This window comes from Euprymna scolopes, chromosome 34 (assembly GCF_053919585.1).
Source record: "Euprymna scolopes isolate OS-2025 chromosome 34, ASM5391958v1, whole genome shotgun sequence".
In the NCBI taxonomy this organism is placed as follows: domain Eukaryota; kingdom Metazoa; phylum Mollusca; class Cephalopoda; order Sepiida; family Sepiolidae; genus Euprymna; species Euprymna scolopes.
In genome coordinates this window covers 76510940-76583028 of record NC_136515.1, presented here as the reverse complement: position 1 = coordinate 76583028, position 72089 = coordinate 76510940, and the positions used below count along the sequence as shown (strand labels likewise).

The 72089-nt window shown below is 36.1% G+C and overlaps 1 long non-coding RNA gene across 1 annotated transcript; it reads right to left on the bottom strand.

The window, feature by feature from the left end:
- Positions 1 to 41331: 41331 nt before the first annotated feature.
- LOC145259295 (uncharacterized) lies at positions 41332 to 60145 on the bottom strand. Its single transcript, XR_013864153.1, has 2 exons — positions 58676 to 60145; positions 41332 to 42746 (listed from the first exon to the last, which is right to left on the bottom strand). It is a non-coding gene; the product is annotated as an uncharacterized LOC145259295 (long non-coding RNA).
- Positions 60146 to 72089: the final 11944 nt, after the last annotated feature.

The following is a 72089-nucleotide window of genomic DNA, read 5'->3' as shown; positions in this document are numbered from 1 at the left end:
TTATCTTTTTTTTAAGATTCAAATGTTGATAACTACATTTTATTTCAGTATTTAATTTATATTTTTATATTTTTTTTTATCGTTTTATTTAATAATAGATTTCCTCGTCCATAAATGATTATAGCCGATTTTAAAGATAGCATAGATAGATTAGGCAATTCTAATTATTTTCAGTTAGTGAGATGGGAATCTATCACCATACTTTCCCCTAAACACGTCAATTGGACTTTTATTATGTACAGTATTTAATAAAATCATTCGTTGCAAAACTCTTAAGAAATCAACCTCTGTCAAGGGCGTGTATCAGAAGCAGAGATGCATCATTGAATTCCTGGCGAAAGTGAATTGAGAATGGTGTTTACTATGTAGAAAAATAAATTCTGGTATAAAGTAGGTCGCTCGTTTTTATGGTACTACTTCCGTCTTCATAGCTCTTTAACTCTTTGAGTTAAAAAGAAGTAAAAAAAAAAAAAACTTTACTTTTGGAATGAACCTTGTATGACAAAGCGCACTCCATATGGCCATGCACAACCATCGTTCATTGCTGGCAAAAGTGCATTAAGAATGGTGTCGACTTATACAGAAAAATAAATTCTGGAGCATAAAAGGTCGTTTGTTTTAGTTGTACTACTCTCGTCTTCGTAGTTCTTCAACATTTTGAGTTAAAAAAAAATAGGAAGGTTTACTTTTGTAACGACCCTCGTATGACGAGGCATGCTCCAGACGCCCATGCACAGCCATCTTCCATCGCTGGCAAAAGTGCGTTGAGAATGATGATGGCTATGTAGAAAAATTAGATCTTGTAGTACAAAAGGTCGCTCGTTTTTATGGTACTGTTCCCGTCTTACACTATCAATAATTTCCCCCACTCTTTATCTGTGCCTAAACCTAAACGTAGATTCCATGAGCAAAGCTTCTTTCTTAGAACTGAACTGCATGCCTATGGAATTGTCTTCCGTTTTCCTGCTTTCCATCTGACTACAATATGGTTGTCTTCAAGTCTAACGTAAACAAGTTTTTGATGAGCCGTTCCATATAAGTTAACAAATTTACGGAATTTCCATTACTAACGTTTACTTTATTGTCCAATTGTCTACTGTACACTCTTTAACCCTTGTCCTTGAGTGGTCTCTTGGCCTTGATAAGTAGTAATGCCTTTGTAAAAAAAAAAAAAAAAAAAAATGTAATGATGTAAGTGTCAGTCACTAGATTCAGTATGATTCACTAAATTATGCCCTGGTAATTGGAATACTGTGTTTATGGCTAAATTTAACGTTCGGCACTGAATGCTTTTATGAAAATGTTACATTGATTGCAACAACAAAGACGAAAAAAGGTGAAATCAATAAGAGTGCAGTAATAATGATTGTATCAAAAAAAAAAAAAAAAAATCGTTCAGTTACGCATTGTACAAAAGACATGGTAATCCAATACGGACGCTTACTCGTCTAGACTCAATACCAGTTATGTCTTTATATACTAGCTGTTCATATCCGGCGTTACCCAGGATACAGTGAAGTTGTTTTACTTTTGGAATGACTCTCAGCGTGAGTATTTTTTTTTTTGTTTGTTTGTTTACCTACAAAAAGTGAACTGTTTAGAAAAAAAAACACAATACTCGCATGCACATGTCTCAGTTCCAGACTTTATTTTATAGGCGCTTTTATTGATATAGAACCACACATGAAATTCTTGTCCCCCTTCAAAGTAATCTCCTCCAGCTGCAATGCACATGTAGTACCATTCCAACAACTTCGGGAAAACTCCATAGAAGTCCTCTTGTGTGAGTCTGCCAATGATCCTCATCACAGCTTCTTTAATCTTCTCAATTTTCTCATAATGACAACCTCTAAGGTTTTCCATGAGTCACAGAGAGTAAGACCTGGATTATAGGGAGGGTGAGGAACTATCTTAATGCCCACCTTGGTCAGATAATCTGTGAAAGGATGAAGCACCCTTGGAACAAATTTCATGCAAATGTTCTGCATCTTCAGTTCGTCACAAATACTTGTGTGTACAGTTCCCACACTGACATCAAACTGTGCACTTATTTTATCTAGAGACACACGACAGTCCTTATACATTAAATTCTTTATTTGGTCAATCAACTTTGGTGTTCTGACTTTCTTACAGTTCCCATACCATCATCTCTCAGAGACTCCCTGCCTTCCTTGAATCTCTTATGCCACTCAAAAACTCGATTCATGCAGGATGGTCCAAAAGCAGTCTGAAGCATTTCATACGTTTCGGTGGCATTTTTTTTTTCAAGTTTAAAACAGAATTTTATTGCACATCGTTCTTCTAAAGTGTCCTCACATCCAGATTGCATTTTTGAAATTCACTAGCTGTGACAATCAGACTTTAGTAGGGTGTATTCCAATTCCTGCTGTAGCTGTTCATTTAAACCTGAAATCGTAAAAATTAGTCAGGATGTATAGCAATAACATACTGAATTTTCAAGTGTCTATGACAATTTTAAATGCGTGTAAAAAAAAGTCTGGAAACTTGTTGAAGGCACTTTGTAATTTCCAACAAATTTGGGGATATCTTCGGTAAAACAACCTCCTAGAGTAAATGTGGTATTGTGGTGACTGAGATGATTCTAGTTAAGAGTAGAGTAGACATTTTTTTTATCATTTTATACCAAGGATGACGAACGACCTCTCTTTTCTTAAGACTTTTGGTGGCATTTCAGCAAATTCATGATTCTCGTTTCCTTTATTTTGTCCTTTGATCCTCACCTTCCATGAACAATGTTTCTGACAAAAGAATCGCTATGTTTTGGGTCAGAATTTTTCTATCTCACATCTATCATTGGCTGGTTTTTCATTTGAAGTATTTTCTTTTTTTTTTTTTTTTTTTAGTTAAATATATCAAGAGGCTTCCTGCCTTGTCTGGGGCGATTTCCATTAAAAAAATGTAAATTTTAAAAATATATTTTCTGTAAATAACTATTTCAAAGTTATGTCTGACAGAGCAATGTTTATCTCGATGTTTACCATGTCAATGGGAAACTCGCCTGTGATTTTAGATACCTTTAAGTTGCCTATTTTGAAAGTTTTCAATGTGCTTTTTTGTCTTTTAAATATTCGTTTTGTTTTGGCTTTTTTGTAAAAAAAAACACAAAAAAGCAAAAAATAAAAAAAAAAAATGTTTCGCATCAAACATTTAATTCAGCAACAAGTTATCACATTTGGGATGGTACATCTACCACTTGTCTTTCACACTTAGATAGGGTCCAAAAAAGAGTTTTCGATCGACTATCAACCAAGCTCCAACCCCTGCCCCATCTCCGCAAAGTTGCATTCCTGTAATTTAATGGAATGCGCTCTGACAACCTCATTGTACTTGTATTCCCTCAATGTACTTACACTTGACAAAGCTGTCGAGCAGCAAAATCACACCCCTTTACTAAAAAAATGTGCTCTGATGAACTCGTTGAGCTTGTGCCCCCTTGACGTACATGTCCCTGAAATGAAATAAAAATAGAAAAGGCAACATGATTCCATTTCCGTCTGATAAAAACAGATTTTCATTTTTTGTTGCACACCATCTACTAGTTCACCAGTTGTGCACAAATTCCAAGAGCGATACGAGCCTTTTATTATGTCTGAAAGTGACACAATAAGTCCAGAGGGTAATTTCTGCAATCGAATTATTATATGTGGAAATATATATATATATATACAGAATGAAACGATAAAATTGTCGCCCTAGAAAAGACGACATGATTCCATTTCCGTTTGATGAAAACCAGTTTTCTTTTTTGTTGCAGATGATCTACCAATTAGCCAGTTGTGTACAAATCCCAAGAGCGATGGGAGGCTTTTATCATGTCTGAAAGTGACACAGTGTTCAACGAGTGAGATCAGAGATGCACCACTGTACAACTCATGCTCTCTACCAATCCAAGTTATGACAACAGTACCATTACCAGCCCACACAAAATGCACCACTGAATTGCCACGAAAACAGAAACGTGCCCTGGGTGATGAAAACAAAGTTTCCGGTCACAGTTATGGTCTTTGGTGTGATTTCAAGTGAGGGCCACATCATGCCACCTCACATCTTCGAAGTCAGCCAGAAAGTCAACACCAAAGTGTACCTGGATGTGCTGAAAAGTGTGTTGATCCCCTGGTGCAATCAGGTGGCCATTGGCAGACCCTGGGTGTGGCAGCATGACGGTGCTGGTGTTACAAGAAAAGGGTCCCTTTTTCTTGTAAGTAAGAAGAACATTAGATAAGTGAAAATGAGGTTAGGATAAACCGAGATTCGAACTTTGTAAGCAAGGTTCAGAAATAGAATTTCGCATTGTTCAATTTCATATAAAATAGTTTAGATATGCTTGTTTGTAAAAAGAATTTAATTGTTCAATTCTTTTTATGAAAACTGAATTAAAATAAGGTCAGCTAGAAAATAATGAACAATGCAATTTAGAAATATATTGAAAATAGGTTAGGTTGAAAACTAGGTTACTGAGAATTCTTTGTTGCAGAAATTTTTTGAAAACATGTGCCGAACCACGTATGTTTAGGCCACAGAGTCGATCACGTTTTGAAGCCGTACATGATGTCATAGCAGAAAGGGAATTTCTCAATATAGGAGCTAGTCAGTTGAAGATCAGGGCAGTCAGGCAGTCGAGTCTAGATTGAAGTAAGCACAGTCAGCCAGACAGAGCTGACATGAGGAGGGTCTCCCTTAGAGGTGAAGGGGTAGAACATTAAACATGTAAAAACGAGTTTGAATTCCTTGACGTCATCATCATTCGACTGGTCGATGCAATAACAAAGAAGTTATCATCATGTTTTTGTAACTGTCATCTTCGCGTCGTCATTCAACAGAAAAAAAGGTAATGTGACTAGTCATCTTTAATGAACTTTGTATAACCCATCCAAGTAATGTGTCCCTCTCTCCATCATAAGTAATGACTTTCCCTTTCTGTGTTAAAAGAACTGATCACCCCATCTCTCCCCAATATGATCCCGGCTATACAACATTGGCTCATGTCCAAAAAGACCCAGGAAGGAGTACTACAACTCTGTACCCTTCTCCTACTCCCCCCTCCCCCTACCTTAACCCACTGGACTATTTTGTTTGGTCATACATCGAGAACATCACCAACATGACCTCCCACAACACCAAAGCAAGCTTGATTGCTGCCATCAGCTGAGTATCTCCTGAGCTCCCGTTGGTCCTTGTCGAAAAAGCATGCTCCCAGTTCCGGACCCGTATCAAACAATGATTGAGGCTGAAGGCGGCTACATTGAATAGATGTCAGCTCTACTACATAATCAAGTTACCTGAATTGATTTTTTTCAATAAAAGTTTAAAAATAAAGTTTTAAGTGTTGTTTTCTTTAAGGCGATACTTTTAGCGTTCTTACCTGTCGGACGATCTAGGTGTAGGTAAAATGTCAGCCTTGAATAACTTTTACAACAATAAAATCAACAATTATGTCTTTTTTAAGGGATGGGAGATGACATTATAAACATTTATTTGATAGTTATTTTGTTTGTTTTTTTTTTTGTGTGTGACAGGCGGCGTCATAAAACATTCAACAGACATCAAAAGAAAGACAAACCCAATTGATCAAGAAACAATGGATACCCTCTGCAAGGATGGCCACACATGGGGAGCCTATCATGAAACAATCTTTAACCACACCCCTCCTGAATCGACATTGCGTGATTCCGGTGGCAGATAGAAATACAGGACGACTGGAAACAATGCCAAGATAAGTGGAGAGTGGTCATTCATTTAGTATTGACCAGGTTCAACATTGCTTACCTTTGGTGATCCAACATGAACCGGCTTATCAATGTGATTATGTTCCAAAGCACATCAAAATTTAGTAAAATTAAAAAGGGTGAGATTGGTACATAGTAGGAACCCTATGTCTGTAAGTAGCAATTAAGTTAACTAGTGTGAATTTTGACAAGGGTCACTCTTAGTGCATGCCCAGATAACGCAGATCTGAAAAACAGAAGGTTCTCAGGGTTATGCAAAAGATGGGCGAAAAAGAAGGGGCAAACTAAGGTCAAACTCTGCAGACAAAACATAATCGAACGATATTTTTTTCTTTTACTCACATTCACGCCTAACAAGGCATATCACAACTTGGATGTAAGGAGCTACTATGCCTAAGAAAGATTAACAAGATGTTAGTTTACGTTACATTTAAACTTCTGCATATCAATACAGTCAGAGAAGCAGGTAGCAGGAAGGGAATTCCAAAGTCTAACTGTTCAAGGGAAGAAACAGTAAAAAGCTTTCTGCTATTTAGAGACCTCAAAAGTGAAGGGGTGTGATTTTGTTGCTAAGCAGGTTTGTCGGGTTATGTATTTCAAGGGGGGCACAAATACAATGAAAGAGAAACAAAGATTTTCAAAGCAATCTCTCTGCTCAAAGCACATGAATGGTATACGCAAATGATATGAAGAACTGATCACCCCAACAAATGTCACTTTGATGTCTTTGTCTGTACATCACTCATTTCGTCAGATAGAAAGTAATTTTAAGCAATAAACAATTGGAATATAACTTTAGTCTCTCTCTCCTTAAGTATATTCTCTCCAATAAAACCTTGAAGAAAGCTCAGCGAACGCCTTGCTGTGTCTTGTCTGCATGAGAAGTTTTACACGTCTCAGTTTAACAGCAAAGACGATTGAGAACCACGAGATGACTCGACCACATATGAAACGTGGCAAAGATGGAAAAAGAGCGACGATGTAGAAAAACAATGTCAGACAATAAAGCGATAAAAAATCAGGATGTATAAACGCGCGTGCTTGCAGGTAGGAAAACTTTTATTTTATTCGGTTTAGTGATCTCTCATTGATGAAAATATAACAAAATGTAGAAATAGTTTCTGTCGTGAACTTATGAGGAGCATTCCAAAAGTAATGCCTCCTATTTTTTATTCTGCCCAGATAGATCAGAAAGGATTGCAAATTGCATTGTTACGGTGAAAGAATTCATGCACTCATGGCATGAAAGTTTCATCTCTCTCTTGGAGATAGTGACAGTGAAACTCTAAGAAAGTAACCCCTGTCATGGATGTACGTCAGAAGCAGAGATGTGTTATTGAATTCCTGACAAAAGTACATTCACAATGGTGTTGGCTATGTAGGAAAATGAATTCTGGAGCATAAAAAAGTCGCTTGTTTTAATGGTCCCACTCCCGTTTTCGTATCTCTTTAACTTTTTGAGTTAAAAAAAAATTGGAAGCTTTACTTTTGTAAAAATTGTCTCGAACGTACGATAATAGGCAGGGAATGTATCACCTCGTTCTGGGTCGTATTTGAACTCCGCTAGAGAGTTGGCTATAGCCTCTGTCGAAAAAAATTGGAACCCTTGTACTTAATTTCAGTGTTTTTATTTAAATCTAATACAGCTAATTTAATGAGAAAACTGTGATTAGTGGGCATGAGAGTATCAAATCTGGTGCTAATAAAATCCTCTACCACAAGAACCAATTATCCATAAGGGAAATAATCTGGTCCTAAAAAAATCCTGAATAAAAAACGAAAATATGAATTTACTTTATTTCAATGTTCTTATTCAAATCAATTGTGCAGTTAATTTTATCTGAAATCTGTGATTAGTGGATTTTTAGTTTTTACTCGAATGTGTGATACAAACTCTTGTTTCTTATTCAGTTGAATGTTGTCTTACTCACTTCCTATTTTTCATGTGATTTAGGATTGAGAATTCATGTGATACTATTGTCGTCCACCTCACTCCCAAAATGTTAGGAATTAAAAAGAGACAAAAAAAAAAGAGAAAAAAATGTGACATAAAATGAGAGATTAAGTTTACCAGCAGAACACAAATGCATACAAAAGAAAGTTAAATTGGACTGTTAATCAAGGTGTGGCAGTAACAGAAATAAAATCGGTCAATATATTTTAGAGGTAGTTTTAGGAATGACAATGAATTTTGTGACAGGCGATTACAGTGATGTTTGTCAACAATCTGAGCTGACATTAACTGACGAACACAGCTTTGAAAGAAGATGTAGACATGGACCTTAGTGTTTAGAGGGTTGCTTCCCACGATGGTGTCACACATGCACCAAGTTCAACTGATATATATATATGTCTTTTTTTTTACTGCTATTTCACACCAAACAAAGCACAGTGTCACTTGGATGTAAGTGGCTAATAGGAATATTATGTAGAGAGTTGATCAGCGAGATGTCTGTTCACATTACACTTGAACTTCTGCATGTCAGTATAGTCAGGGATCCAGGGATCCAGAAGGGAATTCCAAAGTCTTGAAATTTGAGGGAAGAAACTATTAGAGTAGAAGACGTTCCGGCATCTAGAGACCTCAACAGTGAAGGAGTGGAATTTTGCTGCTTTTTGTGTTTATTATATTATACTTGTAAAACTTGTGGTTTCTGTATTTTATTTTGTGTTTTTATATGAAAGTACATAACACCGCAAAGCTGGCGTTACCCAATGAACACAGCCTTGACAGGCAATGTAGACGTGGACCTTAGCATTTAGAGGGGTGTTTCCGATGATGGTATCACAGACACATCCAGAGTTCAACGGATATTTGCAGAATGCGTCAGAGATTGTGTTTTTCGTGTTTTGTTTAATTTTATTATACTTGTGAACCACTGAGCACCTGCTCCCACTTGGCAACTGCCAATGTGAAAGTTGGTCAGAACAGAAGATGAAAGAGAAAAACATGGAAACAGCGGACAATTTTAAGAGTGGCAATCAGTTTTATGACAATTTATGGACTGTCTTGAGTTTAAGACAGTTGAAGGTAGGTTGTGGCTCAGAGCAGATCGAGATGAGTATTTACCAGTCTCACACAGCGAGGATGTGACACAGGGTCAGAAGGTGGGAAAATGAGCAAACGCCCCAAGAGGAGGAGCACTCTGGTTCTGCAAAAATAAGTTCGATTGAATGTCAGCTTTACTACATAATTTAGTTACCTGAATTAATTTTTTTTCAATAAAAGTTTTTAAAAAAAACTGTAGTTGTTGTTTTCTTTAGAGCAACAACTTTATTGTTCCACCCTGTATATATAATTTATATATTCACACCTGCCATATATGCCTAACTCGTCCATTAGCCTCAGAAATTCTTGTGCTTAGTAAAGTAACTGATGCTTGTATATTGATAAATGGATTGTCGGTTGTTTTATTTATTTATTTTTTTTTTTCATAAAAACAGACAATGCATCCTCTACGTTTTCGCCACTCTTCAACTATTTAAGTTAAAAAAAAAAAATAGGAAGCTTTACTTTTTGAACAATCCTCCTATGACATGTCACGCTCCTACACCCATGCACAGCCATCGTTCATTGCCAGCAAAAGTGCATTGAGAATGTTAGTGACTATGTAGAAAAATGAACTCTCGAGCACAAAAGGTTGTTCATTTTAATGGTACCACTCCCGTCTTTGTAGCTCTTTGACATTTTGAGTTAAAAAAAAAAAAAATAAGGCTTTATCTTTAGAACGACCCATATACTTTATTTCAGTGTTTTTATTTGAATCGATTGTGCAGCTTATTTTATGTGAAAGTTGTGATTAGTGAATATGAGAGTATCAAATCTCGTGATAATAACGCCCTCTATCACAACAACCAATTATCTTCAAGGGAGAGTACTCTGATCAGAACAAAATCATTAAAAAGAAAACGAAAATATGTATTTATTTTATTTCAGTGTTTTTATTCAAATCAATTGTGCAGCTTGGTAGAGACTTTAAATTTATCAAATCTTGTGAGTAACAGGAATCTTGATGTGGCCAGATTGATTGAAATGATGGCGAAGAAAGAAATTTCAACTGAATGGATCAGTGTCCGAGAACAGATCAAAGATGGAGGCCTCTTCTGAAATTCTGAGAAATTTGTTGCAATGAAGACTTGTTTTTTTTTTTTGTTTTTTTTTTGTTTTTGTTTTTTACTCACGTTCACCCCTAACAAGGCATATCGCCACTTGAACATAAGGGCTATTATTTGGGACCATGCCTAGAAAAGATTAACAAGATATTGGTTTACGTTACATTTAAACTTCTGCGTATCAGTACAGTCAGGGAAGCAGGTAGCAGAAAGGGAATTCCAAAGTCTAATTATTCAAGGAAAAAAGCTATTAGAGTAGAAAGCTTTCTGTCATTTAGGGACAAAGTCTAGCTATTCAAGGAAAAAAGCTAAAACAATGAAAGGGGTGTGATTTTGTTGCTAAGCGGATTTCTCGGGGACTTTTGTGGTTTTATTTTTGTCATAATTTTTTTTTTAGTTGTCTCCCTTTGTATTGAAAGGAGTTTTGTTCTTAGAGTGATCTCCCTTGTTTGTTGTTGTAGATTCATTGACTGGAAAACAAAGATGGGGGTTTTGAGAACAACCGGGTGTCTGTGAAAGGATTCCTGCAAAGAATAAATAAACATCTATGCACAAGAACGAATTACGTATCATCCATAAAATGCAATGGCTCTGGACAAAGTTCATTAGTGATACTTCAAAAAAAAAAAAAATCGATTTTCTTCTAATGTCTAATCAATAATAACCAATCAATCAATTCCTTCAGCCAAATTATCCTGCTTTCCACATTTAAATTATTGGTTAGTGACCAAAACCTAATAAGTAATGATCGATTTAAACAATCAATGAATCATGATAATTAGTATTGAACGGAGAAGCAGCGATTCTACGAATCACAAGCAAAGAAGTAATATTATAGGATGCCAAACCACCACACGCAAAAACAGTGCCACTCATTACTTTATATGGTACTTGTTTAGCTTAATTAAGACTAGCTTGGGTGCCCGGCATTGCCCGGGTATTTGGAGATGCGTGTTGAGCAAAAAAAAAAAAAGTGGTTGTAGGCAAAATCGTTGCCCGGGTGTTTGTGTCGGGGGAGGGGGGAGGAGTTTACAAAAAAGTTTTGGTAGGTAAGTAGGAAGGAGCGAACCCGAAACCTTGCGGCAAAGTTGGAAAATAAGGTGCGAAAAAAAAATGTGCAGCATTAACCGCTCGGCCACCAAGAAATAGTAACTGAAACATGTTTGAATTTATTTACGTATTGAGAATTGGAAGGTGCCCGTACTTAATGACTTAATAAGGTTAATTTTCACTGCATGGCAGTTTTTTATTTACTGTGGGGCAGTTTTTTTGTTTTTTTTTTTGTTTGTTTCTCCAAGATGTTGGGGAGGGGAGGACCAGTTCCCCATAAAAAGGAGATTGTCCAAATTGAATAGCAATTGTCTGATATAAGGAGAAACTCCACATTGATCAAAGCTGATTGCTTTTGGACGTTCCCGGCGATCACAACCGGAACAATGCCGGTATTTAGTGCTTGGCCCCGGCCCTGGTATTATCTACTGCCAGAGCCTCATTTGGAGTCCGAGACACTTAGGCATGAAGCCAGTAAGAGGAAGTGGGGGGGGGGTCGAGGTTCATGCTAAACTATAAGCTAGGTCTTTTGAAGACTTTATTAGAATCCCTACACTAAGGCACTATCACCATAATACCGCATTCTTACCATGGAGTTTATCTACTTAAAATCTCCCCAGCGTATGAGTCGGCATTTATATACAATCTGGAAAAACAATTATTTACAATTAAACAGACCAAAAATTATATGTACAAACAAAACGGATTTTTTTTTTTTATTGAATAAATATATAAATGGGGGATGAGAGGGTGGGGGGAGGGAAAGCTAAGATACACCAAAAAAGAAAGAAAAAGAAAACAACTAAACAAAATGCCTATGGGGGCGGGTTAGTAAGGGATCCTTCCAACCTACTTCTAAATATGGAGCGCCCACTGTCTTCCGGTCCCGAAGGTCGAAAGCAAGCAGGTTGTGCAGGGACCTGGGGGCGATATTTCGGAAACAAATTAGATAGGGATGGGTAACATAGGGAATGGATGGCGTCTTCCAGGATAAATGTACGTATAGGGGCAACAGACCGGGGACAAAACAAAGGGTGGACTGGGCATCTTTGGAAGCTCTCCTAGTGCCGATCAAAAATAAAATCGGGGACAGGATCAACTATCATACTTGCCCTAGTCTAGCACCTAATAAAATATTTTCCTGTCAAAGTGGTTAAAACCTAACTAACCCTACTCTAAAAAACTTTGCTCGGGGCTGGGTTCCGTAGAACCTTAGCACCGCCTGACCAATACTACTAGAGTGGGAAGACAAACTTAAACCTAGCGCCTCGTCCGATGCACAAACTAGTGTTGTGCACCCATCTCCTATCAAAGTCTATGCGATGTAATCTTTCCCAATTGCATCTGATCTTTACTTTAAGCTGAAGTGGCACCAACCACTCAGGGTCGATGCGAGCCATTACCTCTCTGATGTACTCGCAGAGCCTCCGAACTCCACTGCAAAGAAAAAAGGCATGATCCGTTGTTTCATCCTCGTCCTCCTCACAGCGGGGGCAAAAGGGAACATATTCATCCCTCTTGCAGTCCCCGGCAAGCACACCAAAAAGTGGCAGCGCATTCCGGAAAAGCCTCCATGTCAACAAAAACTCAGAATTATTAATGTAGCTTCTGCCTGGCGCCCAATTCTACTGAGAGAGGACCTCCTCCCTCGACATGTGCAGCCACTCAACCAGCGGATCTTTTGCGGTCCCCACCACTAAATCCCGATATAGCCTCCTCGTAGGCTGTGCAAGGTCACTGAACCCCGGCAATGCCCTAAGGGTGGCTCAGCATTCGGATAGGAACTGCGATTCCCTCACCGGTCTTTTGTGACCGTCAGCGGCAGGGGCGGATATGAGCTGTGGAAAAGCTTGCTCCAGAGCTGGTACCCAGTGCAATTCCTCAAGCAGTGTCTGACTCAGGAACGCCAATCTTTCCACGTACTTATGACTTAATAAGTCAGGCATTCCCAAGCCTCCCTCGTTGAGTTTCTGTGTACAGACCTGTCTATGGACATATGGCTTTCTCCCCTTCCAAAGAAGTTTGAAAAGGAGTTGCTCTAAAGACTTACAGCAGTCCGCAGGCAGGGGAAGTACTGACAAGCAGTAAAGAATCAGCGGAAAGACGTAAGTTATGCATGCCTCCACACGACTCTTCAGGGACAACCCCCTTCGAATCCAAGTTCTTACTGACGACTCGACCTTCGTCTGTACTTCCAACCAATTTTTGTCCAGCTGGAGTCCAGGCCCGAACCGCACACTGAAAATCTTAACCGGGCCATCCGTCGAGCTGAACTCACCTGGAAGCGAGTTTACCCCGGTCCAGGCACCCAACCACAGACCAACGGACTTGCTACAATTGACTACGGCCCCTGTGACTTCTTCATACTCAGCGACCACCTCCATCACCACTTTAATATTGATCCTTTGCCCAACGAAAACGATGACATCATCAGCATATGTGGACACCCTGGCAAATTTGCTGCCAGGTAGAGCTATGCTGCGCAGGACTGGTCTAGCCGCCTCGTCCCTTAACTTGTGAAGGAAGGGCTCCAATGCCAGGACATACAACAGTGGTGACAGCGGACAACCGTGGCGCACCGACCGAGAGACCCCAAAAAACTCCAACAACCTACCGTTTTACTTGTACCGCTACCGCAGAATTACAATACAGAACAGAGATCCACTTGCAGAAGTCCAGACCAAAGCCAGCAGTCTCCATAACAGATTCCAAGAAACCAAGTGCAAGCTGTTTTGAATCTATCTCCCCTTCACAGAGCAAGTCTGATCCGGTTCGATCAAGTCGCCAATAACAACCTGCAGTCGGTCTGCAAGAACACGGGACAAAATCTTCAACTCTGTGTTTAGCAGAGTGATGGGCCTATAATCATCTAAGTCTGTCACATCCTGCCGCTCTCTTTTCTTCAGAAGTGTGACCACTCCTTTGGTTACCTGTCCAGCCTCAAATACAGTTCGTAGGGCAAACCATCAAGCCCTGGTGATTTGTTATGGCCAACCTGCTTCAACGCAGTAATGACCTCACGCTCCATAACCATCCCATCACAGCTTGCTGCTCGGGCCGCAGTAAGAGTCAGCTAAATAGCTGCCAAACTCCTGGACGCAGAGTCCGGGTAGTTGGGCAAAGTGTTCCTCCAAATGTTGCCGAAACTCAGTGCAAATCTCTCGAGTCTATGCTCAACAGCGTCAACGTTCACAGCTTCATTAGACTCTTTTTAACCTAGCTCTAACTACTTGACCTTTGTAACGCTTGCTAGCCAAGTGCTGGAGGTCCCCGTTAACTAATGCTATCTCTAGGGGATCCCCACCAGCCACTGCCCGGGTCAGCCTATCATCCAAGTGCATTTTCGTCAGCGCCCTAGTTAAAGCGAGGCTTTGACTATATTGGACACAAAAGAGCCTAATAGTGGCCTTAAGTTTAACCCGCCAGCTACTCCCGGTAACCGCCCCCTCCCACTAACTCCTGCTGAATTAGTGTTGTCAGCTGTTCCCGGACGTCGTTCATCTCCAGTAAGGAGGCATTCAACTTCCAGTACCCAGGCAATCTCGGTCTATTACCTACTCTCAAACGGGCCATTACTAATTTGGGGTCCAGGATGGCATTCCAGTCCCTCATTAACACTACCCGCTCTGGACCCACCAATAGAAACACCTCCACCTGCCGAAAAAAGGAAACCCTCTCCCCAGTGATATTTGGCACGTAAACAGCCAAAATCTGGAACTTACCGATTTTAACGGCAACATCGACCATGACCAGCCTTCCATGAGCGTCCGTGTGGACTACAGTAACCGTCACAAATAGGGTGTGACTCGACTACGGGAATTGCCATATGCTGAGTAAACGTCAAAGTCATTCACCAGCACATTGCAATCCCCGGGCCCAACAAAGTGGGTCTCCTGTATTGCAGCTATAACTACCTCAAGGGCCACGAGATCCCTCAGCACGCAAGCAGCCTTGCTTTGGGATCTCATGCCCCTCGCATTTAAACTAGCTAGGTTTGCAGTCAACAACTCTGTTGTGTACTGACAGTTCCAGGCAAGACCCCAACGTCAAGGTAAAATGTTAACTGCAGTGCTCTATAGAAGGAATGCTGAACATAAAAGGGGACCCTCCCTTTACAATTTGTCTTAATCGGAGTTAACGATAGGTGATCTTCAACCAATTTCATCCCTGTGATAGCTGTTCTTGCCTCCCTTATCATCCTCCAAGCACCTTCATCCTAGCTCCTTTCTCCTTTCTCGCAAAGGTGATTAACATGGGTGCTTCAGGGAAATTTGTTGGCTTCTGGACCTCCATTCTGTCCACGTGGGTAAGGCTTGCCAATTGTTGTAAACACCTCTTTTACCTTGCATTCAGTTCTGCTTGGGCATCACCACTATCTGCTTCACAGATTCTATCTCCCAGCCAAAAGGGCATCTTCCTCGTCTTGACGGTCCTTATTTTTGGAGGAGAGGGTGTGGGTGCGACTACCATCGTTTCCCCTGCTTTCTCCTCCTCCTCCTCCTCCTTTCTTTCCTTTTCCTCTTCCTCATTCTTATTCACTTCCTCCTCCTCTTCTGGCACTTCCCTTTCACGGGGGTATTAAAAAGGGGAGGGGTTTGCTCATCCCTCTGTGTCGGGGATTGGGGTTCTGGATGAGCAATGTCGTTTTCTTTAACTCTTGACTTCTTCTCTCTGGTGCACTTCTCTTTTTCTTCATCAGCGGACTCTCCTTCCGTCTCTGAGGAGGGATGTGGGAGTTTCGTTTTTATCCCCAATTTCTCCTCCTCCGTCTCTTTCCCTCTTCTGGTGGTGGTGGCCTTCTTTCAGCTTGCCACCGTACTCCAGCTTCTTGGCCTCCGCCTGCTTCACTGGTGTCTTCTCTTTCGTCTCTGTAGTCTCTACTGGAGAAGGTACTGCTACTTGGACTCTCTTCAGGCAAACCTTTGCCATATGGCCTGGCACGTGACAGTTCCAACATGTTGGCCTCCTCCCCTCCACGATGATAGACATTGTCCACGTATCACAGGTGAGCTGAGCAGAGCAGGGATCGCCTTAAAGCCTGGCTGGTCCACGCGCATTCTGAGGTGGTAGTCCCCAGTGAGTATGTTTTGTGGGCCGTGCTCTGGAAGTACCTCCTCGACGTCACCATACTACGAAAGAATATCACCAATATGTTCAGTACTCACGCAGCATGGGACTCCGAGCACTGTCACTCGGGTTCTTCTCTTTGCCATATACTCTGGTTTAAACTTTAGGCCCTTCCAGTTTGTATCCGTCTTTGCTAATTTGGTCGCATCTTCTGCTGTTGGAAGAAGAAGATCCAACATCGCAAAACTCCTTCTAACTATATACCTTGCTGGTATATTTTGCTCCACTATCATCGCATTTTTTCCTTGGGAACCCCAACTAGACCCTTCTTTTTCTCGTCGAAGGTGACCAAAGAGACGATTCTTTCTTGTAATCTCTCCAGAGTACCTGGGGCCATCTTTATTTTGTTACCCTCAGTCAAATTCTGATATTTAATTGCTGGCTGCTCTTTCTTAGTGTTGGAAGAGTTTTCTTTGTTTGCCACGTCCTCAGCAATTATTAACTTTGCAGACTGCCATTTCTGCAACTCTCTGTGCTCCTTCCTTATGCTATTTTGTAAAGACCATGAGGCTATCCTGAGTAGAGCCTCTCGTGTGGGTTGCAACTCTTCCAGACATTGGGATCTCACTGGACATTCCAAATGGCATGCTCTCATCTAGAGTGCTCCCTGCCGACAATGGTTCACCCATGTCAAATTTTGGACCTTCATGGGCGGGCATCTCAAAGACAAATACAGCAGGTGACGCGAGTGTAGTCCCTCCCGACACAGACACTGGGGTACCACCAGGTGTGGTACCCCCCACCACGAACATTGGAGCATCACCGGGTGTGGTGCCCTCCGAACCGATCCCTGGGGTACTACCAGGTGTGGTACCCCCCTGACACGGACCCTACACCAGGGGCATCCCCCATAGTGCCAGGAGTAGGGGCCTACTCCCTCTAAGTGATGGCCCAGTGCCTGATCTCGACCCGCCGATTCGGAATTAGGGGGATCTTTGCCTAAAAAGGCACGTCAGTTTCCCCTAGATCTTCCAGCTGCTTAAGTCTAAGTCAGACACTGGATAACCTGAAAGAGATCAAAAAAAGTTAACAATTAGTAAAAACAAGAAACAAAGCAATGCTTATGGGACGACTCACCCAAAAAAGGGGTCGGTCCCTATAGCCAAACAAGAAAAAACCTTTAAATGACCACAAAACTGGTCAAGTGGGTGGTCGTTCTTTAGTCTTTTTCAAAATTAGCTGTATACTGCCAGAACAGATACTACTAATCCAAAAAGACGTGGAACAATGCTGCCAGCTTCGAATTAGTTTCGCTTTTATATGAAAAAGCCGAATCCACACGCAGCAATCCAAAAATGTGGAATATTTAGCTTTACAAAATCAGGCAAATTAAATAAGAAAGGCGACCCCCATTGTTAACTCTTAGATATTATCATTTAGATGTGATATAAAAAGTTTTAAGAAGGAGCGAGCCGACCGATCGCTTCTCGGAAAAAAGTCTTTTCTGGACATTATCGCTTTTATATTTATAGACTAGCGGGGGGTACCCGGCGATGCCCGGGTGTTTGGAGGTGTATGTGGTGTTAAATAAAAAAGAACCCGGGGGGGGGGGGGGGGAATGAGCCCGAAGCCCTGAGGCGAAGTTTGAAAATAAAATCGGCCAGTCAGAATGAGTTAGTGAAAGATGTTTGAATTTATTTAAGAACCAAATTGACAGGTGCACGGCCGGAAGTCGTCGAGCGTTACGACGACGACATAGGTTTGTTTATTATAAGCGAAGTAAAAAAAGAAAACAACGTTAACACTAAGCGGGAAAAAAAACACAAAAAAACTAACGTACGACAAATGAACGATGAAAACAGAAAAACGAACACGTGAAAAATGGCTTAAATAAGCCTGTTTCGATATTAAAATTTTAAAAATCGAAAAAAAAAAAAAACATCTCACACCACGATTCAAACCCAAAACATTTAGATAATGAACCAAGGCCTTAACCAACTGAGCTAAGGCGACGTTCACGAAATTTGTTCGGTTTTTCAACTATTTAAAGTAAATCAGGTCACGACGTCATCTGACGCATGCGTAGAATCGGTCATTGTCAGGAGAGGACCGTTTTTGTTGACCCCGCCCCTGTCGAAAATTGTCGATTTCGGGGTGAAAACTTTAACGTTTTTGGCCAATTTTTCGATATTTTTCGAGCAAAGGATTGAGCTTCGATGTGATACCGAGTTTGTGAATTTTTGTCGCATCTGTCGAAAGTTTTTAGCAGACATCCAAACATACACACAAACATACAAACATACATACATACATTTTCGCTTTTATATATATAGATGAGTACGGGGGAGTCAGGGGAGATAACTCCAATCACTGCTTAAAGTTTGTCAAAATTTGACGAGATCCTTTTGAAACATGTACAGAAAAAATATTTTCTAAATAGCTTTTTTTCACTTATTTTACAGAGTTTCTCTGTTCTTTTTATTCCTTTTTTCCATTTTGTCTTTTGTTAATCACTTTTTCGTTTAAAGGCACCCCCTCCTCGTTCATGAAATAATCAAGATGGCCACGACATGATCACTCTCATTAAAATTTGATGTGGGTGTGACTTCTTCCCACAACCGTTGTAACGTTTAGTATATCTAGGGGTTAAAAGGGCCTTTGTCTCATAGTTGTGCTGTTCCTGGTCCGAAATGTGTACACTAGATAGTACCAAAGAGCGTGTGGCATTGTCAAAAAAAAAAGGATTTTTTTTTGTTTATTTTTTTTATTACATTTTCACCCCAAACAAGGCACTTTGTTTTAGGGAGCTACTATTAGGGACATAAGCATCAGGGGTACTGTGTAAGGAGTTGGGCAGCAAGATCTCGGTTCACATTACACTTGAACTTCTGCATGTCAGTACAGTTGGGGAAGCAGGGACCCAGAAGGGAATTCCAAAGTCTAGCTGTTCTGGGAAGAAACTACTGGAGTAGAAGGCTCTCTTACATCTAGGGATCTCTGCCATGAAGGGGTGGGATTTAGCTGCTTGTCGGGTCTGTTGGGGGTATTTACGTCGAGGGGACACAAGTGCTTGCAGTTCGTCAGAGCATTCACCATTAAAGTACTTGTAGAACAGGTAGAGGGATGCAACATTTCATCAGAGGCTGAAGCTTAGATAACAGTTGAGGACCTATCAGATTGGTGACTCTCTTTTGAACCCTGTCTAGGAGCAAGAGACCAGTGGCAGATGCACCAGCCCAAATATGACAACAATACTCCATACATGGGCGAATGGTGGCCTTATAGAGGTATAGGATACTTTCGGGCGTTAGTAGCTTTCTAGCACGGTAGAGAGAACCCACATTCTTCGCAGCGTTCCTGACAATACTCTCAATATAATTGTTCCAACTCATGTTTCCTGTGAACGTTAGGTCGAGGAGTTTAAAAGATGTACTTTCAGATAAAGAGTCATTGGCCATTGCTATTGGTAGGGAAGGTTTCAAGGTGACTTGTCTGTTGCCTCCAGGCAGACAAACCATGAAAACTTTTGCTCTAATGTAGTAAGTGAAGCTACCTCTGCCAGTATTCTTCTCTGGTGCTCGGTATTATGCAACTCTGCTATCATCTGCCTGGCAGCAATATCATCTGAATAGTTAACTTGCTGCTGACAAGTCAGTTTGTTAGTGAAGACGTGCAATAATTTTAACTATTACAATTTGAATATTTATTTACTAAATTTGATAATTTAATGATACTTTTAATTCCATCATATTTTACATTAAAATCGAACGCATTTTTGTGAATTTTTCCAAAAAATCAAACGAAATGCTTACAGCACCTGGTAGTCACCCATCTAAGTAGTGACCATGATCTACATTGCTTAACTTCGGTGATCAGACGAGAACCGGTGTTTTCAACGTGATATGGCCGTAAGCGAAGACGTGCGATAATTTAAACTATTTTGCACAAAATTTGGCTTGGCCACGTAACCTTGATAAAAAATGAGTTACCAACTCACCCTTATTCTGTTTCATGGATTAGAATTTCTGTCAGTGGATTTCTTCATGCAATCCTCGCATGGCCACTAGTCGTATTTGTTTGCTTCCAGTGTACAGGTCTCCCGTAGTCGTTCTGGATTACGGCTTGGTCTTCCAAGTCACATATCTCTTTGTATTGCGCCCAGCGCCTATTCCCCATCAGTTGTATCAGGTCGAGGTTCATTCTGTTTTTTTTGTTTGTTTGTTTCTTTGCAATATGTTGGGACGACCTCGAAGCATTTCTTTCCTCAGTTTGATGTTTTCTTTCTGCAACTCAATGAGCTGCTTTAATAAAAGTGTGTTTTCTTGCTCCATGGTATTTTGATGGTAAATACATCCAATGTCCAATGCTGTTGGCCAAGTTTTTGTGCTTTACAGTGAAAATCTATTTGTAACACAATGTAAGAGTAAAGCGGCATATTATATCCTTCCAGCTCGTGGTGAGCTCAATACAAAATACAAATGGCTACGCCTATGTGTTCCGTATTTATAGAAATCAGGGGAGGTTATTCTGGTTGCCTTCCTGTCCAAGGAAGACCACTCTGGTTGCTTCCTATTGTCAGAGACAGATAACTCTTATACCTATACGGACATCTCCAGAGAAGATCCTAAATTGCCCTGTACGTGCTTCTGGTTTGCGCTTGCTCCCCACCCCTCCCCACAACAGTAGAGTGACTATCTTTAAGAGCATAGCTGAGAAAATTGACCACATCCTGTCTGCTCATCCTTCGGCTAACATTCACATTTTCAATTTTCACAATGTGGAATGGTTAGTCCACTCAAACAAGATAGATGATTGGGGGAGGGGGTTCTCTCACGATTCTCCATTGCTTATGACCAAATTCAGATTGTTGACAAACCCACTTGTGTGCCTGACACTGACCGTCTCCTAGACCTTTTTCTCACAACTTGTTTTGAGCTATGTTCATCCTCTGTTCTATCTCCACTTGGATCTTCTGACCACTTGGTTGTCTCAGTTAAAATAAAAACAAATTGCAATAAGTCCCCTGACATACTTCTCCGTCGTACAATATAATTATATTCTATTGCTGACTGGCATAGCTTTCATACATTTATATCAGACCTACCTCTGCGTTCCATGTTTAAAAAGACATGTCCTCTATAGTATCAGACTTGATTGAATGGTTAATTGTAGGTATAGACCGCTTCATACCCTCCAAAAAATGCCAGCAAAAACCTAACAACCAGTGGTGGTTCTCTCCAGAATCTGCTGCTGTCATTGCACACAGAAATCACTATTTCCATTGCTTTCAACAAAATAGACGTTCTGAGACTAAAGCCACCTCCAGGACTGCCAGCAACCACTGTAAAAGAGTACTAAAGAATGTGAGAGAGTTGTATGCTCAGTCCGTTAAATCCAAAGTATCTGTGTGTGATGTTGTCAAGCTAATCAAAAATCTTGATTCCAGTAAAGCAACTGATCCTGACGGCATTCCAATTATAGTGCTGAAAAAGTTTCAATCAGAACCAGCTCTCATACTTAAAAAGCTGCTTAAGCGTTGTCTCAAGGAGAATTGCTTCTCAACCCCCCTAGGAAACCTCATCAGTTCTTGATCAGCCATCTCCTTAAGTAATCGAATTTACCAAGTTTCCACTACTAACGATTACTGCCATATTGTCACATTGACTACCGTACACTCATTAACCCTTATCCTCGAGTGGCCTCCAGGCCTTGATAAGTGGAGACATCTTTGTAAAAAAAAAATAAAATAAAATAAAATTCTCTACTAGGTTTGTCTAGTAGGCGATCATTGCTTAGCATATGTGCTGCTTCTTTAAGCTTTAATAGCCCATACTCTATATTCTGTCTATAATTTTTTACTTTGTCCCATGAGAGTACATAAGTTTCATTTTCCTCCCATATATGGCCAGCCATATCCGACTTTACAATCTCTCCACGCAATTAGGATGAGGACAATTGTCCAATTAATCTAAACAATACAAAGATGCTTATATTTTGTATGATGAAATGCAGCTTTGTGGGCGTGTCTTGTGTAGTTTCTGACTTTTAACTGGAAACCCCCTCCACTCACGCAAACAGATAACTTCTCTTTTATATATTATACCAAGGTTTCCCAAACTTCAGGACACCATGGAGCCCCTGAGCAAGGTGAAGATTTTTCAGGGAGCACTAACAAACAAGATAATCATTATAAATTTTCCTTGTGTGTGTGTGTGTGTGTGTGTGAGAGAGAGAGAGAGAGAGAGAGAGAGAGAGAGAGAGAGAGAGAGAGAGAGAGAGAGACGCGGTTTATTTCAGCCTACAAGCAAGCCACCCAGACAAGTTAGGTATCGAAATGAAGCTTATGACTCAGTGGATGTTTTAGTGATATTTATATCCATGTTTGGTGTATGGAAATGCAAAAAAAAAATAAATAAATAAAAATAAAAAATAACGATTTACTAAACAACGTTTTATTTACTAGATATTTTTCCGGTACAAGAACCCAAGTTTGTCCAGCTGGGCAAACTTGGGTTCTTGTTTCCAAAAATAAATATAAAAACATTAATTTCAAATTTTATTACTAACTAATAATGACTTTTCCCAACTATTTTTTGGTTTGTGATTAATAAAAAAAATTGCTGCATTTTTTGTTGATTTACGTTTTCATGTACGCTTTCATGAGTCCTCCTGAAACTTTATACACCTGTAGTTCTGAATCCAGTAAAATAGATCGATAATCAAATATCTGTACCCATTTAATTTTTCCATACAAACCATTTGGTCGTCTTTAAGAAAGGATTTCTGGAGCTCCTCAGCTTTACTCACGGAACCTCAGGACTCCGTGGCCCCCATTTTGGGAAACCTTGCATCAGACTAACAAATCTACCCGGTGTGGGCCCGGGCCATAAAAAAAATGCAGTAGAACCCCGGGATATGGCATTAACAATTAGGAACAATATACAGTACAGTATATAATACACATGTATAGAATCAAATAACATTACAAATAACACTGTAAGGCGGGGACCAGAAAAATATTGTATTCCACATCGTAACCTGAAAAAAAAACGTATCATAGTGCCACCGTATCCCAGGGTTTTACTGTAGAAGAATTTAAAATGTATGGAACTCATTATATTAACACTTCTATCTCTCTACCTCTCCCGATTCGTTTCTCTTTCTTTCCCCCTTCCCCGTTTCTCCCACACTCCGCTCCCCATCCCTCTGTCACCTCTCCTTTGTGTAATAGGTAACATTGGAAATAACTTTAAATAAAAACGACCTGTTTTATTTGAGATATTATACATCCGAAGCGTCACCGACGAAGAAAATATAAACTTTGTAGGTAATTAGTTAGTAGTTTTGGACTTTTAGCTGGGCATACAAACAACTGCCTTTTATATAATATATATTTTCCCTACTATTTCCTACATATATATACATTGGCTGTCCGATTACTTCTGCCTCAACATGTAGATATGGAAAGGTATGAAAAAAATATTAGGAACAAAACAAGCAGCTGTGTTATTGTTCCTGTTTACAATGTCACCCCACGGGACAGAGTTAGACACCAGGGTCGTTTTTTTTTTTTTTAAATGTGGGGAAAGGGAACAAAAATAAAAATTAAAATAGCCTCAGTCGTGAAGGATTTCTCCTCCACTGACAGAGAACAAAAAATTGAAGTGCAGCACTGCAGCAGCATCTGAAGAACTCTGTTTAGTACGTGAAGAAATTTTTTCAATATACAAATGTCGAAAATATAATCGAGATAATTTGTAAAAAAAAAAAAAAGAAAAGAATTGAAATAGAGATGCAAATAAAATGGAGAGAAAAAAAATAAATACCAAAAAACAAAAGAAAGAAAGAAAGAAAGAAAGAAAGAAAGAAAACGTCCATGAATAACATAGAAAGAAAGAAAAACAACACCAACAAATAACATGTTGCGGGGCCGATTGTAACACAAAAAGGAAGAAAAAAAAGCAAAACGATCAAAAAATAATATAAAAAGAAAGAAAAAGAAAGAAAGAAAAAGAAAAGAAAAGCAACACTAACAAATGATATAAAAAATGAAGAAAGAAAAAAGAAAAACACAAAAAAATAAAATAATAATAATAATAATAATAATAATAATAATAATAATAATAATAATAATAATACAGAAAGAAAAACAGAAAGAAAAAGAAAAGAAAAACAACAACAACAACAAATAATATAAAAAAGAAGAAAGAAAAGAAAGAAAAACACTAACAAACAATAAGAAGAAGAAGGAGAAGAAGAAAGAAAGAAAAAACTACACAAACACAAAAGCCAGGAATGACATAATAAAAGCTGACCTCGTTTTACTCTTTAACGAGTAACGAGAATTTTTCGCTTCCATTCAATTCTAATTATTATTTAACTGCGCACAGCTGTCTGCGTAAACATGCGTCTTCAGTCAAAGATTACCTCTCCACTTATTATGGCCACATATGTCTGGCACGTTAATCATTAATAAGTTCGAAACTAATTGCATAAACATTGTTATCGCAGTCTGTTAAAAAAACAAAAAAAAAAACAAAAACAAGTGTGGCAGCGTGGCACAAGGCCAATGAAAATAGGCTCAGTTACTGTTATGTACTGAACCCATCTTTCAAACTTCTAGGTCTAACATTCACAGGCAACATGAATTGGAACAAACATATTGTCGGCATTGCCAAGGCTGCTGCAAAGAATATGGGCTCTCTCTACCGTGCTAGAAAACTACTCACATCAGAGTTTCCTATTATATTTACAAATCCACAATTCGCCTGTGCCTGGAGTATTGTTGCCATATCTATGCTGGGGCATTTACCACTAGTCTCTTACACTTAAACAGAGTCGAAAAAAGAGTCTCAAATTTAATAGCTTCCGCATTGTTAGCCAAGCTCCAACCTCTGTTCCATCACCACAACGTTGCATCCCTGTACGTTTTAAAAGTTCCATTGAAAATGGAATGTACTCTGATGAACTCATAGCATTTGTGCCCCTCGACATAAATACCCCTGACCAACCCGGCAAGCAGCAAAATCCCATCCCTTCACTGTTGAGGTCTCTGGATGTCGGAAAGCATTCTACTTTAATTGTTTCTTCCCTCAAACTGCTAGACTTTGGAATCCCTTCCTCCGTTTTCTGCTTCTTTGGCTGTACAAACCTGCAGAACTTGAAATGTAATGTGAATAGACATCTTGCTGCTCAATTCCCCACAGTTTTCTGCTAGACCTGATCCCAAATAGTAGCCATTACATTTCAAGTGGCAATATGCCTTGTTTGGGGGAAAAAAAAAAGTACAAAAAAAGGCTAAAGGGTAGAACAATAAAATTGTCGACCTAGAGAAGACAACATGATTCCATTTCCGTTTAATGAAAACCGTTTTTTTTTTTTTTTTTTGCAGACTATCTACTAATTGGCCAGTTGTGTACAAATCTCGAGAGTGATAGGGGCCTTCTATCATGCCTGAAAGTGACACAATGTTCAACGAGCAAGATCAAAGGTGTACCGCTGTACAAGTCAAGCTCTCTACCAATCCAAGTTATGACAACAGGACCATTGCCAGCACCCTCAAAATGCAAATCCATACAGTTCAACGAATAACAGGGACGTGCCCAGGGTGGTGAAAACAAAGTTTCCAGCCACGGTTATGGTCTTTGGTGTAGTTTCAAATGAGGGCCATATCATACCAACTCACATCTTCAAAGTCGGCTTGAAAGTCAACACCAAAGTGTACCTCGATGTTCTGAAGAGTGTGGTGATCCCCTGGTGCAATCAGGTGGCTGTTGTCGGACCCTGGGTGTGGCAGCAAAACTCGATGCTGACCCACAAGAGACCCAGGCTTGGCTTCAGAAGGAGTGCTACAACTTTGTACCTTTCTCTCACTGGTCTCCCTCTTCCCCGGACCTGAACCCGCTAAACTACGTTTGGTCATATATCACCAACATGACTTCCCACAACACCAAAGCCAGCCTGAGTATTCACCGAGCTCTCACTGGTGCTTGTGGAAAGGGCATGCTCCAAGTTCCAAACCCGTATCGAGGTAGTGATTGAGGTTGAAGGTGGCCACATTGACTAGATGTCAGCTCTACTACATAATCAAGTTACCTGAATTGATTTTTTTCAATAAAAGTTTTAAAATAAAGCTGTAGTGTTGTTTTCTTTAGGGTGACAAATTTATCGATCCATCCTGTGTTTAGGTTAAGAAGATATTTAGAAAACTGTTTTAAAAGAAAAAAAATGTTAGTAAAAATATTTATGTTAAATATTTAACTGGGAAATTTTGGCTCAACGAAAAAATGTTACGCATAGAGTAAAAGCATAAATAAAGCTAGTTTGGAATTTGGTTTAGTAAACAACGATCTGGCTAACAAACAAGATTGTCCACTCTGGTTGACGTCAGAGGCACGTAAGCCAGGATAAATCAGAATTAGGAGTTAGTCTGTAACGGGAAGTCAAAGAGATGAGTTGGTAGTTAGCTAGCCACTGGGTTAATTAGTGGACAGAAGTTGTCTCTCTGGCCCGATGGAAGTATCTACGGACCAACTAAAAAAGATGTAGAAGATAAGATTAAGAGCTGCAAACTCCGAGACGTGGAACATTTTAGAAATAAAAATCCGGAAATGATAACTCAGCGGTTTGGGTGTTCCATTTAGAAGAAGATGCCTTCATTTCAGGTGCCTGTCACCAGAGGAAAGGGAGGCAATAAATAAGGAACATGATCTGTCGGGTGTCAAGCAGACAAGGGTGTTATTCATCATTGTTAAAGACTGTCCGTTTATTGTCCAGTTCGTTATTGTCGTTAATATGTGAAAACATCCACATGCACATAGAAAGATTATTAAATATACACGTTAAAGATCGACATGTACAATCACCCATATACAAAGAAAAGTAACTGTCCTTATAATTCTAACCACTAGACGATACATGAGTATCGATTATAGAAACATGTATATATTATATACACTAGACATACATAGACACAGTTATATAAACCCGACAATACAACAAATGGAATGTGCTCTGATGAACTCATAACACTTGTAGCCCCTTGACGTACATACCCCCTACAAACCTGTTTAGCAGTAAATTCCCACCTCTTCACTGTAGAAATCCCTAGATGACGAAAAGCCTTTTATTCTAATAGTTTTTCTTTCTCTCATGTTGCTAGGCGTTGGAATTGCTTCCCTGTTTCTTGCTTCCCTGATTGCATAATGTTTTTATTTAAGAGTAATCAACAAACAGAATGAATGTGCATGTGTTTATACAGTGTCTTTTTATTCTCCTCGTCGACGCTGTTTTTCTTTGTTGTGTTTCATATGGGGCCATGATTGTCTTGTTTTTATTTCTTTTAACCAAGATGAATAAAACTTTTCATGCATGAAGAAAGACACAAGGAGATGTTTGTTGAGTTTTCTTCAAGGTTTTATTTGAAGAGAATTTACTGTGGAGAGAGATTTTATCTTACTTCTTAACTTCCTAATAATTTAATCATTTTTTTTCTTCTGAGATTTTCATTGTCAAAACAACTTATTCATAGAGTAAGACTTAGTGATTTTTTTTGTTTCGTTTTCTTCTTTTCATTTTGTTGGTGATATTAATCCCGAGGGGTCAGCCCGCCTTGTGGAGAGAGAAAGAATACACTTCCAGTGTTGTCAACAGTTGCCGTAAAGTCTGAATCGATGTGGGTTGTATGTTAAGCGCAAATTTAATAACTGTAAATCCAAAACTGTTGTCAGCGTGAAATAAAACAAAATATTATTTTATATATCAGTTGTGTTGTGTTTTACTTGCTGTCAGTGTGTATACACCGTAGACCATTGACAAAAGTAGATTGTCTATTGGAATGGACAATTTGACAAGAAATATATGAAAGGATTTGAAACAATAGACAATGGGAAATATTAAACATTCCAGAGGGGAAGAATGTTTATATTAATCGACACAACAGAAAGCAGAGAATTCAGCTGACGTATTTTCCAACAGGAAACATCCACATCACTTCCACACTCTTTAACTGATATTAAACATCTGTCATAGCTGTAATCCAAAACTGTTGTTGGTGTGAAATAAAACAAAATATTATTTTATAGATCAGTTGTGTTGTGTTTTACTTGCTGTCAGTGTGCATACATCGTAGACCATTGACAAAAGTAGATTTAGTTATTATAGAGATTGAAAAGCACATTGGATTCAACGACTATATAACAAATCATCGAATCTGGGTTAACTCTAGGATTGTTAAACTATGAAAAAATGCAACAAAGTCCGTTTCTAATATCTAAAACAACTTTATTAAGTAATCTTAAAATGTACATAAAGAGGAAATGGGAGACAAAAGTGTTAGTACGGACAAAGAGAAAAGGTTAAAAAATCCACGTGGCGTTAATTTATATATATACTAGCAGTTCAGCCCAACTTTGCTCGGGCCCTATGTACCATTCATAACTTTATGTGCATATATATATATATATATATATATATATATATATATCCCCGAAACAGTGTTTCATGGTAAACAACTGATGATCCCTTGAAAAATAAAAAAAATTGGTATTATAGTAAATTCGAGAGAGTTGATGCAGTGATTGCAGGTGATTAAATGACTTACTGACTAGATGTTTTTTTTAACGAATGATAAAAAGTAATTTTTTGTATGGTTTCAAATGTTAAAAACTTCAAAGACTATATATATATAACTACTTAATTTACTCACATAAAATTAATATACGCAAGTATAAATTTATGCATAAACTTTAAGTATTTACTTCAAAAGTTCTCAATACGTATGTAGAGCTAGTTAGTAATTTATAAAATATATATGGTGATTAAGCTACACTGAATATTCTGCGTTTCATCCACTCTAGGACTCCTCAGGCTTATGCGCATAAGCCTGAGGAGTCCTAGAGTGGATGAAATGCGGAATATTCAGTATAGCTTAATCGCCATATATATTTTATAAATTACTAATATATATATATATATATATATATATATATATATATATATATATATATATACTAGCAAAAGTACCCGTCGTTGACTGGCTTCAAAAACAGCCTACAGAAAATGGACTTTGATTTATGAAAGTATGATAGGTTATGAAAAGGAAGGGTTGTAAAGAGATAGCTTCGAATTTGGGGGTATCAAAACCAAAGCAAAATATGATGAAAGTAAAAATAAAATAGATAAACCCCATAATTTATTATACCATACCTGTTCACACTGAAACACTTATCACAATATTCTGTGGATCTATATTAAAAAATCTTGTTAAACTTCGTGACATATTTCCATTCTATGGAGATCAGGCGCGAATGAACACCCCATAATTTTATTATACCATATTTCTTCAAACTGAAACATAATTATCAAAGTATACTTACGCAGATAGATATGAAAAGTCTTTATTAAAGTGTGTGCCTATTTCCATTCTATGGAGGCCAGGCGCGAACACAGACCCCACAATTTTATTATACCATCCCTATTTAAGTTAAAACATACTTATCAAAGTATTCTTATGTACATCTATATCAAAAACACTTGTAAACATTTTTTTTTTAATTTTAACATTTTTTATTTCCATACTTTGTGGACCAGGCGCAAACGCAGACCCCACAATTTTAATGAACCACCGTTTTGCCAGATCAAACATACCCATTCCTGTGTCTTGATACATCTTTTATCATTATATGTAATCAGTTTTTTAAAATAGTCAACCATATAGGAGCCTATTCGTGACCACACACACACACACACACACACACACACACACACACACACACACACACATTCAGCTTTATATTATAGATATATTAAAAAGTTTGACTCATGTCCAGGTAACCTCCATCTAAAATGTTTAGACTCAAAATTGGCGGAGGAGTTTGGTAGAGCCTGCAAAGGTCAACTCTTTAAACTTTGACCTCTTGGCAGCTAAAATTTGATTAAAAAGCTTGCTGCTTGTCTGAATACCCTTTATGTAAAATTTCAAATGTTTAGGCCAAAAATTGGCTGAATAGTTTGCTAGAGACCGCAAAGGTAAAATCTTTTGAACTTTGACCTCTTAGCAGCTAAATTTTCGGCCAAAAACCGATTAAAGAGCTTGCCCGATGTGTGAATATACTTTATGCAAAATTTCAAATGTTTAGACCAAAAATTGTCCGAGAGGTCAAATTTTGTTTAACTTTGACCCCAATTTTGACATCTTAAGATTTATTGTTTTGGGCTCAAATAAAGTTAAAAAGCTTGATCCATGTCCAAGGAACCTATATCTAAAATTTCAAGTGTTTAGACCCCAAATTGTCGGTGGAGTTTGGTAGAGTTCTCAAAGGTCATATCGTTGAACTTTGACCTCTTCATAGCCAAATTTCAGACAGAAAACCGATTAAAAAGATTTTCCCACATCTCAATACACCTTATGTCAAATCTCGAATCTGTAGACTGAAAATTGACAGAGTAATTTGGTAGGGAAATGTACACACACACACAGACAGACACACACAGAGACAATTTCACTTTTATAGATATACTAGCATTTCAGCTCGGCGTTGCCCGGGTGTTTGTAAGTGTATGTTGAGCAAAAAAAAAAAAAGAAAGAAAAAGCGGTCAATTTTTTTAACTTTGACCTCTATTATGACCCCTTAACATTTATTGTTTTGGGCTCAAATCAGGTTATTAAGTTGGATCCATGTCCGATGAACCTATATCTAAAATTTTAAGTGTTTAGACCCAAAAATTGTCGGAGGAGTTTGGTAGAGTTTTCAAAGGTCAAATCGTTGAACTTTGACCCCTTAACAGCCAAATTTCTGGCCGAAAATGGATTACAAAGATTTTTCCAAATCTCAGTACCCTGTATATCAAATTTCGAGTCTGTAGACTGAAAATTGACAGAGTTATTGCGTTGGAAAATGTACACAGACACACAGAGAGACACAAAAACACATTCACTTTATATATATATATATATATATATATATATATATATATATATATATATATATATATATATAGATACATTAGTTAGAAGGGAAGAGAAAAGAGTTCATATAGGAAGCGTAGAATAGCCATAACGAGAACGGTGACGTAAGTTTCACGTATTGAAAAACGATAAGGTAGAAAAATAATTATTTATGAAAATAGTTTTCAGAGACAATTACTGGAAATTGAGTTTTGGAGAAAAAAAAATGGAGAGTTCTGATTGTAATAAAAAGGAGGTAAATCTTTTTGAAAACTGAAAATCTTTGGCCAGTTTAGCAAATCTTCATTTTTGCTAATTGTATTTGAAAACTGTTTGTCATTAATAATCAATTTTCTATCTCATCGTTTTTCGTAATTTTTGGATATCTTCATTGCTTTGACGTGATAATTCAGCAGAACTACTAATTGCCCAGAACTACTAGATTTTGGAATAACCTTCCGGGTTCCTGCTTCCCCAACTGTACTGACATGCAGAAGTCCAAGTGCGATGTGAACATACATCTTGCTGCTCAATTCCCTACATAGTATCCCTGTAACTTATGTCCCTGCTAGTAGCCCCCTACATCAAAGTGGCACTGTGCCTTGTTTGGGGTAAAAATGTAATAAAAATTTTTTTAAAAAAAGCCAAAAAAAAAAAAAAGAAAAAACATACCTGCGTATGTGTGTCACGGTTTCCAGATTATAAATTATTCGATGGGAGATCCTATTTATTAAAAAGGAGGAAAGAAGGTGATAACATACTACAAAGATTAAATTAAATTAGTATATAGATACACTAATATAATGTTCATAGTATGTTACCATCTTTTATCCTCTATATTACATGACATTTACAATTCTTAGGAATAAATTATAAGAGGGTCAACATCATGAACTTTGGAATATAGTCTTTTATCATTTATTCACTATATTGCTCTATAATTACATTGAGCTTCGGAAAGGAAACACAAAAGAAGTGGATTATCTTTAATCCTCGGAGTTTCGAAAGAAATGCTTTGCTTCTCATCAGAGGAGAGGAATTAGCAAAATGCGGAATCAGATTTTGCTTATAAAGTATTTCATGAAACCGCAAGTATGGCGTAGATCATACTAGTGTAAAAACATGAAAAAACAGAAAAAAATCAGAGGGAGTGGGGGGAAAATGAAAAGTAATTTCATGTGAATGGATGTTCAAAATTTAAATGAAATACTGAAATGCTGGATGGATACAAGTTGCATAATACTGTAAACATAAAAAAATTCCCCAAGATGATATTCGTCAACTGACCAATGCTATGCCAAGGAGGGTCCTGGCATATATATATATATATATATATATATATATATATATTACAATAAGTTTACCAAGGTAATCAAATGGTAAACTTAAAATATATTATAAATATTAAAGAGTTAATATTTACAAGTAAAGTAATCTCAACCAGATGTAAAAGCTCAATAAAACTGAAAAGGAAATAGAGCTTATAACATGAACAAATGATTAATAAAACATGTTAAAAAACATCTTGAAAAAGAGTTAAAAACATATTTAATTTTAAAAAGGAAGCACAAGATAAGTGGATAGTCACAGATCTTACTTGGTTAAAAAAAAAAGGTGAGGTAAGGGGAATAGGAGGTAAAAGAAAAAATGATAAAAAGATTTCACATGAATGGATAGTCCGGTGAAGGGTAAAAAATCCAAGAATGGTAAAATCCAAACACGGTCGACCTCCTATTCCCCTTACCTCACCCTTTTTTTTTTAACCAAGTAAGATCTGTGACTTACTTGTGGTTTCATTAAATACTTGTGGTTTCATTAAATACTTTTACATGCAAAATCCGATCCCGCATTTTGCTAATTCCTGCCCTCTGATGAGAAGAAGAGTATTTCTTTGAAACTCCACGGATTAAGGACTATCCACTTATCATGTGCTTCCTTTTTAAAATTAAATATGTTTTTAACTTTTTTTCAAGATGTTTTTTAACATGTTTTATTAATCATTTGTTCATATATATATATATATATATATATATATATATATATATATATATGCGTTTTATTTTTTATTACCATATTTTTCTGTTTAGTTACATTATTGTTTAAGCTACAATAGCTACAATACGTAGCTGAAACAATAATGTAACTAAACAGAAAAATATGGTAATAAAAAATAAAACGCATATTTGCTCTACAACAGTATTGAGCACTTTCTTCAGGTTTTGATTAATTACCATTTCTACTATATATATATATATATATATATATATATATATATATATATATATATACTATATATATATACATATATATATATATACATACATATATGTACATACATATATATACATATATATATATATACATATATATATATATATATATATATATATATATATATATATATATATATATATATATATTTCTTAATTTAGCCTTGCCTCGACTGTCAAGTTTAAATTTTCTTCCATTTTTTTATGCACATTTTATCTTTCTTTTAATACTAATTCATTCCCTTTTCCTTGTACTTATTTGTTAATTATTCCACGGATTTCTGCCTTTTTGGTTACTTTGGATCATCTTCCAATTACGCGATTCCCTTGGATTTTACTTGTGCGAATGGAAACTTAACCAATTTTCTTGGATTCTGCATTTTTGGATTTTACCGTCATTGGATACTGTACCCTTCATCAGACTATCCATTTGCTTGAAATCACTTTTTTCTTCACCATATTCCCTCTCCTTCATATTTGTTACTAAGTAAGATTTATGACTTATTTTTAGTTTCATCAAATACTTTTGCAAGCAAAATCCGATCCCGCATTTTGCTAAATCCTACCCTCTGGTGAGAAGAAAAGTATTTCTTTGAAACTACGTGGATTAAGGACTATCCACTTTTTTGACCTTCCTTTTTAAAATTAAATATGTTTTTAACTCTTTTTCAATGTGTTTATTAACTACTTGTTCTTTTATATATATATATATATATATATATATATATATATATATATATATATATATATATATATATATACTAGCAAAGATACCCGTGCTTCGCACGGAGCTTTGTTGCGCACTCGGGTACCAAAATCTGTGGGCACCTTTCCAGTAAGTTGATGTTGTAAGAGCAACGATTGCATAAGGTGATTAACATTTTAACTACCTCTTGTAGTGACTGAAATTCAATCAGGAACTTCACAAAACATTTTCATCAAAAAGGAAGGTTACTTGATGTTACATAGTAAATTTTTCATTGAAGTAATTTTCAACTTTTGCTTAAATTTTATCTTGCACATTCAATACTAAAAACTTACCACAATCAGATCATGTCAGTTTTTCCTCATATCCATTTCTCGAACTTTTCACTGAAGAGCCTCAGGGTAAACTACATTTCTGCTGCTTTGATTTGGAGCCAGAATGTAGAGTTTTTCTGAACTTCCTGTCCGGCTGATGGAGACGTAGAACATACCGTGACTGAAGCAGTCTGATGTTAAGTCTACGCCAATGGTGTTAAATGTCTGACCTTGACTTTTGTTTATGCTCATTGCAAAACACACCTTCACAGGAAATTGGAGTCTCCGGAATTTAAATGGAAGTTCTGAGTCCGATGGAACTAAGGGGATCCTTGGCAGTAGAACGGTTTCGCCTTTGTAGGGACCACAGGAAATGGTGGCCTCAAGTACATTGGTGTGCAATCTGGTGATAACACATCTGGTTCCGTTTGTTGTTTTTGGCGGTTCCAAGGATCGAAGAATCATGATTGGCGATCCAATTTTGAGATTTAAAATGTGTGGAGGCATTCCAGATATCTCCAAAGAGTTTAAAAACTCCACAGGGTAGTGAACAGCTTCATATTCATTAGTAGCCGAATCAACTGACTTGTATTGCTTTGTGTCTCCTGGAAATTCATCCATTATTGAATTGTTCAAATGATTCACATTGCTGTTTAATGGCAAAATAATAGCCCTCTCAGCAAGCCAATCCGGTGATTTTCCATTGTTTTGCAGGTCTGGGTACACTTTGTCTTTCAGTTGCTTCTGATTACCGACACATTTACCAAGCGCAGTTGGAATCTTAATTGTGTCAGGTGAAGAAGTGATAGGAAACTGACCATTACCGATTTGGAGAATCAATTTTGAGAAGTCTGCTGTAGCTGTGTTATCAGAGATATAGGCTCTCATATTAGTAGTCAGTCTCTTCACTATAACCTGCCTCCAGAGATAGGATTGTTTCAAACTTGCATTGACAATGTTAGCCCTTGTGCCATTTTTAACCACTGGGAGGATTTGACGGAAATCACCGCAAAATAAGGTTGGAATGCCACCCATGGGATTCTTGTTTCCTGTGATGTCTTGCAGTGTTCGGTCAATTGCTTCATAAGCACTCTTGTGCGTCATTGGGGCTTCGTCTAAAATGATTGCAGAGGTGTCTCTAATTACATTTGCCAAGGCTGAGTTACCAGTAATTTTGCAAACTGGCTGATCCATTCGATGAGTATCCAAGGGTACTTTAAAAGTGCTGTGAAGAGTGCGGCCACCTTGTAGTAGAGTAGCAGCAATGCCACTGGATGCTGTTGCAAGCACAATCTTTCTCATGGATCTAATCTTTGCAAGGATCAAATTGATTACAAAAGTCTTGCCCGTACCACCTGGAGCATCAAGAAACATCATGTTTTTGTTCATTTCACCTTGTGCTTCCAACATTGCCATGAATGAATTGTAAACTTCTCTTTGAGAATCGGTCAGTTTTTCTTGCATATTTTTTGCTTGTAGGGAAAGTTCTTCAAGATTATAAGTAACTTCACGTTGATACTCTCTCGCGAGTCTTTCATCTCTCCCTTGCGTTGGTGCAGGTAATCCATAGCTTGCCAATGGTTGACTGCACATAAGGAGAACTTTTTCTTCAATTAGACAAAGAGTTTTATTGTAGATGTCCTCATTAAAATCTGCTTCTGGATTGTTAACTTCTTGCCTGTATCTGTGAAGAATGTCTTCAGATATTACATCACGAAAAGCCATCCAGATCTCAAGAGGATTTCTTGGCTCACAGGCTGTTAAAATTATCACAAATAGGCTTCGCAAATTTGAAGGTGATTGAGTGGCACTTGCCTCTCCTACTGCTTGATGCAAGTGATGGTCATTTTCTAGAAGGCCTCGAGCAAGGCACGCTGCTCTGTATGTTTCAAACACCTGACCATTGTATGCTCGCAAATTTTGAAATGAAGTTGGACCAGCAACCTCATTGAGCAACAGGCGTAAGAAATAACACTCCCCTGCTTTTGGACTAATCGTGTAGATTCTCCCAATGCATGGTGCCTTCCATACATCATCATTTTCAGTACCTTCAACTTGTACCCCACGCATTCTTCTCATCCATTTCTTTGTCGATTTGTTCCAAGTGTAAAACTCAGGGACTTCTACGTATTTGAGACCCCTTGCAAAGTCATCCTCATGGCAGAGTTGAAAAAATGCTGTCAAAGTTGTGGCAGGCGGTGGACCTTGGGCTCGTTCCAGAGCAGTATCAGCTGAGAACATGACATGCTGCCCATTTTCAAGATGAACAGAAAGTTGTACAATTGGGGGGAAATGTTCATGGATGGGATGTTCCAATATCCTCCAGGCCGCCTCTGAACTGCCGACATACCTTGCATTCTGGAACTGCTGGATCTCATCCACAATGTGACTTTGTACTTGGCCTTGTTGGTTAGCTGCTCCATCAGTTCTTTGTAGTTCAAACACTGCTTGATCACATCCTTTATTCACGTATTTGAGGACATATTTGATGCTTTGGATCGAGCTGCAAATTTCTACGTTAATGTGAGCGTTGAACTGCTGAAGGAGGACCTTGTTGTACGGAACAATCCACTGGTTTGTTATTTCTTGATTAACACACCGACCATTTCTCTTCATCCTTATTGTACCAGTCTAGCCTCCATCTTCTGGTTTTCTTCGCCTGTACTTGGGGTAAGAGTCTTGGCCTTGCTCGGTACACTGAAGAAATTCTTTTGGGTATTTTTTGGAACATTTGTTGTCAATTGTACATGGACAATTTGGATTAAATGGTCCACAAGGTCCATGCACCATATGTGCCATCACTTTAGCATGAAGATCAGGATCTTCCTCTTTGTCAGGGATCTCTGCAGATATGCAGAGATCCATTTTTTCTGGTAGAAGTTTGTCCTCTGGGGCCTGCCAGGTGAGGATGTGTGCATGCGGCAGTCCTCTTTTTTGATATTCAATACTGTACAGGAAAGCCCTCAACCTGCCAAATCCTCCCTTTTTAATAAATTCAAGTAACTTTTTTAGCTTCTGCCTGAAAACCCTGGCAACAATATCTGGACGATCCTGAGGGTCTTGCCCTTGAAGACAATTTTCTGTAATTTCTGTCCACTTTGGATTTGTTGTGAACGTGATGAAGAGGTCGGCTCGGCCCATTCGCCGAACATATGCCATGACATCACTTTGACGCTCAAACATGTATCGAGGGCCTCCTGTATAAGTTGCCGGAAGAACAACTCGTTGACCAAACTGTTCTGGATTCCCATCCTCCCTAAGAATTGAATCTCTCAAGTTGCTATAATTGTCAGCTCTCAGGGTCTGTTGCTCACGCCTCAGGAACTGTAAACGTTCTGTTTCAATCTTGCAGTACACATCCACCAGCCATTGTTGAAATAGCCTTCGGTACCAGAGAAAATAGTTTCCAGGCCGAGTCATTAAATGGTACGAATAAAATTGCTGTTGGGTAACTTTTCGCCCATTGGATGCCTTCATGTAGATGTTGTAAGATGGAGAACCATAGGGGTACATTAACGGGTACATTAAAGTATCGTAGAGGGGATGTAGTTCGGAGATCCATTTTAATGTATCATTTCTAAAACGCAAGACAATATCCCGGTTAGCTGTTGGTTCATTCTCCATTAATATTCCAATCTCATACGTTGTTGTTGGAGCATTGAATCGCCGTGGATGCTCTTCTTGCGGCCTTCGGTCTTCCCTTATGACAACTTTATGTTCTACCAAGTGTTCTTCTTCAATCCTCTCCTTTGTTGTTTTCAGCTGACAAATGAAGCTGTTGTTCTCATGTAAAAATTCAGTCAGACTTTGGAGAATGTCTCTATTGAGTCTACTGTCACGTCCCCGATTATGTAGTTCCTCTTCCAGACTATCCAAGAAGTAGACTTGAATAAACTTTGCTGTTTCATCTTCAGGTGGTAAAAGACTCCCAATCTGGTGGCAAACCTAGCCTCGAATTCTAAAAGAAGGATTCCACCCATGTACTGCCGCAATTTTGTGACCAAATGATGTCATTGCAAAACAATTGTTATAACTGCGTAGATTTTGCAGAAAATCTTTAGAGATGGGACCATTGCCGGAGAGCAAATCTTGAAGCAACTGAGGCAGTGGTGGAAAGCTATCAAGCACAACTTTGCCAGAAGAACAACAACAACTAGGGGTTTCTCCTTTAAATTTTACAGCTGAGCAATGTTGACATACTTTGTCCATTTTTCCTATATCAGCTGTAGTGAGAGAGTCATTTTTGTTGTAGAGCAATCCTTTTCTATTGCAGTGTTCTATTTCATGGTGTCTCAAAGCAGTCATTCGTTGTCTAGCTGCCTCGTTTTCTGTCAATTGCTGGGGCAAAGTCATACTCTCTCTCCATGCAACCTCTCGTTGTTGCCCTTGGTATAGGCGAAAGCTTCGTTGGGTTTCCGATTCATTCTGATGTTGTTGAGCCACTCTCAACTGACCTTGTGTACGTCTACTTACCTCATATAATTCATTCGATCGTAATATTGCTTCTCTTTCCAGTGCATATCTTTGCCTTTCTTGAATTTCATCTTGTGATGAATTTAACCGCCTTACAGCATGTCTAGTTCTGTCAGCTTCACGTTGGGTTTCTCTTTCCAAATCTGACAGTCTTGCTCTCCTTTCTCTTTGACGTATCCTGTTAAGTTCTAGACGTCTTTCTCTATCTGAATTGTTTTCATTGGAGTGAATTGCAGCAACTCTTAGTCTATTAGCTTCCAATCTTTCCATTCTTTCTTCCTCACTTTCGTTTCTACTTCGTTTGGGTGGCATAATTTCGGTTTTAAACGGAATTGTTTAACGATATTAATGATTGTAAATTAATTAAGCGTAAAGGAAATGTATACTAACTGAAATGGACGAACTATAAATAATATTTCTGAATAGTACAATTATAAACAATTATATTGTACCTATTTACTATGCCTCCCCACGGGACAGAGTTAGACACCAGGGTCGTTTTTTAACGTGGAGAAAAGGTACAAAAATAAAAATTGTCTCAGTCGTGAAGGATTTCTCCTCCACCGAAAGAGAACAAGAAAATGAAGTGCAGCATCTGAAGAACAGATACTACACTTTGATCTTGACCAAAAGGAATGAATAAAAGCGACCTACGTGTGACTCATTACTTCCGGGTGTAAACGTCACAGTCTAAAAGTAATAATTAAAAAAAAAAGTAAATGTAAAATAAATGTAATACCAACTTAGGTTAACTAAGTAAACAGTACAATTAAAACAGTTCTATTAAAACAAATAATTACTAAGATCTAGGTAATTGTTAGTCTCATTGTTATGGTTTTAAAGAAAAAAATGCGTAAAAAAAAGTTCTGCTTTTGTGAGTACGTGTATTTCTTTTAAATTACATAACCTTTTTATTTTATTATTTATATCTCTTTTAAATTTATATATTTTGTTAGTAAACTGGAAGAAATTCAGTTGAATAAAACCTTGTTCGTGTTCTTTACGTTAAACTCATATTTTTATAAAAGGTTCATCCGGTTTAAAGAAAGCACTAAGTTTAAATAAGACTGGAAATAACTAATTCAATATATAAATAGAAAAATGAAATAAATATAAGCTTTAAGTCTTAAGATAGTAATAATCAAAATGTAATAAATTATTTGTAGTTCAAATCTATGATAAGACAGGCTTTCGAAATAGGCTCGACCAGAAAGATTAAATTGGGAACGAAATTATAATCTCCGTGCCATTTTCAAAACAACCCCACAAAAGTAACGGTATCCTGCAGTTGGTAAAATGACAATGGTTGTAAGAAAAATGTAAAAGAAAATGCGCTTATCTGTTTATTTTGACCTGTTTTATTTAATTAAAAAAAAATTGGCTATAACTGGAAGAGAGCGTTATGTTTTGGGGGTTGTTTAAAAAATAGAATGGAAATAAAGTTAGTTCCGTTTTAATTGTCTTTAATTGCGGCAAGCGCTAACAAAATCGAAAAATCACTGTTTACATTCGAAATGTTAACTTTTATAGCGGGGGTGTTTAATACAATTATTTTACTAAATTGATTTTTTTCATTTAAAAATGAAATTATTTCTTTTTTAATAAAGTTTTATTTTAAAATATTTGTTTTTGTTTATTTATATAAAATTACGATAGTTGAATTGTATTCTTTCAATAATATTGGCAAGTAAAATATAAAAGATTAAAACGGAACGAAATTGAAATTTCCATTACATTTTCAATACAATCCCAAAACATAAAGCTTTCCTCGCCAATGAATTGTTTTGATAATAATACGTAAAGTGAAATAAATCGAATATAAAATTAAATGAAAATATATTAAATAATTAAATGTTAAATAGATTTTGTAAATAGTACAGTTGAAATGATTAGAATATTTCCAATATGTAATAAGGTCGAGGTAATTAGTTAAAGAGATTTAATATAATGTCATATGCAAATGAGCATAAGTCATTCGATATGGGGGTGGTTTGTAGACTAGTATATAAAGAAATTAGGCAAAGATTCTTATGTCTCCTTTAACAGAAACATCCTAAAATGGGTTCTAATGTTTCTCTACCAGGAGAGATCTACCCCTCTTACCTCCTTTATATTTCGTTGATGATGGAGAGCTGTACACACAGACAGAAACACACGAACCCTATTACTTTATAAAAATATAGATATATGGCGATTAAGCTACGCTGAATATTCCGCGTTTCATCCACTCTAGGATTCTTCAGCCTGAAAAGTTCTAGAGTGGATGAAACGCGGAATATTCAGTGCAGCTTAATCGCCATATATATTTTATAACTTACTATATATATATATATATATATATATATATATATATATATATATATATATATATATATATATATATATATATATATATATTAAATGAAATACTGAAATGCTGGACGGATACAGATTGTACAATACTGTAAATATAAAGTCCAAATAAATATTAGTATCAATATTTATAAGATGATCCCAAGCAGATAAAGAAAGCTCAATATTCAATAATAGAGTAAAAATAGAAAAAATGGAAATTCAGAGTTTAATTAAAACAGAATCACAACAAAATTGATTGTTTGACAAAGAGTACGGATAATTACTAGTCTTTTCTTTAATCCATGGATTTTCAATGAATGACTCATCTCATCAGATAAAAATGTTGTTAGCAAAATAGATGTGGGTAATTATAAATTTTGCTTGTCAGCACATTAATTGAAAATTGAAATTGAGGTGAGTGTGTAAAAAAGGATACCCAAAGTTGAAATAATGAATATGCAGTAACATTTTGCTAACAGCATTTCTTCCGATGAGATGAGCCTTTCATAGAAAATCCATGGATTAAGGAAAATACTTTAATAATTATCTGTAATCCTCTGTCGAAGAATAAATTTTGTTTTAATTCTTCATTATTTTACTCAGAATTTCCATTTATATATAATTATTTATGTGTCCACATAAGCTGTTGGAATAGATATAATGTTTTATGTATTCACCACCAGTAATCACTTCAACATTGCTTAATACATGAGTACAGCTAGGTAGTAAGTTATTTATGGCAATTCAGCTACACAGAGGCTTCTGCGTTTCATCCCCATAGGGAATCGTCAGGTTAAAATGTTTTTAGTCTGACGATTCCTATGAGGATGAAATGCAGAAGCCTGTGTAGCTTAATTGCCATAAATATATTTCCATGAATTACTATGTGTGTGTGTGTGTGTGTGTGTGTGTGTGCGTGTGTGTGTGTGTTTTGTTTTGCTGCTATTTCATATTAAATATCTTAAAATCCAAACTTGTGATCCCTGTGGAAATGCCTCCCCACGAGGGCAAAGTAAGAAACAAGATCAAGTTTTAATGTGGAGAATTTACATCTCCATCAAAGCTCTGGAGTAGGACAAAAAATAAAAAATAAAAATAAAATAAAATAAAATAAATAAAATATAGCTTCAATCTAGACAGATTTCTCTTCCTCTGAACAGATCGTACACTATGATTCTAAACCGAAGAAAATCTAAAGACGTAGCCATGCTCATGCAAAAGAGATCAACCACAACTATTGCGATGGCCGTGGATCAACTCAAGAATTGGCAATTATAACAAAAAAAAAAAAAGAAGAGTTATTTGCCCATTTTTGCTGCTACTTTATCACGTGACCCCTGTGCTCTCCACTCACGTGACCCCTTTTTATCTGGCTCCTCTTCATTCAAAATAAATAAAGCCTACAAAGGCGAGTGTTCCGTACGTGTCGTATTTTTTAAATTAAGAATACGTGCAAGGATTAAATATTGTGATTCAACAGTCTGACTCAAGGTCAACAGGAATGTTACATTTTTGATTTTATTCCAAGAACTTCTTCATTTTTTTTTTCTTTTCTTTTCGCTGGCTAGGATTTAGATGTCGGAAAGGTGGATTGTAAATGGTGTGTCTTGCTCAAAGTACATGTCCTCGTTGTACTCAGACGTTTTGAAATTTGATAGAACCCTGGTCGGTGATGTTTGTTTCCCAAACTGAGTTGAGCCACGATACGATCCCTTCATTGTCAGTCTGAGAAAGAAAATAAAAAAAAATTCTCTTTTTTAAACAAAGATTATAGAAAGTTTGGTACTTTAAGCAGTATAAGGACCGTCCTATCGTCCAGGCAGTTTTTGGAAAATGCTGTAAAGCGCCGAATGAACGTTTCGTGATTTGCAAAAAAAACATAAATAATAAAAAACAAATTTAAAACACAAGACAATTTTCTAATTGAAAAATATATTATTTTTGTTATTACGAAGAAAAGTCAATGAAAATTTAATTAAAAACATTTTTTAAATTAAAAATATATTATTTCTATTATTTCGAAGATAAGTCAACGAAAAATTAATTGAAATATTTTTCAATGAAAAATATATTACAGTGTAACCCCGATATAAGAGACCAGAATATGAGAAAAACGGATATAAAAGAGATTTTCTCTGATTCCAAATCAGAGCCTGTGTTAATGTACACATAGGTACCCGGATATGTATTTCTGTTATTACGAAGACAAGTCAATAAAAAATTAATTTCAATGAAAAATATATTGTCTACGATAGCGTGTGTGTTATTTTCTGTGCCACGCTTACATTCGGGTCGTTTAATTGTTATGTACTTCCATTTCTTGTAATAAATAATTTTACCGAGAATTCTTCAGAAGTTTTGGTTTCGGTTATAGCTGAAGGAACTAAACTTATATATATATATATATATATATATATATATATATATATATATATATATATATATATATATATATATATATTCATAAGTTTGGGATTTTGGTTTCGATTCGAGTTTTTTTTTACATAGGCATCACCACATTATCAAGGCCAAGAGGCCACTCAAGGATAAGGGTTAAAGAGTGTACAGTAGAAATTGGACAATATAGTAATCATTAGTAATGAAAATTTGGTAAATTTGATAACTTATATGGAATGGCTCATCAAGAATTTATTTACATTAGACTTGAACACAACCATATTGTAGTCAGCCGGAAAGCAGGAAAACGGAAGACAATTCCACAGGCGTGCAGTTCTAAGAAAGAAGCTTTGTTCATGGAATCTACGTTTAGGTTTATGCACAGATAAAGAGTGGGGGGAATTATTGATAGTGTTTACAGCTAGACGAGTGTTTCTTGTGAAAGTTAGGCGAGGGGGGACCATAGACTGAAGTTCAGTCGAACACTTTCCATGAAAATAACGATACATCAGAGACAAACTCGCAACATCTCTTCTGTGAGATAGAGGTTGCAGCAAAGAGAAAAGGACATCTCCCACCAGGCCACGAAGTCTATTTTGAACTCTATCAAGGCAGGACAAGTCTTTTCTAGCAGCTCCTGCCCAGATGTGGCAACAGTATTCCATCCTTGGACGTACCTGGCTCTTATATAGATAGAGAATTGCATCAGCAGTGAGATATAGTGAGTTAATGAACCCAAGTCATATATTTTTTATTTTTGAAATCACAACTGTATAATATATAAAAATCGATAGAACATTACCTCTATAATAATATGTACGAAATCTGCAAGAATTAAAATGTCATATTTAAGCATACTTTATGAGCGGGCTATGCTGGCCGTCCCTGCTAGCTTAGGTAAATAGTTTTGCAGTTTTAACAAAAGAGCTACAATAATATCAGGGATTCTCCATTTATGCTGAACATCTACAGAATGCTAACATCAATATATTACATATGAATCAGTCTCCTGTGGAATTTATACAGGTTCTGCTAGTTTCTATTATTACGAAGATAATTCAAAAATTAATTGAAACTATTTTTTTGGTAAATTTTTACTTTCTTTATAGCTTAGCACTCATATTTAAAATAACGACTTTTATTGGTTTTCAGGTATGCTGGAAACAAATATCATATTAAAATTTGTGCAGGCACATAGTTTTTTGTATATTAATATATATTTTCCAATGTATTACTAATAATAAATGTTGATGGCGTTCGCCATTCTTAACGTGGGGAGGAAGAGATTACATTTGATAATAAAAAATCTTAATATCCAGAAAACTACTTGTCTGCGAAAAATTTAAATGTGATATTCGTTTTCAGCATACCCGAAAACCTACACAAGTCATAATTTTAAAGGTAAGTGTTGAGATGGAAAAAAAGTAATAAAAATAGCATTTTTTTATAATTAAAAATATATTATTTCTGTTATGAAGCTAATTCAATGGAAAATTAATTAAAAAATAAAAACTATTCTTTTTGTTGCTACAAAGAATAATTATTGGACAATTTGCACAAAACTATAAGAAAATTTAAACTCGATTAACACTGGCAAATCGTTTTCGCTGACTGCTATGATTTCTTCAGCGTTTCAGCACCTTCCGGCATTTTCCATAAACCACCCAGACGATTCCGACAATATGGTTCTTATACTGCATAAGTACTGAAAGTTTGATTGCAACAATTTTCACAGTCGTTTTGAAACCTAATCTGGCTCAAGGTCAACAGAAGTGAGTTAATTTCTGTTACAATTAATGTAGAAAAAAAAAAAAAAAATATATATATATATATATATATATATATATATATATATATATATATTTCTCCATTTCTGTTTCTCTCTTACTTTTCCTCTCTACCCTGCTCTAAGGAAGTCCGTCGACCTATTTCACAAATCCCAAAACTCCATCATGAAAAGTTTCCAAAAAAATACACGATTAAACCCAGATCTTCAACTTTCAACGTAGACCATGTCTCCTTCTCCAACATCAGGGGTCAACATTCTAACCTTCCAGAAATTGAAATCCAATTACAGGAGACTAAGCCAGCCATATTATTCCTAAGCGAAACTGGCATTGGACCGACTATTTCCCTAAAAGAGTTTGTAATTAAAGGATACTCCAACTTAGCATCCATATCTGATCCCTAAGATTGGCATGGGCATGGAATATATGCTTACATTAAAGATAGCTTTCTATGTGGTAAAGACATCTCCAAAGACGACCCAAATTTACCCTATATGTGCTCCTGGGTAGCACTTGCTAACATTACTGCGTTTATATTTGCCTCTCCCCCCCCCACACACACACAACAGCAGAGTTACTATCTTTAAGAGCATACCTGAGAAAATTGACCACATCCTGTCTGCTCATCCTTTGGCTAACATTCACATCTGTGGAAACTTCACTGTTCACAAGGTGGAATGGTTAACTCAAACAAGACCGATGATGAGAGGAGGTTCTGTCACAATTTCTCTATTGCTTATGACCTCACTCAGATTGTTCATGAACCCACCCGTGTGCTCAATACTGCCGGTTAGCATGCAAGTCTCCTAAATTTTTCCTCACAACTTGCCCTGAGCTATGTTCATCTTCTGTTCTGTCTCCACTGGAATCTTCTGACCACTCTGTTGTATCAGTTAAAATAAAAACGAAATGTAATAAGTCCTCAGACGTACCTCTCCATTGTACAGTATATCGATACTCTATGGCTGACTAGGATAGCTTCTGTGCATTTATATCAGATCTACCTCTGCGTTCCATGTTTAAAAAAGGTGTGTCCTCTATAGTATCAGACCTTATGGAATGGTTAATTGTAGGTATATACTGTTTCATACCCTCAAAAAAAATTCCAGCAAAAACCCAACAGCCAGCCATGGTTCTCTCTAGAATGTGCTGCTGCTATTGCGCACAGAAATCACTTTTTCCATTGCTTCCAACGTAACAGATGTACTAAGACTAAAGTCGCTTTCAGGACTGCCAGCAACCACAGTAAAAGAGTAATAAAGAATGCGAGAGAGTTGTATGCTCAGTCTGTCAAGTCCAAAGTGGCTGAGCAGCAGCTTGGTTCCCACCAGTTTTGGCAAATAGCAAACAGGATCTTGAACAGAAGCCTGTGCTTTATCCCAACCATCATCAATGGACCTGAGGTCATCTCGTCAGCATCAAACAAAGGCAAACTCTTTGCTAAGAACTTTGCAGCTAATTCTACCCTATACGCCCAAGGCTGCCAACCCCCGTATTTCCTCCTGTATCAGAAAACATGCTATGCAACATACAAATATCCATGCATGATGCTGCCAAGCTAATCAAAAACCTTGATTCCAGTAAAGCAACTGGCCCTGATGCAATTTCAATTATAGTGTCGAAAAAGCTTTGATCAGAACTAGCTCTCATACTTACAAAACTGTTTAAGCATTGTCTCAAGGAGAATTCTTTCCCAACACCCTGGAAAACCTCATCAATATACCCTGTATTTAAGAATTCAGGTGATAAGTCATCTCCCTCCCAGTGCAGACCAATAAGTCTCTTGTGCATCATGAGTAAATTACTGAAATCTGTGTTAAATAGAGAAGTAGTCAACCATCTCAGCAAAAATTACCTTCTTAGTGACATGCAATATGGTTTCCGTTCTGCTAGACTTACAGCAGATGTGCTTACGGTTATCATAGGATTAGTGAATTTCTCGATGGAGGCTTCCTTTTTTGAGCAATTGCTCTAGACATATCTAAGGCATTTGATAGGGTATAGAATAAAGGTCTACTTCACAAGATCTCCAGCTATGGTATAGCTGGAAATGTCTTCTCAATTATTAAATCATTTCTCTCTGATAGGTTCATAAGAGTAGTGGTTGATGAGCAGAAATCAGAAGCTCACAGTATTGATGCTGGAGTCCCTGAAGGGTCCATCCTGTGTCCAACTCTCTTCCTGATCTACATTAATGGTCTTCCACATCACATCCTTCAGATCATTTGTAAACATTTATGCTGACAACACAACCATCTATGTCAGCACATCAAAGGCCGTAAATGACCAAGCTCTCTCTGATTCTCTCTCCTCTGATCTTGAGCATGTGGTACAATGGGGTGGGGGGATGGTTACTTTTAATGTATCTAAAACCAAACTTCTATCTTTACATCCTCAATACTCTGATCTCTATCTGGCATCAATTGAAATGAATGGCTCTTGTCTTGGGGACGCTCCATGTTTTGAGAAGCTTCTGGGCTTGACCTTTACTCTTGATCTGAAATGGAACATCAAATCCGTTGCCAAGGTCGCTGGAAAAATGGTGGGATCCTTCTATCGATCCAGTAGATATCTTCTTGCTGATGCAATTCTCTACCTATATAATAGCCAGGTACGTCCAAGGATGAAGTATTGTTGCCACATCTGGGCAGGAGCTGCTAGAAAGGACTTATCCTGCCTTGATAGAGTTCAAAATAAACTTTGTAGCCTCATAGGGGATGCCCTTTTCTCTTCCCTGCAACCTCTTTCTCACAGAAAAGATGTTGCGAGCCTGTCTCTGATGTATCGTTATTTTCATGGCAAGTGCTTGTCTGAGCTCCAATCTCTGGTCCCCCTTTGCCAAACTTACACAAGAAACACTCGTCTAGCTGAAAATACTATCAATTATTTCCCCCACTCTTTATCTGCCCCTAAATCTAAGCGTAGATTTCATGAACAAAGCTTCTTTCTTAGAACTGCACATCTGTGGAACTCTGTTCTGTTTTCCTGCTTTCCAGCTGACTACAATATAGTCGTTTTCAAGTTCAGTATAAACAAGTTCTTGATGAGTCGTTCCCCTTAAGTAATCCGATTTATCAAATTTACACTATTAATGATTACTATATTGTCCCATTGACTACTATACACTCTTTAACCCTTATACTCGAGTGGCCTTGGACCTTGATAAGTGGGGACTTCTTTGTAAAAAAAAAAAAAAAAGAAAATAGGCGAGGAGAGGTAGCCTCAGAACTTTTATTTAACCAATATTCTGTTCGTTAATCCTCACATTACATGAGTTATATTTCTGACAAAGGGGAAATAATTACTGTTTTCTGGGATGACTTCTACAGCATCCATTATCATTCAATTGTCAATCGATTGATCTCATTAACCATTATCATCAGCATGGCATAACATCAAACGAAACTTCTGTGAACAGAGTTTTCATTTCAAAATAACTTCCGTGCAGACTACAGCATGGTCGTCTTCAAATCCAATGCCTAGTGCATAGATAAAGAATTTCATTCATTGACTTTTCATTTCACGAGTCACTGATGATTTGACAGATTTTTAATGGCTTTTTAAACAGTAAAAGGTCAATCCACTGCAATGAAACCATGGTAGTCTCTGAAATATGTAACATGGTTTATAATATATATATATATATATATATATATATATATATATATATATTTGAAAATCTTTTGGGGGATACAGAATTTTACAATAGCTAAATAAAAAACAAATTTTATCATAGTGAATTTTTGAAAAAAAAAGTGAAAGAGCCAGTTGACCCATTTTACGCCTCACTCAGTACGGATAAAGGGAGGTTTAATTATAATTTTAAAAAATAATATGGAATAGAAATATGGCGAGGGACACAAAAAATGCAAGAGGGAGAAAAAATTAAGTAGGGAAAGAATTGTCTAAAAGTTTTCTTTTTGCTTATGAAGAGAAGATCTAAATGACTTAATATATATTATTTTCGGATGAAATAATGATTGTGACTTGCTGAGAATGAAGTACACGTCAACACTGATTCTGGAAGCACACGGTTATTTATCAGGTGTTCACATATGGCCGAACCGTATGTATTATCCAAAACGTTTGATGGTGAAAAATCCAATCTCTGTGACTTCTGTCCAACGTATTGTGAATCACAAATACATTTAAATAAATAAACAATAAGGTTATTATAATGGGGAGGCAAGGTGCCTTTTCAAATTGATTATAGTCCCAGCAGAAAAAAATAACATGAGGATTCAATACAAAATAACGCTATCGAACAGCCAGTTTTATTTGTTTGGCAAATCTATCACTAATATTATCTAGCCAAGGTGGATGGTGATAAATAGGACATTTGTCTACTGTAGTTTTTGTGGCTTTATAGAAAATAGAAACATTGGTGCTTCTATATTTAAATAACGAAAAAATATTGAATTTCAAATAAAATGAATGGTGCCTACGTAAATGTCATGTCGCAAATAGTAAGATATCCAAAAATTATGGAAAACGATTAGATAGAAAATGAATTATTCATGAAAAACAGTTCCGATAAAGGCAAAATTACTTTGACAAGGTTACACGCTGAGGTGTGCATATTGGGTCACATGACATAAAGAAAGGGGAAGTAACTCAGTTAAAACACTATGTATAACAAACAGAATTTATTCAGAAAACAAAAAAAAAAACATAAAATATATATATAATTTGTGAATTTTCAAAAAATAACTTTTTTTAAAAACTTTTTGAATTTTGAATTTTTATATAAAAATTAACTGATTGAATTTTGGCATTAAACTTTGGAGGAATTGAAAAATTAACTACCTCAACTGTTAACTCTTCAATTCGAATCAGAAGATTTTGAAACCAAATCGCTAGATTTTACAAATGTCTTTTTTCATAATTAATTTTTTACTTTACCGTTTTCTGTAATTTTTTAATATGTTACTATTTGTGACATGACAATTACGTGGATACCATTTGTTTTTGTGATTAGATGATTTAGTTTGGAATAGGTCTTATGATCCAGTGTGTGAGAAGATCTTATTTGGTCTTGGAACATGTGTTCTGAAATGTTACCAAAGGATGTTAAAAATTAGTACAAACCTGTTCTGGGGAAGCTGGAAAGAAGAAGAAAGAAAAATAATGGCCACTGTTCTCTTTATATGGTTACGAGTTTGTCACGTGACATGCAAATGAGATGCTCTGGTAAAGAATAACAAAGCCTGAGTTTTGAAAGACTAGGAAATTTAGATTTGAACGTTGAAGAAACAAGTCTTATGAGCAATGAGTCGCATTTTGAAGTTGAGTTTAGACATCAGAGTGTTGGTGTTGAAATGACGTTTCTAAATTTTTAAGATGAGGATTGGTTATTTTATTTGTATTATCCTTCATCGGACTACTGTTCTCATCTTGAGTGTGATTTTCACAACGTTTCGGTCGATCTAACCTCCGACCTTCTTCAGGTGTATCTTGTCGAACTCGAGAATGTTTCTGTCGAACTCGGAATTTGGACGGAATTTCGAGCGGAACCCTTTATTTATTTCACAGGGGTAGCATGCTCTTGTTCCGTCAGCCATGACTTGATAGAGGTCCTAAGTAATTCGCAAATGTATATTTTCGGTTGCCCACACTGAGGATTGAACCTTCAACCTTCAGGAGAATATCACTTTTACAATTGATTTTTCCCAGTACTCTAACCATTGCGCCACGGGTCCTTGGTGTTGAATTTATTGACATCAGAATAAAGAGTAGGACAATTAACACTTGAGTGCTTTCATTCACAGTTTTACTTTAAATTCAATATTTTTTTGATTTTCTCCTCGTTTCTCTGTAGGTCAATCTTCCTTTTTTAACTCGGCTTTTAATTTTAGCCTGTGAAGGTGTCCCATAAATTTTATTTCGAATATCTCGTAATTATTTTCATCGCCATCAAACATTAGTCGGCTGGGGCCATAACCTGTTAAATGCATGTGGTGGTCGATATTAATAAAAGAAGGCAGGTCCACACACGGAGACGGATTATCAACATCTTTATTTTAAGAAAGTTAACACCGGAAAGAAAGAAACATGACTCCTTAAGGGGAGAGTCCTCAAACCAAAGGGGCATAACTCAGGATGCTAAGGTTTACTCTCTTAACACCAAAACTTTTTTTTTTTTTTTATTGGACTCCTCAACGTCTAAAGGATAGCCATTGTTTAATCTCATCATTCAGATAGGGCTTAGAACAAATCATTTAAGCCCTATGTGTAAGTGTTTTAATTAGTTATTTTCCCCTCGTTTTGTCCCCCCCCCCCACCATTTTTTTTTTTATCATAATTATACCTCAATTTAGCTTTGTTGAGCATTGTGCGAAACCAGTCAGCTGTCTCTTTTACTTTTTAAATTCATTATGGTAAAATTTGATCTTTATTTAACTATTATATATTACAACAGAAAAATGCAAGCATTAAAAGTAATATGGTTAAGCTTAAACATTGAAAAGTAAAGGACTAGTTGTTAAAACCGGAAAAGAAAAGGACAAGATATTCTAGTAAAAAATATAATAAATTTATAACATAAATATTGCAGCATTAAGAATTGATTATATAATGTTATAAATTGAATAAAAAAAAAACTCTTAATGCTGCAATATTTTACGTTATAAATTTATTATATTTTTTTACTAGAATATCTTGTCCTTTTCTTTTCCAATTTTAACAACTAGTCCTTTACTTTTCCATGTTTAAGCTTAACCATACTTGCATTTTTATATTGTAATCCATGATTTTTCCAGGCTTCTAATAAATTCACTTGTTCTTTGTTGAATTTCAATCTTATTTTTTGCCCCGTAAAGACTTATGTAATAACAATGTACGGCACTCGTCTGCTTTCAATAAAATCCCCTTCAATTATCTCCCTTTCATGCTTTCATTCTCTCTGTTTCACTTGTTACTTCTCTTGTGAATTAATAGCAACAGTAGTCGCTCACTTCCTTACATAGTTTTACGATTTTTAACACCAGAAAATTCATCATAAGTATTTTTTTACTGGACGAAAATTTATAATTTTTTTTTTTTTCACAATATAGCTGAGAAGGTGATTTATAAACTTTAATAATTGTTTGAAATTTGGTCGCAAAAATGAGTGAGCGGTAAAGTTTTAAAAACAGTTTTAAATGACTAAAACTGCCACTTAACCATATATTCAAACACGGTAGTTTGAATGAGATATATATATATATATATATATATATATATATATATATATATATATATATATTTTGTGTACAGAAAGTTGTTAGTTGAGACAGGTCATTGGTACCGTCGGTTTCAAGCCCGATAATAAGGCCCGTTTAAGGTATCCTTATCAAGCTCTCTTCAGCCAATATTCGGTTATAAGATAGACGAATATTGGCTGAAGAGAGCTTAATAAGGATACCAATATTCCGGTTATAAGATAGACGAATATTGGCTGAAGAGAGCTTGATAAGGATACCTTAAACGGGCCTTATTATCGGGCTTGAAACCGACGGTACCAATGACCTGTCTCAACTAACAACTTTCTGTACACAAAATATAAGTACGCTCTTAAAATTTGGATTTTCCTTTTAATTGAGCACTCTGCTGGAATTCTTTTTCCAAAAAAACTAATCATATATATATATATATATATATATATATATGATATACATCACTTATTTTACTACTTCTTTCCTGCATATTAATTTTTACTTTTTTTTTTACAAACAACCAATCAAGGGAGATAATAAACACATGAAATAAAAATAAACATGCTGTAACAGTTGCAATAATGGCAGAACACAGCGATTTGCAAATTGCACAATTTCTTAAAGTCGCCCAATCACTTTGTGTTTAAAATTAGAAAAAGAGTTAGAAGATAATGATGGCAAAATTTCTCCTGTTGCTAAACGTAAAAAGCACCAGCAATGTTGTGACAGCATTAGAACACATGATTGTATTCAACAAGTTCAGAATATCAAATCTGTTGCCAAGGCCGCTGGAAAAATGGTCGGATCCTTCTATCGATCCAGTAGATATCTCACTGCTGATGCAATTCTCTATCTATATAAGAGCCAGATACGTCCAAGGATGGAATACTGTTGCCACATATGGGCAGGAGCTGCTAGAAAAGACTTGTCCTGCCTTGATAGAGTTCAAAATAGACTTCGGGGCCTGGTGGGAGATGTCCTTTTCTCTTCGCTGTAACCTCTATCTCACAGAAGAGATGTTGCGAGTTTGTCTCTGCTTTATCGTTATTTCCATGAAATGGTCCCCTCTCACCAAACTTTCATAAGAAACACTAGACTAGCTGAAAACATTATCAATAATTTTCCCCACTCTTTATCTGTGCCTAAACCTAAACATAGCTTCCATGATCAAAGCTTCTATCTTAGAACTGCACGCCTGTGGAATTGTCTTCCGTTTTCCTGCTTTCCAGCTGTCTATAATATGGTTGTCTTCAAGTCCAACGTGAACAAGTTTCTGATGAGCCGTTCCACTTAAGTTAACAAATTTACCGAACTTCCATTACTATCGATTACTATATTGTCCTTTTGACTACTCTACACTCTTTAACCCTTATCCTTGAGTGGCCTATCGGCCTTGATAAGTGGTGACGCCTACGTAAAAAAAAAAAAAAGGTCAATGGGGTCAATTGCAAAAAATCTCGGTGTCTCCGAAGCCACAATTTGAAGAACTTTCCATAAAAATCTTCAATACAAGTCCTATGTGATGAAAAGAAGCCAGTTTATGTCCGATACGACCAAAGAAAATAGTTTAGTAAGATTCAAAAGAATCTGCCCCATCACGTAAGGCTCAAACGATTCAGGAATGGTTAACAGAACATTTTTATGATCACATTAATCCCAACTTGGGGCTTCCAAGCTCTCAAGACCATAATCCATTGGATTATTACGTGTGGGGCATTTGTTGAAAGAGATGTTAATACACATCCTCAAAAACACCAAAGATTCTCTGAAAGCATTCATAGTCAGAGCAATGGACAAAATCGACAAGGACCATCTTATACGTGCCAGTCAAAGGTTTAGGTCTCGAATAGAAGCTGTCATTGAAGCAGCGGGATATTTCATTGAATGAAAGAGTGTTGCTTATGTACCAACGTCATTTTATTTAATTACAAATGCGTTGTTGCTTATATTTTTTTATCATCCTTAAACATTTAATAAATGTTTTTAAACATGGACACTGGACGCACCCTGCACACACACACATATATATATATATATATATATATATATATATATATATATATATATATATATATGAGCAAACAGTTAATAAAATATGTTAAAAACACTTTGAAATGAGTTAAAAACATATTTAATCGGAAAAGGAACCTTTTCAGATTAAATATGTTTTTAACTCATTTCAAAGTGTTTTTTAACATATTTTAATAACTGTGGCTCATATTATAAGCTTTATTTCCTATTTGGTTTTATCGAGCTTTTACATCTGGCTGAGATAATTTTATAAATATTAATTCTTTAATATTTATAATATACTTTAATTTTACCATCTTGGATCATTTTGGTAAATTTAATTGTAATTTTTATTTTATATATATATATATATATATATATATATATATATATATATATACATATATATATATATATATATATATATATATATATATATATATATAATCATGAAATCCATTCTTATGAATGCCTCAAGGAGGATCTTCAGTGATGCATTGCTCTTATTGTTGATTTTTGGTTTTGCATCATATCAACTCATCAGGTCGTCTCCTTGAAAGCTATCAGCCTATCAGCTACATGTGCCGATATTGCAAAAGCATTGTGTTCTGTAAATACTTACAAAAATATCTACAAAAAGACGGATCAGTGTTAAGCTTTGTAATATACATTACTTAAATCTGGAATTGCATATCTCATTGATCGCATAAAACATGGAAACGCCTGTTAACAAATATTCACCAGTGCTTCTGCAGAGCAAGTATTATTTTAATTAAAGTTAAATTTATTGCACATACATGCGATAGAGAAGTTGTCTACCATCTCAGCAAAAAAAAAAAACCTATTCAACGACAAGCACTCATTGCCGAGTTCATGTTCTTTGACGCGTCCAGAGTCAGATCAGTGTTGCTGACCAGACTCCGGACATGCCAAATTGTCTCCTTGAAAGTTATCACAAAAAAAGTTGTATTCTGACAATCTTTGGCTTTTATTTTTGACGACAACCAGCATCTTCTATTACATAAATCTAAAACGTCTGTTTGTTTGTGTGTGTGTTGGTGTGTTTGTGTGTTCGTGTGTCTGCTAAAACTTTTGTCAGCCGCATCTGACTGGGTCGAAACCGATACCATCTGAAGGAGCAATCCCTCGGATGCATACTATGTGAAAATTAGAAAAAAAAAAAAAAAAAAAAAAATTCTGAACCATTTCTTGGAAAGGGGGGGTCACTTTTCGCGTCACGATTTTCACAAGTCATGCATGCATATCAAACTGAAAGTTTGTTTAAAAACGTTATTTTGAAGCGTCATGACGTCATAAGTTGTTGTGGACGTGACAATTAGCTTTTTTTATCTTCGTTTTTTTCTTTCATGTTTCAGGTTCAAACCCAACTGCTGCAGCTCATTTTTTTTTTTTTTTGATCGCACAAGCTGCTGTTTTGATTGAAAGAAAAGTTTCCATTCATAAATTATTTTTTTTTTAGGAAGGGAATCTTGTTTCCCTTCTGCCAAAATATCTAGTGGGAAGGTTGTTTTTTTTTTTTGTGAGGGTATCGATGAAAGTGCTCAATATAGTATAGCAACGCCGGGTATACATGCTAGTCATACTATGGCAGCCTGGAACCCTCCCATAAAAAAAAGATGAATTAAACGACTTTTGTTTGAATCAAAATAGCAGCGAGTGCTCATGTGACTGCAAAAAAAGAAAAAAAAAAATAGCTGCGGTAGGCAGGCTCGAACCTGAAACACTAAAAAAAAAAGAAGGGTAAAACGTTACTGATAAACGCTTTTGCCCATCAGACCATGACAATTTATGACGTCATGACCCTTCAAAATGACGTTTTTATGCATAGTTTCCGTTTGATACGCTTATGTGACTTGTGACAATCACAATGCAAAAGAGACCGTCCTTGCAAGAAATAGTCCAGCTGATCATCACAGAATTAATCTTTTTTCTAATTTTCACATATTATGCGTCCGAGGCATCGCTCTTTCAGATGGTACTGGTTTCGACTCGATCTGATTAAATGAAAGATGGGGAATAAATTTCATTTTTTTCTTTTTTCTTTCTTTCTTAATCTTCCCCTTAAAATTTTCCTTATTGTTCTGATGATATAATAAAGTTATATATAACTTTTATTCCCCATCTTTCATTTAATACATTTGTTTGCTCCTCTTAATAGTGTTGAGCATTTTTTTCTTGGTAAGTTTTACTTTGTTAAAGATATATTCTTTGATAACAATTATATATATATATATATATATATATATATATATATATATATATATATATATATATACGTTTTATTTTTTATTACCATATCTTTCTGTTAAGTTACATTATTGTTTCAGCTACCCGGCCGTTTTTTTTTGGCCGTCCGTAGCTTCCTCAGACTTTTACAGACTTTACGTCTTTGTAAAAGTCTGAGGAAGCTACGGACGGCCAAAAATACGGCTGGGTAGCTGAAACAATAATGTAACTTAACAGAAAGATACGATAATAAAAAATAAAACGCATATTTGCTCTACAACAGTATTGAGCAGTTTCTTCAGTTTTTATTAATTACCATTTCTACTAAATATATATATATATATATATATATGTATACAATTATATAAATGCAACTGTGTGTGTGTGTATGTGTGTGTGTGTGTGTGTGTGTGTGTGTGTGTGTGTGTGTGTGTGTGTGTGTGTCAGTGAGTGAGTTCCATATAGACTCTGAAACAGCTGAACAGATTTTCTTTAAAATTTACAGAACTTTAGTGTATAAGTCTGGGAGTGATTTTAGTTAATTTTTTTCTCAGAGTACCCCCAATAATTACCGATAATCGATAATCGAAATCGTTATTTTAATTTATCTATCATCGGCAAAGCCATTTTTTCCCCCCATGTTGTCGCTTAGCGACAATGATAGAACAACAGGCCATGAAAATTCTACTGTGGGTAAGTTGATAGCAGGGTTTTTTTTTCTTTCTTTTTTTTTGCCTGACGTGATCTGTAGGTCCAAACTTCCTTTTTTTTTTTTCATTAACTGCAAAGAATTTTATAAGACTTGAAAATTTACGTGTTTTTTTTTTTTGTTTTTTTTTTTTGCATGACATGGTCTCATGGTCTGTAGGTTCAACCCCCACACGTAAATTTTTTAATGTTTTTTTTTTTTTTTTTCATTAACTGGAAAGAAGTTTATATAAAATAATTTTATAAAAATTAAAAAAAAAAACAGTAGGTTCTCTAGAGTGCAATGTAGACTAGAATAACATATATTTTGGACCAAGTTATTGCATGGGGGCATGTGAAGCTTCCTCCTGGGCGATTTCACAAAGTTTCATGACAATAAAAATATAGGAATGTGAAATATTCGTTGATCATCATTCAATCCTGGACAACGTCAGATCTCCCTGCTATATATATATATTGTTCATCTTTCATTTAATATTATGTATGAAGATAAGAGCATGTTTAAGATTATTTGTACATGCAGAATTCACTCCTAAACTAATTAACCGATCATTATGCATTTTTTCATATATTATGCGTCCGAGACATCTGGAAGACATCTGTTAGGCAGAATGATGGGAAGTGTGGGCTATATTTATTTTAATTTATTTTTAAGCAAAGAACACAAAAAAAAATCGGATATTTTTATTTTTCGCAGAATTTTTACAAAAAATTATCATACATCAATTGAACACTGAAATATTTCAGATTTGCTTTAAATTTAACCCATAGATGCCAATTGTTGTGGAGACGCCCACTAATTAATATAGGCGGGTGAGTGAGATATATAAAGGTATCAATCACCAATACCGGGGGAGTTCGGCAACCGACCGCCAAATAGGCAAGACGCCTATATTGCCTCCAGTAAGACATGCAACACGCCACCTGCCGGAATATCTCCAACTGAAGACATGTAAATATGTATATAACTTTTCTTCCTAATATATAGTTGTATACCTTTACTTTCCGTATTTTTCTTAATTATTTTTGTAGACACAACACCAATTAAGCAAGATTCCTTGAATTTTAATTTCCTCTTTAGATCCCTTAATCTTAAGTCTTATATCATAGACAGATTCTGATGGATTTCGGTTAAAATAGGAATAAGCATTCTAGACATTAAGTTTAGTCGCACCATATGTTGATTTTAATCTTTGCAAGAGACATGAAAGTGGTGTCAAAATATTCAGGGAAGTATTTTTAGCTATCATGGGACGGGTATTCTTCTAGTTCGCGATAAAAATTCTGAATTAAAATTTGATATTCACTTCACCTTTTAATGCGGATTGATTTTATGGCCGTTGGTTCGATATTTATTTCAAACTGGTACTTCTCGTGTGACATCACCAAGTCGGTTTCCTGGAATCTTTGGGGAAAAAGAAGATGATGAAGATAAGGAAGATGATGAAGATAAGGAAGATGATGAAGATAAGGAAGATGATGAAGATACAGAGAAAAACAATATTGAAAGGAATCAAAAAGAACAGAAAGAAAAAAAGAAACATTAAAATTACAAATAGTTCAAGCTCCTCGACTTGACATTCATAGACAACATGAATTGGAGCAAATACATGGAAGACATTGCCAAGGGTGCCGCAAAGAACCTTTGTAATTTGTGTTTTATTTTATTTATTTATTTATTTGTAATTTGTGTTTTGTTTTGATTTTTCTTAGCATTCCTCCCCCTACCCCCCCAAAAAATGAGAAAAGAAAAATGAATACAAATTACAAACTTTTCTATAATTAGGATGTATTTCACCAAAAGTCACAGAAAAAAATGATTTCTAAAGTTTTTTTTTTTATTGCATTTTCACCCCAAACAAGGCACAGTGCCACTTTGATATAGGCGAGCTACTATCTAGGACATAATTTGCAGGGGTACTATGTAGGAAGTTGAGCTGTTTACATTACACTTGAACTTCGGCATGTCAGTACAGTTTCAGGAAGCAGGAACCCGGAAGGGAATTCCAAAGTCTAGCAGTTCTGGGAAATAAACTATTAGAGTGTAAGGCTTTCTTACTTATATCTAGTGAAGAGGTGGGACTTTGCTGCTTGTTAGGTTTGTCGGGAGTATTTACATCGAGGGGGCACAAGAGCTTGTAGTTCGTCAGAGCATCCATCATTAAAATACTTGTAAAACAGGTAGAAAGATGCAACATTTCATCGATGGGACAGCAGTTGAAGCCTAGCTGATAGTGCGGAACCTATTAGGTTGGCGACTCTCTTTTGAACCTTTTCTAAGAGGGAGAGACTAGCAGCAGATGCACTATCCAAAATGTGGTAACAATACTCCATACATAGGCGAATGGTAGCCTTGTAGAGGTACAGGATACTCGCAGACGTAAGTAACTTTCTAGCACGGTAGAGAGAGCCCACCTTCTTTGCAGCAGCCTTGGCAATGCCTTCAATGTATTCGTTCCAACTCATATTCCCTGAGAAAGAGGAGTTTGAACGGAGTACTTTCAGGTAATATATCATTAGTGGTTGAGAAGGTTTCTTGTAATTATTAAAGGAAAGAAGTTTAGTCTTGGCAGCATTGAATGTTCCTATTTACTATGCCTCCCCACGGGACAGAGTTAGACACCAGGGTCGTTCTTTAATGAGGAGAAAAGGAACAAAAATAAAAATTGTCTCAGTCGTGAAGGATTTCTCCTCCACTGACAGAGAACAAGAAATTGAAATGCAGCATCTGAAGAACAGATACTACACTTTGATCTTGTCCCGAAGGCCAAGTAGCATTGAATGTTACCAACCATTTTTACTCCCACCACAGACTTTTCATTTTCAACCTTACAAAATAATGCTTTCAAAGAATGTGGTTGACTCGTGTTCGCAGTTACGCGCTAACCACGTGATACACATTAATCAGATTTGGTTTTGATGCAGTCGTCAACAAGATCGGACGTTCAATTTTCTCTTCTATAAAATTTCATTGTTTGAATAAGATTCAAAGAAAATATTTTCTTAGTTTCAGTTATTTTTATTTATTTATTTATTTATTTATTTGGAAAGAAATTGATATGTTAAGTAATCGAATGGGCACTTTGGAGAGTTTACAAATATTAAAGAAAATGTTTTGCGCTGGAAAAAATGTCTGCAAATCAAATTCATCAACTTGTTTCAAAATTCATCAGGTGCTTATTTGAAATCAAACCTATTTTCAAAACAAAAAAAAATACTGAAAAAATCTTTAAAAATCATGTACGTACCTGTCACGAAATGAAGATGACATATTCCAAAAATCATATAAATTGATCAATTAGCTTTTTTTTTGTTGTTAAACTAAAAATATCAAATTTTATGAGTAAGCGATCTTTTATGTTTTAATCCGCCATGTTTAATAAATAAGGGGGAGACAACTCAAAATCAGCTAACATTTCCTATTAAAATTGTTAAAAATCGTTAAAGAAAACATTTTCTTTATGAAAATAAAACTAATTGATCAATTTATGTGATTTTTAGAATATGAAATCTTTATTCCATGATGGGTACATCATAACGATGTTTTTGCAATTTAGTATTTTTATTTTTTTCCAATTTTTTAAAATAGGTTTTATTCTAAATAAGTACCATTAATTATTTTAAAACTTTAGAGTTACCAGCCAAAAATATTAAGTTTAAAAAATAAAACTTCGCCTCATTATTATATGAACACACCCTTTGCAACAAAAAAAAAAAAAAAAAAAAAAAAAAGTACCAAAAATTGATGATTGGTTTTCATTTGGATTCTCCACATTATAACTCTCATTTTGATCGTTATTTTCACAACAATTTTACTGCTATAACCTTTTGTTTTATGGAAATCACTCCAGACAAAACGTGAAGCCACTTGATGTACATATTTACTATGCCTCCCCATGGGACAGAGTTAGACACCAGGGTCGTTTTTTAACACGGAGAAAAGGTACAAAAATAAAAATTGTCTCAGTCGTAAAGGATTTCTCCTCCACCGAAAGAGAACAAGAAATAGTAGTGCAGAATCTGAAGAACAGATGGTATTTATTTGCTCCCCCACCGAGCAAATTAGGCACAAGGCCAATTTTTAATGTGAGGAGTGAAGGGAGGGGGAAGGGAAAATGGGGACCAGCTCCCGAGAGGTGGGAAATGGGAGCTGGTTAAAGGTCAGGCATGTGGGGTTGCCCCCACATCTGGTCTTTGCTAGTCATAGCTAGTCATAGCTAGTCATAGCTTGCAGTATCTGCCGGAACAGATACTACACTTTGATCTTGTCCCGAAAAGGGAGAGTAAGGAGCTAACAAGAACGAATTATTATCGTAAATAAAGAAGATGCCTATTGACTTTAGTCTTAAAAAGACCAAGATTAAAGATTTAGGGGGGGGGCGGTTCACATCTTAGTTTTTTTTTTATACATATTAAAATATACTGGAATGATGAACTAAGATATTTTTAAATTTGGGTCGCAAACGTTAACGACTTATCTGATCTTTATCAATTTTTTTTGAAAAAAAAAAAAAAAAAAGTTGAAAAATATATTAAAATTATTTAAGTTTTAGGAAAACTTTTTAAAAATTATTTATCATTTACATTTGACAGGATCTCTTTGACCACCGAGTCCTGCTGCCCCACCCAGAGTCTGACAGCCGCCACCTGATTGCAACAGAGCATCAGCAGCACACTCTTCAGCACATCCAGATATACTTTGGTGTAGACTTTGAAGCCGACTTCGAAGGTGTGACGTGGCATAATGTGGCCCTCACTTGAAACCACACCAAAGATCATAACTGTGGGTCGTCCGATGCATTGAGCTGTGCCCGTCTGGATTTGTATTTTGAAGGTGCTGGCAATGGTCCTGTTGTCATAACTTGGATCAGTAGAAAGCATGACTTGTACAGCAACACATCTCCGATCTCACTCGTTTAACATTGTGTCACTTTCAGACATGGTAGAAGGCTCCTATCGCTCTTGGGATTTGTACACAACTGGCCGACTAGTAGATGGTTTACAACAAAAACAGAAAACCGGTTTTCATCAAATGGAAATGGAATCATGTTGTCTTTTCTAGGGTGACAATTTGATCGTTCCATCCTGTATACCATCTATTTTGTTTACAATATTAGCAGATGCTTTTAAATAGTTGCTTATCTAATACTTATGTGTTGAGAGACGAGATTTTAACCGGGCAGATGATTGGGTCATGGAAGAATACTAAATATCTGATATGACTTGTTTGCATGATGATTTTTTTGTTTTTTTATTTTATTGCAAAAAGGCTTATTATTAGAATTTATTCATTTTTTTGTGATAGGTGTTCCACAAAAATTTAAAGAACTCAATAGGGATGCAACATTGCGGCTATGCGGTTGGAGTTTGGTTCATAGTGCAGATTGGAGACTCTTTTCGGACTCTTTTACTCTCTATGCGCCCTGATTTAATGACGGTATTATTTCAGATGCCTCTAAGTATTTAAAAAAAAAAAAGAAAGAAAAGGTTTTTATTTACTTACCTCCCCACGAGGACAAATCGAGACGTAAAAGCCATTTTTTCTTTACGTGCGTGATATCCAGCACCTCAAAAAAACGTCACCTTTTATATTCATTATTTGCTTGGACTACGTCCTTTGTGCGTTAGTTGATAAGACAAATGGGACAAAAAATAAAAATTGTTAAAAAGTTGTACTTAATCAAATTAATGCGTCTATAGAAAAAGTTACATGTAAAATTTGATTCACAAGCGATCCCCAACAATGGACAACATGCTTTCGGTTGCCTACAATCCTGACTTTCGTCTCAACAATAGGCACTAAAGTCTGGATTTATCAGGTGCGTGTTTGGATGATCTTTCTCTGTGGCTGTAAGACTTGGCTGATGGGAGCTGTGGATCTCAAAAGGATTGCAGTGTTTGACTAGATTTTTTATGGACCATTCTTTTATGGGTCTTTAGCCGGTTTAAATAGTCTTAAGGTGCCAAAAATAGGTCCAAATTGAAAAAATCGTTATAAATTTTGTACAGTCATCTTATTTTTAATTTTTAATTTTTAATCAGTTTATATGCATGTCACGTTGGTACAGTGGTAACGTCACCAGCTTTGAATGCTACAGTTTTGCTTTCAGTTTCGATTCTAGCTGATGGCATCCAAATACTTTTTTTACTTTTGAAATCACGACTCTATAGTAATACTAGCATGGGCGCCCGGCGTTGCCCGGATGTTTGGATGTGTATGTTGAGCAAAAAAAAAAACAAAAAAAAGTGGTAGTAGGAAGGCAGGCTCGAACCCATACCGCAAAGGAGGAAAAGAACGGGGTAAAACCTAACGTTTATACTGTTACAACCACCGCCAAACCGGAAGCAGCATTTTTAAAAATTAAGGCTAGACAATCTAAAGGAGAGGATAAGTTTCAAAAATATCGGCGAAAAAAGTGACCCCCCCCCTGTAGAAAAGTGCCTAGTTGAAGGGGAAGATATTAATGTTTTTAGCCAATTTTTCGATATTTGTCGTATGAAAGATCGAACTTTAAAACGATACTGATGTTGGTAAAATCCATCGCCTCTATTGAAAGTTTAAGGCAGACATGCAAACAGACATACATACATACATTTATATATTGGTAACTAAAAATTTTCGACCAAAACTGATGAAAAAGCTTGCCCTATCTCTGAATACCCTTTATGTAAAATTTCAAATATTTAGACCAGAAATTGTCTGTGTAATTTGGAAGAGACCGCAGAGGTCAATTTTTTTAAAACTTTGACCCCTATTATGACCTCTTAAAATTTATTGTTTTGGGCTCAAATCAAGTTATTAAGTTAGATCCATGTCCAACGAACCTATATCTAAAATTTCTAGTGAGTAGACCCAAAATTGTCGGAGGAGTTTGGTAGAGTTCTCAAAGGTCAAATCGTTGAACTATGACCCCTTAATCGCCAAATTTCTGGCCAAAAACCGATCACATCGATTTTCCCAAATCTCAGTACCCTGTATATCAAATTTCGAGTCTGTAGACTAAAAATTGACAGAGTTATTGCATAGGGAAATGTACACAGACACACAGACACAGACACACAGACACTTTCACTTTTATATATATAGTAATATATACGAAATCTGGACAAGATAAAATATCATATTTAAGCGTATTTTATGCCCGGGCAAAGTCGCCCCCCCCCCCCCCAGTAATTTATAAAAATAATTAATAAAATTCAAGGAAAGATCGACTTTTATATAAAAAAAAGAAAAAACAATCGTCAAAAATGTAATAATGTTCGTCTAATTTATAAAACTCACTATGTCTGCGTATCTGTCTGCATTTTTTCAAATTGCATCTCCTCTGAGCTGTAAGTTCACAGAGTGATGCGAGGCAGGTCAAATGATTGCATTTTTTTGTGGATCATTGTTTTATGGTTTTTTAACTCATAAAAACTAAGTGACCAAAATTGGAATTTGGCAAGTCTAAGTCGACTTAAAGTGCTTTTGTATGCATGCGCAAATGCATATTTATGCACTATAGTCGGTTCATTTGTGAGTATTTCTTATTCATCTAACAATAGCTCAAAGGATAATAACTAAGACTGGTGTGCTGTATGTTTTGATTTCGATTCTGGCTGATGATACCCAAATCATACTTTTTTTTTATATTTTAACTTTTGAAATTACTGCTATATATTGGGTACAATATATTATATAATAATCGATAGAGAATTGGTTCTATAATAATAAGTATGAAATCTGCATGCATTAAAATACATTTAAACGTACTTTATGACTGGGCAATGCCAAACACTTTGTAAAAATTTTTTTATTATTAACAGTCTGACTATTCGGTAGATCTTGTTGGCTCAGACTTCAGACCATGACGTCATTTTTCAATGCAAGGGCCTGAATCTATACTTACATTCGTGATGGTTTAGTGCCATCCTTTGTGATGATATAGGATGCCAACCTGAAGAGTTCTTGGACGCAATGCCTGGAGAATGAAAGAATTAGAGATATTCCTGCAAGAGTAGAAAATGTAGATTGGGTTTATTTTCATCAGCTTCATAACTCTTACTTCCCTTATTTTGTCCTTTAGTCCTCACATTCCAGGAGCGATGTTTCTGATAAAGGAGGAAGAATTGCTGTTTTCTAGATTGGAATCTGTCCATCTTATTGGCTAGTTCCTGACGGTGAAATGCTATTCGAAAATCTTTTAGCTCCTTACATCAAGTGGCTTCATATCTTGTCTGGAGCGATTTCCATAAAAAAAAAAAGTGAGCATGACCTGATACTAATGAAATAGATGAATTGAACGCAGCTTAAGATTGTCCATTTTTTTTTTCTTTTTTGCAAGAATTGCATTCTCGTCAACTTTTAAAAAAAAAAATTATACCAAAATTTACCAGAATCCCAAATCAAATATAAAATAAAAAAACAAAAATAAATCCAAAAATTATAAAAATTCTGCACAAAAAAAAAAATGATCATTCGGGTGGAGGTGCTTGTGCTTTGATGAATAAGGAATGATTTTGTGTGTTCAACACTAGTGACATTAGAAGAAAAGGTATGAACTACCTCTTCCCCCACCCCAGTTATAAATAAAAATTTTGGTGATTTTCAAGAATAGCTAATAAAGCAAAAAAAATAAATAAATAAATTAATAAATAAAAAAATAAGCAGGGTAGGGGGAAAATTCATAATATATAAATGTTACCAAAGGCAAGATAAGTTACTCTTCTCCCTACCTGAGTATGATTTTTTGTGTGTGTTTTAACTTATTTTAAAGTGTTTTTTTAGCTTAAAAATAAAGGTAGTATAAAGCCGGTAGAGTTAGAATGCAAAACAAAATGATTGTCTCAATTGAGTCACAGTCAAACCTTGATAATCGCTCAAAAATTGAAAATTAAACAAAATACTCGTAGAGCATTACATTTTCTCACGATTGGTGACATTGATTGGATATGTTTCTATTAGTATTTTGTTTAATTTTCGATTTTTGAATGATTACCAAGGCTCGACTGAGATCACCACATTTTTTCATTCTAACTTGACTGGCTTTACATCACCTTCATTAAAAAAAACACTTTAAAATAAGTTAAAACCCAAAAACCTTATCCAGGTAAGTAGAAGAGTTTTCTCAGTTGAGCCATAGTCGAACCTTGATAATCGCTCAAAAATTGAAAATAAAACAAAGTACTGGTAAAACATAACATTTTTGCACAATTGTTGACATTTATTGGACGCGTTTCTATCAGTATTTTGTTAATTTTTGATTTTTGAGTGATTATCAACTCAAATCACTATTTTTTTTTTCATTCTAACTTGATCGGCTATACACTGGCTTCATTTTTAAGTAGAAAAAAAAACACCTTAAAATAAGTTAAAACACAAAAAACTCATCCAGGTAGAAGAATAACTTTTTTTTTCACCCCTTTTCTGCTCTGTTAGCTATTCTGTTAATCTGTTCCATGACAGGATGCAAAACCGGCTTCGACATCTAGTGGGCAAGAACTTTTTATCCTCCCTACTTTCTCTTTTTTACAAGAAATGACATTGCAAGCATATCTCTGATCTATCGTTACTTTTTCATAGTCGTTGCTCGACTGAGCTTCTATCCATGATCTCCCCCCCCCCCCGCCTCCTGTAAAACATTTGCAACAAACATTCATCTAGCTACAGCAGCTCAACACACACACCCAAACACCCGGGAACCCAGGCTAGTATATATATATTAGGTTGGTGCAAAAAGAATGTTTTTTGACATGAAGTTGAACGTCAATAAAACAACATTATTTTTGCGCCAACCTAATATATATATATGTGTGTGTGTGTATGAAAAAGCGTTCCAAAAGTAATGTCTCCTATTTTTTTTTATTCCATCCAAATAGATCAGAGGGATTACAAATTGCATTGTTCTCATTAACAATTCCCTTGAATCTTTATTTGAACATGTTTTTATTATCATCTGTAAAAAGGTTGATTATTGAATGTAGCAGCACGTCCTGGCAACACACAGTTGCGTCCAAAACTAAGGGACAATTTTTTTTTAAACCCCCAATGTTTCTTATAAATAACAACTGTGAAAAGCTGAAAATTTGACAACTGAAAATAAATAAATAATTGTTATGATTCTTTTTCTATCCTTTGCAAATGATTCAAATATTAGTATGTTATTATGGATGACAATGACTACCAGTTGTCAAAATTTCAGCTTTTCACAGTTGTTATTTCTAACAGATATTAGGTTTTTAAATTTTGTCCCTTAGTTTTGGACGCTGCTGTAAACCAGAAAGAACTGTTGGAAATAGATCATACAGCACCCACGATGACTATGCAACCATGACAGCTACCCTCAGGAGAGACGTTTTCAGTTTGTCTCTGCTCCATTGTTTTTGTTGGGGATGGAGCATATCACCTGATGCCGAACAGTCACCTGCTATTTCAGACTCCAACCGAGAGACCTTTTTAGGATTCTAACTGTAAGAGCGATTGTTTGGATCTCTCTTGCAACTTGGTTCACCGGGTATATTCGGCAGGTAAATTTTTTTTTCTTTTTTATTCAACTTTTTTTTTTCACGAGTCGTAAGATTACTCAAATGACTGAAATCTTTTAAAGATTTAAGGTTTTTTGGGGTTTTTTTTTTCATGCAGAAAACCTTAGTATTTAATTCTCTTCTGCTCGATTCTGTTTGAATCCGCATTATCACTGACTTCAAATAGGGTTGTTACTCTCCATCTCGTATCCCATATCACTATGCCAGATGTAGTAGCTCACTTTTTTTTTTTTTTCTGCTGTAAAAAATGGCATAGTCATTATGGATGGTGTAAGACTTAATTTTCCACAGTTCTTTCTGGTATATGTTCCCAAGATTTACTGCTGCACTGAATGTTCTGTTTTTTTTTTTTTTTGCAGATGGTAAAAGATAAATAATAAAAACAAAAACAAATAATATATAGTCTAAAGAAATTATGTATCATCTATAATATAAAAGCAAAAATGTGTGTGTGTTAGTGTGTGCACATTTTTTGTATGTCTGGTAAAGGCTTTTTTCGTGGGAGGGGCTGCTCACTAACTCTTACAACTTTTTATATACTCCCTAGATTATAATATCCACGATATACAAAACGAGGTGGTTTCTATCTTTTATTTGAGCGACTTTCATTTTATAAAATTCATGCTATCCCGTGGTCCCGCATGTTTGTTTGTGGTTTACGTATAAAAAAGCGAAAGGCAGTTTTCCGTCTTCATGCTGGGGACATTCAAAAAGCAATTAGCTTTGATCACTATGTGGAAAAACCCTCATATCAAACAATTACTATTCATTTGGACACTCCCTTTTTTCATGGGGAGCTGGTTTTCCCCCAACATCTTGGGGAAACAAACAAATACGCAGAAAGCATAAAACTTAACTCCAAGTGATTTCATTTCTCTGTGGCATGATGTTTGACCTAGAAAACCAGTCGTTCGTTTTTAAGCGTTTAATTTTAACGATTCTCAGAGGTCAGGCTTTCTTTTCCGCCTTCACCTCAAAGCTTCTGGTTCGAGCCTACCTGTCTGCCAAAACTTTTTTTTTTCTTTTACACCTATAAACATCCGGGCACCCCCACTTGTCTATAATATAAATCTCACCTGTCTGTTTAAATGTATATATGTATGCCTAAAACTTTCGATGGAGCAGACGGATTTTCACAAGATTGGTATCATTCTGAAGCTCGGCATCTCAGACGACAAATATCGAAAAATTGGCCAAAAACATTAATTCCTTCACCCTCAACTGGGCAGTTTTCTATAAAAGGGGTCGATTTTTTATGAGCCATTTTTGAAAGTCATCGTATCGGTTGGATTGACTTTGCCTAATTTTAACGTTCCGAACTTCGAGTTGCGTCAAGGAGTAGGGGTAAGACGTCAAATTTTCTTTCACTTTCTTTTCTGCCTTTGCGTCACGGGTTCAAGCCTACCTGCCTACTACCACTTTTTTTTTTTTTTTTTTTTGCTCAACACACATATCCAAACACTCGGGAACCCAGGCTAGTATATATATTAGGTTGGTGCAAAAATAACGTTTTTTGACATGAAGTTGAATGTTAATAAAACAACATTATTTTTGCACCAACCTAATATACACGGTGTCCACAAAGTCTGGCTGCATAATCTACACGGTGTCTACAAAGTCTGGCTACATAATGTAGCCAGACTTTGTGGACACCCTGTATATATATATATATATATATATATATATATATATATATGTATGTGTGTATGAGAAGGCGTTCAAAAGTAATGCCTCCTATTCTTTTTTATTCCATCCCAATGGATTGCATTGTTATTATGACCAAACTTCTGCATTCATGACCTGAAAGTTCTATATCTCTGTTGCAGATATTGATGGTGTGAGACCCTAAGGCAGCAACTCCTGTCATGGACGTGCGTTACAAGCAGAAATGTGTCATTGAATTCTTTCATGTAGAAAAAAATTGAACCGATCAACATTCACCGGCGCCTATTGAACGTTTACAAAGCTGATGCAGTTGATGTCAGCACAGTTAGGAGATGGGTTCGTTGATTTCAGATTGGCGACCGAAATGTGAGTGACAAAGCACGCTCTGGACTTTTAAGAACGAGGCATCAAAAGAGGTTGGCAAAAGTGCACATTGAGAATGGTGGTGACTATGTAGAAAAATTAATTTTGGAGCAAAAAAAAAAAAAAATAAGAAAAAAAAAAGGTTGCTGATTTTAATGGTACCACTCCCATCTCTTCAATATTTTAGCATTTCTAGTTAAATAGGAAACCTTACTTTTGGAACAACCCTCATATATATATATATATATATATATATATATATATATGGTTTGATGATTCCTGGAAAAGAATGAAACGTGCATAAGAAAAAAAAAATTAATCATCAATATTTTTATTGCCCCCCCCCCCTTAATTGTTTTTTTTTCAATAGCTTTATTTAGATGCGGTAAAACCTTCTACTCGAGTAGCTTTTTCCCCTCGGACTGCTGCAGTTTGGAATTCCCTCCTGGGCCTCTGTTTCCCTGACTGTACTGACATGCAAAAATTCAAGTGTAATGTGAACAGACATCTCACTGCCTAACACCATAAATAGTATCCCTGCAAATCTGGTCTCAAATAGCAGCCCCCATGATGACTAACTGGCCCTCTGCCTTGTCAGAGGTGAAATGACAAACAAAAAAAAAAGTTAAAGTACGAATGTTTTTTTTTTTTTGGAAAAAGATAAATTTCTTTAATAAAATAAAAGTCTTAAAAATCATTTTAGAATATTTTCATATGCATTTTTTTTTTTCAAACATTAGTCATTACTTTAGGTATGGACGTTTCTTTTTAATTTTGGAATAAATGTTGTTTCTTTAAGAAATAAAATTTATTTTATATATTCTATTTCTTTTCAGATAGAGCTTAAGGGAAATTGTTGACAGTTGTTATAATTAGATGAGTGCTTGATGCGAATGTTTTACGAAGGAGGTAGGAGGGGTCATAGATAGAAGCTTCTTATATCTCCGATGGAGACAATAATAGGCGAGTCTGTAAAAAAAAAAAAAATTCTTTGGTTTAAACATAAAAACGAAAACAAAAATGTGTCTTAATTGAGTGCATTTACTGCCATTTTCAGAGAGATTATACAAAAAAGTTTTGATTATCTCCCCTTTTTCCTACTATAACTCTTCTGAAAAAAAAAAAAAACCCAAACAAAAAACTGCCTCCAGTTAGTTAAAGTGCACTAGTGCTAAAATATGTAATCCTGCCCGGACAGCTCTTAATGTGTCAGCATGGAGCATGGTTAGATGGAGGATCTGTATCGTAATATTTCAGGAAAACTTTCCTTCATCAGACATGTGTTTGAAAGTCAAACGTGCATATTATGGCTACCGTAAAAATATTTTTTTTTTATTAAAGAATAATATTTTTATAAAAAAAGAGTTGTCTCCCTTCAACTAAAATTTTCTTTCTTTTCTTTCTGCTAAGTTCTAAACATGTACAAATAAAGAAAAGTTAAATGAACTTATTGCATTGCGGGTCAGGACATCTAGTTATGTAATAGATATTATATTTTTAAAATATAATCAGCGGCGTTACTTTTTAGGCTTCCTAGAAATTGTAGGATAAAGAGTTACAGACCCCCCCCCTTTCATACATATGTTGAGTTATGGGGGGGGGGGAATAAACTAACAAATGCATTTTGAAATAATAAAAAAAATTTTATTTGTTCATTTTTTTTAAATCTTTTATTTTGAATATTTTCTAAACATAAAAAAAAGGTAAAAAAAAAATGCAATGAAAAAACACTTTTTTTTTTTTACAAAAGAAAGAAAAAGACTTTTTTTTTCAATTTACAGAATTGTGTGTGTGAGTGTGTGGCATTTTGATGGTTTTTGGTTTAGAGGAAGAAAAAACAATACAATATCCATACGAGAGAGAGAGAGAGAGAGAGAGAGAGAGAGAGAGAGAGAGAGAGAGAGAGAGAGAAAGAACGTGGAACAATGAAGAGACATATTTACAGATGTTGGTAAGCAGAATATGGACTGTGTTATCGTCAGAATTTTCCGAACAATTCACATAAAAATACAGAAAAATGCCAAAACGTCCAGACAATGAAATCAAAGCCAACGTCATAAAAAAAAACAAAAAAAAACTTTGCTATCATCATCAAAAAAAATATTTATCTTGATTTGAACAATACAAAAATCATAAAAAGAAATCTTTAATTTGTTATCAGTTGTTATTCAAAA